The sequence below is a fragment of the Acipenser ruthenus genome, chromosome 38 (assembly GCF_902713425.1).
Source record: "Acipenser ruthenus chromosome 38, fAciRut3.2 maternal haplotype, whole genome shotgun sequence".
Taxonomy (NCBI): Eukaryota; Metazoa; Chordata; class Actinopteri; order Acipenseriformes; family Acipenseridae; genus Acipenser; species Acipenser ruthenus.
The window spans coordinates 2,122,886-2,184,434 of NC_081226.1; the positions used below are offsets into that span (position 1 = coordinate 2,122,886).

General features: G+C 39.6%; 6 protein-coding genes and 1 long non-coding RNA gene across 20 annotated transcripts; 2 read left to right on the forward strand and 5 right to left on the reverse strand.

Moving 5' to 3' along the window:
* Positions 1-580: 580 nt before the first annotated feature.
* Positions 581-5,300, reverse strand: LOC117434130 (oocyte zinc finger protein XlCOF20-like). 2 transcript variants are annotated; one of them, XM_059009172.1, is made up of 3 exons: positions 5,250-5,300; positions 3,260-3,640; positions 581-2,124 (listed from the first exon to the last, which is right to left on the reverse strand). In XM_059009172.1, the coding sequence occupies exons 1-3, from the start codon at positions 5,263-5,265 to the stop codon at positions 1,265-1,267; spliced, it is 1,257 nt and encodes a 418-aa protein (XP_058865155.1). In that variant the 5' UTR covers positions 5,266-5,300; the 3' UTR covers positions 581-1,264. The 2 variants fall into 2 exon arrangements, with proteins under 2 accessions (XP_058865155.1, XP_033912601.3); XM_034056710.3 differs by lacking the exon at positions 5,250-5,300 and adding an exon at positions 5,098-5,239.
* Positions 5,301-8,498: 3,198 nt separating this feature from the next.
* Positions 8,499-13,762, reverse strand: LOC117433606 (zinc finger protein 501-like). Of its 10 annotated transcripts, XM_059009165.1 has the most exons (4): positions 12,622-12,681; positions 11,875-11,967; positions 10,580-11,036; positions 8,499-10,162 (listed from the first exon to the last, which is right to left on the reverse strand). In XM_059009165.1, exons 3-4 carry the CDS (start codon positions 11,022-11,024, stop codon positions 9,204-9,206), a joined length of 1,404 nt encoding a protein of 467 aa, XP_058865148.1. In that variant the 5' UTR covers positions 11,025-11,036; positions 11,875-11,967; positions 12,622-12,681; the 3' UTR covers positions 8,499-9,203. The 10 variants fall into 10 exon arrangements, with proteins under 10 accessions (XP_058865148.1, XP_058865150.1, XP_058865149.1 ...); XM_059009167.1 differs by lacking the exons at positions 11,875-11,967; positions 12,622-12,681 and adding an exon at positions 13,532-13,762; XM_059009166.1 differs by lacking the exons at positions 11,875-11,967; positions 12,622-12,681 and adding an exon at positions 13,430-13,762 and having other exon boundaries at positions 10,580-11,032.
* LOC117433546 (zinc finger protein 724-like) lies at positions 12,768-17,166 on the forward strand. Of its 3 annotated transcripts, XM_034909914.2 has the most exons (4): positions 12,818-12,893; positions 13,761-13,945; positions 15,336-15,678; positions 15,783-17,166. In XM_034909914.2, the coding sequence occupies exons 1-4, from the start codon at positions 12,818-12,820 to the stop codon at positions 16,439-16,441; spliced, it is 1,263 nt and encodes a 420-aa protein (XP_034765805.2). In that variant the 3' UTR covers positions 16,442-17,166. The 3 variants fall into 3 exon arrangements, with proteins under 3 accessions (XP_058865154.1, XP_034765805.2, XP_034765806.2); XM_059009171.1 differs by lacking the exon at positions 13,761-13,945 and having other exon boundaries at positions 12,768-12,893; XM_034909915.2 differs by lacking the exons at positions 12,818-12,893; positions 13,761-13,945 and adding an exon at positions 14,184-14,423.
* A 395-nt stretch (positions 17,167-17,561) lies between these two features.
* LOC117434127 (E3 ubiquitin-protein ligase TRIM39-like) lies at positions 17,562-22,664 on the reverse strand. Its single transcript, XM_034056706.3, has 6 exons — positions 21,795-22,664; positions 20,825-20,920; positions 19,773-20,006; positions 19,057-19,079; positions 18,858-18,973; positions 17,562-18,298 (listed from the first exon to the last, which is right to left on the reverse strand). Exons 1-6 carry the CDS (start codon positions 22,272-22,274, stop codon positions 17,754-17,756), a joined length of 1,494 nt encoding a protein of 497 aa, XP_033912597.3. The 5' UTR covers positions 22,275-22,664; the 3' UTR covers positions 17,562-17,753.
* Positions 22,665-25,151: 2,487 nt separating this feature from the next.
* LOC117971310 (histone H1, gonadal-like) lies at positions 25,152-29,285 on the reverse strand. The gene is made up of 10 exons (XM_059008836.1): positions 29,154-29,285; positions 28,684-28,761; positions 28,195-28,248; positions 27,710-27,787; positions 27,372-27,425; positions 27,189-27,224; positions 27,089-27,100; positions 26,282-26,569; positions 25,964-25,982; positions 25,152-25,346 (listed from the first exon to the last, which is right to left on the reverse strand). Exons 1-10 carry the CDS (start codon positions 29,206-29,208, stop codon positions 25,202-25,204), a joined length of 819 nt encoding a protein of 272 aa, XP_058864819.1. The 5' UTR covers positions 29,209-29,285; the 3' UTR covers positions 25,152-25,201.
* Positions 29,286-37,284: 7,999 nt separating this feature from the next.
* Positions 37,285-38,960, reverse strand: LOC131707079 (uncharacterized). Its single transcript, XR_009310957.1, has 4 exons — positions 38,949-38,960; positions 38,363-38,428; positions 38,041-38,059; positions 37,285-37,434 (listed from the first exon to the last, which is right to left on the reverse strand). It is a non-coding gene; the product is annotated as an uncharacterized LOC131707079 (long non-coding RNA).
* Positions 38,961-45,588: 6,628 nt separating this feature from the next.
* LOC117434125 (guanine nucleotide-binding protein-like 1) lies at positions 45,589-56,860 on the forward strand. 2 transcript variants are annotated; one of them, XM_059009155.1, is made up of 12 exons: positions 45,589-45,646; positions 46,335-46,506; positions 46,912-47,048; positions 47,519-47,670; positions 48,160-48,231; positions 48,663-48,870; positions 49,662-49,760; positions 50,400-50,594; positions 50,892-51,070; positions 52,031-52,205; positions 52,992-53,132; positions 54,116-56,860. In XM_059009155.1, exons 1-12 carry the CDS (start codon positions 45,604-45,606, stop codon positions 54,388-54,390), a joined length of 1,848 nt encoding a protein of 615 aa, XP_058865138.1. In that variant the 5' UTR covers positions 45,589-45,603; the 3' UTR covers positions 54,391-56,860. The 2 variants fall into 2 exon arrangements, with proteins under 2 accessions (XP_058865138.1, XP_058865137.1); XM_059009154.1 differs by having other exon boundaries at positions 45,613-45,826.
* The last annotated feature ends 4,689 nt before the right edge of the window (positions 56,861-61,549 follow it).

Here is a 61,549-nt window from a genome sequence, read left to right on the forward strand (position 1 = left end):
GATTAAAAGTGCGATCGGATTACCAAAACGAAATCCGGATCACAGTAATCCTGATCGCATTTCGATGTTTTGAAAAACCCAATTGCACAATATAATCCAGATCAAAACGCGGAAATCGGCCCCAGGAGATTCCCTGATACCCAGCTCTTGAGCCTCTACCAGTTTTGTTTGAGACAATTCCTGATCGTTTATTTACATCATGTCATCAAAGAGACTACTGCAAATAAGTCTGCCAAATTAGTACAGTATATCAAAAAAAAAAAAATCTTTTAAAAAGTCACATTTCTCCAATTTTTGCTAGTTTTACGTTAAGCATATGGAAAACTACAAAGCGGTATGTAATTCAATATGTTGGTGTATGACGTTTGAAAATTTTACAACTGTCAATATTGCTAAGATTTTTAAAAAAGTACTTTTGAGGAATCTTAAAACATTAGAAGGGTTGATTGGTGTTCTTAAATGAGGGGGTTGCAATGATGCTGACACTGAAGTGTCATTCTCTCTCGTCTATATTTGATAGAATGAGATACAAATGTGTGTTAACACATCAGTTTAAATAAATACACGCACACAAAAGTGATCACATTAAAAGGTTTACTGTAAGGGAATTCAATAAAAGCACTGGGTCTGTATTGGTGAATAGCAAAAGGACAGGAAACTCAACTTCTGATTACAATATGCAGCCAATTCAATTAAACTGTGATTCTATTAAGCACTTTTAAGAGTATATACAAAACCATGCATGAACTACAAAAACCTTTATGTAAATACTATAGACCTACAGTGACTCAAGTAAGTATTCAACCACCCTTACTGGCTTCCAGCACTTGGTGTGGGACATCTGTGCTTAAAAAAATAAAAATAGCATCCTAGCCACTTATCTCTGCATTGGTAGTAAATGGATGTAATTTGGAATGGCACTGTACTCCAAAGTTGGCTTTTCCAGTCCTGGTCTTTGTTCCAACCCTGTTCTAGATTGTTTAATTGAACCAATTAAATCTCCACCCAGACCCTGAAAATTCTAGAATGCCAATTTGGAGTAAATCATTTCTGGTAAATAGCTAGAATTTGGCCTTTGTTAAAAAACGTGAGTTTAAAAATAGGAGTTTTAAAATTAAATTAAAAATGTTTTTGTTTAAAATAGATTTTTGAAGCAGGGACAGCAAGATATTTAACAATCAAAATCAACTTATTCCGGCAACAAAATATCCAACCCACGAGCCTCCCAAACCAGCAGAGGGGGATTCTGTATTCACCTTTGGCATCAGCACCTGTGAGTTTTGCGCTGGTATGAATAGGTAAACCTCTTGCCACATTCGTTACAGTGATAGGGCTTGTCGCCTGTGTGAATCCGCTTGTGCTTTTTCAGGGCCCCCAGTTCCTTGAAGCACTTCCCACAGACAGCACAGCGATAGGGCTTCTCTCCTGTGTGAGTGCGCTGGTGGATGGTCAGCTGCTTGGAGGTTCGGAACTTCTTCCCACAGTCTGCGCACTCGTACGGAGTTTCTCCGGTGTGGATCCTCTGGTGGGTTTTGAGAGCGTTGGATTGCTTGAACCCTTTCCCGCAGTGAGAGCAGTGGTAGGGCGTCTCGCCCGTGTGCGTCCGCTGGTGGGCCCTAAGCGCGCGGGACTCGATAAAGCTCCTCCCGCATTCGACGCAGTGAAACGGCATCTCTCCGGTGTGGCTCCTCTGATGGCTTTTCAGGTGCTCCGATCTGGTGAACGTCCTCCCGCACTCGCTGCACTGGTACGGCCGCTCTCCTGTGTGAATGCGCTGGTGGATTTTGAGGTTTCCAGACTCCCGGAAGCTCTTCCCGCATTCCGCGCACTGGTAAGGGGTTTCGCCCGTGTGGATCCGGAGGTGTCTTTTAAAAGTGCAGGAGTTTCCGAAGGTCTTTCCACACTCGCGGCACTGCAGGGAGGCTGCGGCGCTGTGTGTTAGCTGGTGGTTTGTAAGGCCGTCCAGCGAGCTGAAGCTCTTGCTACATTCGATGCAGCAGTACAGGGTGTCCTTGGTGGAGATTCGCTCTCCGTGGGTCTCCTGGATATGCCTCTCCAGGTACTCCTCCCCAGTGAAATAGATCTGGCAGCGAGGACATGGGTAGGATTGAGGTTTTTGGTCCACTGCATGTGAAAAGAGAAAGAAAGTCACATACTTCCCCTAGTCACATACTTCCCCTGCCCCTTGCTGTTAAAATTAGAGCTATCAATAGCAAGAAAGTGTGTCACCGTCTCCACTCTCAATATTGTATTACCAAATGGAAGTGTTAATGTGTGGCCGTACTGTTTTGCATTACAGAATGGTTACCAAGTTCTCAGCTGGATAATCAATGTCATTTTGTACATACTGCATGTATGGCCCTGTGCTATCATATATAGCAGTGTGGAGTAGTGGTTAGGGCTCTGGACTCTTGACCGGAGGGTTGTGGGTTCAATCCCCAGTGGGGGACACTGCTGTTGTACCCTTGAGCAAGGTACTTTACCTAGATTAATGCTCCAGTAAAAAAACAACAACTGTATAAATGGGTAATTGTATGTAAAAATAATGTGATATCTGTATAATGTGAAATAATGTGATATCTTGTAACAATTGTAAGTCGCCCTGGATAAGGGCATCTGCTAAGAAATAAATAATAATAATAATATACCCCATGTTCTGATACACACTCAAAACTTGTGCTAAACTGTCCTGAGAAAAGTTGACATACTAAGGATTCCTGAACTTGCACATTTAGCCTATTGATTGTACCAAACTCCAAACCATTCTAGAAACCAACATTCCCAGTACGTACACACATACTTCTATATAGATTCACAAAAAAAATAAATGTACTACAGAATGTGCTTCCCCAAGGACAAACTTTCTCTAGAATCATATGGTGGCAATAATTATTTAATACTGATTTAACTTTCCATGACAAATATGTCCAATGGAAATGCGTATGTTTTAAGAAGTTAAAAAAAAAAATAAAAAAAAAAAATATTTATTCAGCAGATCTTTATTAAAATGACAGCTTCTGGATGGCTTGTCATTGCACCTACAAGCTCTTTGCACAAGTCTGGGGCACTATTCTCAATAAACAGTTTCAACAATATGTTTCACTACCTTCTTCAACTTCACTTGCATGTATAAACACGTACAAAGTGAATGTGTAAAGTGTGATGGAGACATCTTTCCACTGTAGCCCCTGGTTGATGTGAAGAAGCATCCAAACATTAAACGTGACCAATCCTTCCGATGGAAGTTTATTTTACTTACATGCGGATGAGAACTCCTCTTGATCCTTGACGACTAAATCTTCCGTTGAGGTTTCTCCTCTAGGAATCAAATTCGGCGGAGGGATCGGAAGTTTTTCCTGTACAGATTTTTGCTCCACTTTAAAATTTGCATGCAAGCTTTTAGAGCCCTTGGTTTTAATCTTGTGGTGGGCAGTTTTTAGAACGGGGACAAACCCCAGTTTGAAGACATCCTTCGCAATCGAGTCAGATTCCAGTACAAGGGCCTCCTTGTGAATCGGGGTATATTTTGTAAACGGTTTTGTAGCAGAAAATCCTGGCTCTGGAACAGACTTTTCAACCTGAACGTGCTCCACCTTCAAGCCGTCCATTGCATCCAGGAGAGACAACGCGTCTTCGGTGCCTGTGTCAAAAAGAAAAGTCAACCCTTGTTTCAAACCATCCCTGCTGAGTTTCAAGCTTGTTATAAAAACACCAGGTCCCGCAGCTTTACATTCAATATGTACAGCAGTGTGGCTTTGCAGCTCTGGCAAGAAGAACATCATTTTAAAAATCGATGTTAAACCAGATTTTTTAAAAAAAGTTACTACCTCGTTTTGTGTGTTTTAAAAGAGATCTAGAATAAAAGGACCACGCTTTATGGCAAACCTACTGTTATTCCAAATGCTGCAGCAGTCATATCAAGATTCTAAAGGTCCCTCGTTTTAATGTCACTGAAAAGCACGCCCAAACAAGTTTCCCCAAGAGCTTCCAAGTTTGGGTTTTATGAATGAATCTGGGGGTCCAGTTAGCCCAAATTGTATCTTGTTCTGCTTTAATTTGGTAACGTTGTGCATTCTTCAAATTATACTGCTGATGGTTTATTTATTAACTAGATGTGATGTCTTTTTTAAAAAAAAAAAAAAAAAAAAAAAAACAGTTAACATCCTACTTGAATTTATTTATTTATTTATTTAAAGCTGTCACGGTTTATGTACAACGTCAGTCAAAACCAAAGAGTTCAGTGTGCTGTATTATGGTATAATATTATACAGTATAATAGTTTTTGGAATACCGACTCCCAATATAGTATGGTTTGTGTACAGAAATTGAATTCCCCCATTCACAGCATCTGTACTGTATAAAGAGTGTTTCTATACCAATAGTGGGCAGCAGTGTGGAGTAGTGGTTAAGGCTCTGGACTCTTGACCGGAGGGTTGTGGGTTCAATCCCAGGTGGGGGACACTGCTGCTGTACCCTTGAGCAAAGTACTTTACCTAGATTGCTCCAGTAAAAACCCAACTGTATAAATGGGTAATTGTATGTAAAAAATAATGTGATATCTTGTAACAATTGTAAGTCGCCCTGGATAAGGGCGTCTGTTAAGAAATAAATAATAATAGTACTACTAAACTTCGTTTGATTGTGACAGTAACATGATTAAGCGGTTATTTGTCAGGGCCAGATTTGTTTAACTTACAAATAATGCATCGCAAAAATACGCTTAACAAGCATGTAAATCGGCTTCCAAATTAAAATGATGACTTTATAAAAATTAAAAAGTCACACCCACTACGATCATGATGTACTCGAGTCACACCACCTATTTTCCCCAAAGTTAGGACGACAGTTTGCTCATTAAGTGTATTGCTTTAATACCCCGTATGTGGGCCTGGTTTTATTTATGCACTAATGTAATTAAACCGAGCTAGTTCTGGGGTGCATTGTGTAATAAAATATACCTTACTATATTAACAACATAGCAGGGCTTCAACACACAGTTAAGTGCAGCTATAGTGACCGGATTTGTACCTATATATGTAGCGAAATACCTTGACAGCTCATGCTGTGCTCAGTAAACATGTTTATAAGAGAACTTACGGGTTTGCCTGGTCCCGACTTTCTGTGGCAGCGTAAAAGTCAACGAGATTAAAAAACCACAATACAAAACAACAACCTAGCAAATCACAATTCGGACAAAATGATCTGTCCTTCCGGAACAAGGTTACAAACATGTGACTAACATACATTACCATCGCTGCGTATCATTGGCAGGATTCAGGCAGAGCAGAGTGCCTCGAATTGTGATTGGCCAGTTTTATCCGCTGCTAAGTTACCCAGTTTAGGGGTGAAGCTGGCGCCATTTTGGCTCCACGGTGCAGCTACACCGTACACTTGTTAAGAGCCTGTAAGAACCAACATGGCAAAGTCGGAGCTGCAGTTTCATACCCCACTCCTCCGAATCCACAAACCTAACTTAAACGCACGTTCAGTCGTTTTTTTTATTTTTTATAAAAACGTTAGTTTATTTTTAATCTAACTCTCAAGTCACAGTCACATTGATATATATAATTATATATATATATATATATATATATATATATATATATATATATATATATATATATTATATTATATTATATATCACTTAAAATGAACACCCTTTTATAAAAATGACCAACAAAGCATTTTCACAGTATTATCTAGTTCAGTTTTGCTCAATTACAAGATACCTAGACAAAACAAAACAAAACAATACATACATCAGTCAAATAATGGCTTTAGTTTTAATCCAACCATACTAACAAATCAAACGTGATAAAACGTTATAAGTTAACTTATACAGAGGTTTACAAATCTGTACTCAATTTAGCACATACACCAATGCAAAACCAAGAATAAAGCAACCTTACATAATCATTTTAACCAGTTTCTTTAACAAAAGCATTCCACAGCATTGTGAATTAACTCACTCCAACATCTACCAATTGTAGAACCTTATATATGTATATATTGACTTGTTTTTTTTTTATGTATTATTTTGAAAGTTTATAGACTAAATTGTGCTCAGCAAACTTGTTTTTCTTGTGACCTGTTAAGTCCCAAGTCATTTATGGGGCTTTACCTGATTATCCAAAAAAAAAAAAAAAGTTTCAAAATGTTCAGTTTTTCTTTCTTCCAAATGGTCACTTTGTTATTTTCACAGTGAAATACTTTAAATTTAGGAGTAGCAGATTCAAAACAAAAATAGTAATTTAATCATGGTGTAGTTTTATGCTTTGCTAAAATATATATATATATATATTATATATATATATTGTAACATAGCGGGGTATGAGAAACAGCAGGGAGGGGGTTAAAACCTCCCTGCTAGAGAAATGCACTGTTTTGATTTGTGTTCTGTTTTGATTTGTGTTGATTTAATTGTTTAATGGTTTAATTGTTTTATTGTTAATTGTCATCCGCACCTGGGCGTTATTGGAAATTAAGCCCAGGTGCGGGAGTTTAAAAGGAGAACAGGCAGTATGCTCGCGGCTGCTAAAGAGAAGGAGGCAGAAAGGAGTGCTCTGTTTCCTAGCAGTCCCGAGAGAGAAGGTACGGTGCAAACCTGTATGGTTAAGTGTGTGGAACAGGGAAACGGTTTAGCCGTCCTGTGATAGTTAGGTTCCTGCGTGTGTAGTTAGTGCTCAGGAAGAGCTAGGTGTTTATTTTGTGTGTTTTGTTTGTTTCCTGTTTATTAAAAAATTGCGCAAACGCGCTTAAAAAAATCCATTTCTCGTCTCTGGGTCAAGTTCTTAAAGGGGCAACGAACTCAAGTGGGTGAGTTCCTTTTACATATGGTGGCAGAGAGTGTGGGCGCCCCTACGACCCAGAGAAATATGGATTTATGGGAACTGATCGAGAAGATCAATAGAAATACAGCCGCTCAAAGAGAGCGAAATGAGAGATGGGAGAGAGAGATGGGGTTGGCTCCAGTAAAAAGGAGGGAGCCAACAGAATTGGAGCGGTTAATCCTGGAATGGGAGCAGGCCAGCGGAGCTCCGCAGCCTCCCGAGCCAGAGGGGGAGGAGCCGCCGCTGCCAGAACCCAGAGAGGAGGAGCTGCCGCTGCCAGAGCCCAGAGGGGAGGAGCCGCCGCTTCCGGAGCCCAGAGGGGAGGAGCCGCCGCTTCCGGAGCCCAGAGGGGAGGAGCCGCCGCTTCCGGAGCCCAGAGGGGAGGAGCCGCCGGAGCCCAGAGGGGAGGAGCCGCCGCTTCCGGAGCCCAGAGGGGAGGAGCCGCCGCTTCCGGAGCCCAGGGGGGAGGTGAAAAGTTTACCTCCACCACAGCCCCGACCACCACCCCTACGGTCCAGTCCGGCACCGCTGCGTCCAGTCCCTCACCCTTTGCTCCAGGACACCCGGCCGGTCTTCCCGGACCTTCCTGCGCTGGACCTTGAGCCCAGGAGTGTGCAGCACTGGCCACAGCTTTTCCCCTGGTCCCCTGCTCCGCTCTTCCCGAGCACCCAGACGTCGCTGGGCTGCTGCCAGACGTCGCTTTTGCTCCCCCTGTTCGCTGCTTCGCTTCCCCTGGGTGATCGGACGTCACTGCGCCGGTTCCCAGGGGAAGATCTCTGCCCACTGCTGCATCCTCCAGTGCCACGGTCTACGCTCCGGTCGCCCCTGTTGAGCCGTTGGGTCCCCTTGTCGCCGGTGCGAGGTCCCTACCTGGCTGAGCCGGGACGTGGACCGATCCACCCTCAAGTCTGCCCGTGGAAAAGGGCAAGAAAGGACATTTGTGGACTTGAGGGTGGGTGGTTATGTTTTAGGGGAGGAGGTGGCCGTCTCGTGGCCTGTGTCTTGTAAAGACAAGGGGGGGGATATGTAACATAGCGGGGTATGAGAAACAGCAGGGAGGGGGTTAAAACCTCCCTGCTAGAGAAATGCACTGTTTTGATTTGTGTTCTGTTTTGATTTGTGTTGATTTAATTGTTTAATGGTTTAATTGTTTTATTGTTAATTGTCATCCGCACCTGGGCGTTATTGGAAATTAAGCCCAGGTGCGGGAGTTTAAAAGGAGAACAGGCAGTATGCTCGCGGCTGCTAAAGAGAAGGAGGCAGAAAGGAGTGCTCTGTTTCCTAGCAGTCCCGAGAGAGAAGGTACGGTGCAAACCTGTATGGTTAAGTGTGTGGAACAGGGAAACGGTTTAGCCGTCCTGTGATAGTTAGGTTCCTGCGTGTGTAGTTAGTGCTCAGGAAGAGCTAGGTGTTTATTTTGTGTGTTTTGTTTTATTTTGTGATTATTAAAAAAATAGCGCGTGAGCGCTGGAAAAAATCCATTTCTCGTGTCTGGGTCGTATTCTTAAAGGGGCAACGAACCCGAGTGGGTGAGTGCGTTTACAATATATATATATATATATATATATATTTTTTTTTTTTGACAAGGTGATGTTACACTGGGATATTTTGCTTTGTTTCCAAACAACATCTAAACCAGATTTTTGCAATCTATTAAAAAAAAAAAAAAAAAAAAAAGCAATCGCCCAAGAAGTAGTGTTCCCAAAAACTGCACATCCAGAACTTGGAAATCATTCTGATAAGTGCTACTATATTCATGCACAAGGACAGCTTCCTCCACATGAAGACATGAAGGATGGGAACATCTGTAGGTTCAGGCTCTTATTGAAGACAAGCCCTGCTATCTTTCACACTGAACCAAAGGGCAAAACCACCATTTTTCATGGGTTTATCAGAAATTGATTTATCTTTACTGTCAAATTCTCTTCCATACAAATTGTTGCCTTCTGCACATACAGTATAATATAGGGCTGTGTTTTCACATTGTTTCATGAACATTTTAATATTGTAAATACTCTATTCCATACATTCTAAAATTATGACATTTGAAATCAAAACACATTATTATACTATTACAACTGAAGACGGGCAACAGCAGCTACTTTTAATCCAATGCATTAGGTTCCAAATTAAGGTACATAACTAAAACTGTAGCAATTCCTCCCTAACCCACAGAAGCACCAGCGCCAATGCGATACTCCCTTTGGACCAACAACTTTGCACAGCTAAGGACACAAACTTGTGCTGGAAGACTCGCCCTGCACTCCAAGCAGCTGTGCTTTTACCAAATGAGCATTGTTTAACACTAAACAAGTCATTTATGTAAAAAGACTCTGATGCTTTTAAAAGATGAACCAGCTTTTAGTCTTGCATTTAGTTCAGCGACTTGTCTCTTTTGTGGGTTCGCTGGTGAGTTTTCAGGGTGCCGGATTGCCCGAAACTCTTTCCACATTCAATACAGCGATAGGGTGTCTCTCCTGTGTGAACTCTCTGGTGTTTCACAAGATCTCCCAAATGTCTAAAACTCTTCCCACAGTCCGTACACTGGTGTGGGGTCTCCCCTGTGTGAATCCGCTGGTGTCTTTTAAGGTTCCCGGAATCCTTGAAACACCTCCCACAGTCAGTGCAGCGATACGGCGCCTCACCTGTGTGAATGCGCTGGTGTTTTTTAAGGTGCCCAGACTCTCTGAAACTCTTCCCGCAATCGATACAGCGATATGGGGTCTCTCCTGTGTGAATTCTCTGGTGCGTTTTCAGATCGCCCAACTGCTTGAAACGCTTCTCGCACTCATTGCAGTGATAGGGAGTCTCTCCTGTGTGAAGTCGCTGGTGCGTCTTAAGGTGTCCCAAGTCTCGGAAACCCTTCTCACATTCGGTACAGTGATACGGCCTCTCACCAGTATGAACTTGTTGGTGTTTTTTAAGGTCTCCTAACTGTTTGAAAGTCTTGCCACACTCAGCACAGCGGTAGGGGGCATCTCCAGAGTGATAACGCTGGTGAGTTTTAAGAGCTCCCAGCTGCTTGAATCTCTTGCCACATTCGGCACAGTGATAGGGGGTCTCTCCTGTGTGGATTCGCTGGTGCGTTTTCAGAGCTGAAGACTGAGTGAAACTCTTCCCGCAGTCATTGCAGTGGTGCGGTTTCTGTCCTGCGTGAATTTGCTGGTGCTTTTTCAGTTTGTCAGAGTCTCTGAAACTCTTCCCACAGACAGCGCAGGGAAAGGGATGCTCCGTGTGTCTGTTTTGGATATGCTTCTCAAGGTGCTGTTCCCCAGTGAAATATATCTTACAGTGAGAGCAGGGGTAAGATTGACATTCTTGATCCACATTTCCTGCAAGACCATGTGTGAGAGAAAAAAAGGTTAGAGCACAAGAACCATACTGGCTTTTCTTGAACGTGAATAGCGATCACACACTCCAAAGCTCTACAACGGCAGACAAACTGAAAATTAAGAAATCAGGACTATGGTTTTGACTTAATGCATGCAATGACACTACTGCAGAAAACCTTTGAAACGTGTAAGCATCTACAAAACACAGCAAAACCAGAACCATCTACCGACGCATGCAATGGGAGTCTAATGCACTGGATATTTGTACCAAAAAATGTAATCAGCTACAGTACTATTGGTACTACTCCATGTACAACGCCTAAGCTGTACCAAGGTTGGCAGATCACACTGTAACGAATCCCATTATTACACCTGAAGATAAAAGACAGTCAGTGCAATTCACTTGACTTTACTTACCTTTGGTTTCGGATGTTTCTTGATCTTGAGACTCACAGACGCTCCCGCCAGCGCTGTGGAACGAGGTTTCTCTTGGGTGAACTTGCTGGTGATTTGTAAGGGCGTCTAAAGAACTAAAACTCTTCCCACAATCAATGCAGCAATACAAAGTGTCCCCAGTATGCATTTGATCTTGGTGCGTGTCCTTTCCGTTCTCCTCTCCCTCTACAAGACAGACAGATCCATGCTCATGCAGTTCAGGGATTTCCTTAACATGGAAAGATTTTAGTTCTGGGTCCTCTTTAATGTGGATAGACCCGAACGCACGGACATCCCTTGCAAAGAAGTGTGATTCTAGTATAGGGTCCACCTCTTTATCTGGAATAGGAGTCTTCTTTTGAAATGGCTTTGGTGGTGTTGCACACGCCTGCCCAAGGACCTCCTCCTTGATGAGATCACGCTCCATCTTCGACCCTGTCTTCAATAAAAGCATACAGTTGTTAACACACTCGTTCTATGAAGAGGGTTCGGCGCTCACTAATCTAAATACACTTCGGCTCATTTATGTTATAGATATGAGGCAGAGCAACCGGAACTGAAAAGCAGCTCCTGAACTCACAATCAAAAGGAACAGACTAATAAATACAAATGTAATATATAAATAAACAGTATTTCAGGAATTACAATAAGAACCACTCGGTGTAACTGGATACATCATAAAAATGTAAAATTAAACCAAAAAAAAAATGTGTTATTTGCCCTTTAGCGTAAGATAAGGGAGACAATGACATTGCTGTTTTTCTTTTTGTTTTTCTATGCCGTTTTAATAATAATAATAATAATAATAATAATAATGTTTTTGACCCTTTAAAATGTTAAGTAGTAGCACTGACCTTATTTAAAATAAATAAAAATAAAACTACTGCATTAAACCATGTTAAAAGCATAACGCCACGCACAGAGAAATGATAGTAAAAAGCGCATTAGCTAAAGCGTGGGAATCGCTGCGTTACAACTAACCGCATCCTTACATCATCCCCATGGCAACTACACACGCACGTAGCTTTTGAAAGCCAACACAAAAAGTGCACATTTTGTTTTAACAATCTGTGTATACCAGTCCACTAAACATTACACACACCATTTTAATATTATTGTATTATTATTTAGCAGACGCCCTTATCCAGGGCGACTTACAATTGTTACAAGATATCACATTATTTTTACATAAAATTACCCATTTATACAGTTGGGTTTTTACTGGAGCAATCTAGGTAAAGTACCTTGCTCAAGGGTACAGCAGCAGTGTCCCTCACCTGGGATTGACCCCACGACCCTCCGGTCAAGAGTCCAGAGTCCTAACCACTACTCCACACTGCTGCCCATCCAATAGCTTGAATCTCATCGTTCTTCCAAAACAGTGACACAGATAAGTCAAATAAATCCACATATTACCACAACCAGAACTGTGTTGATAGACAATAATAGTAACGTTTCGCTAGCTGTGCCGCCAGCTTCTACTGAGGAACATTGAAGCTTTTAACAAATCATATGGGAAAGAATGCGCGCAAGATGCCGAGTTTGTGTGGTAGTGAATAATAATAATAATAATAATACATAAAATAACACAACAACTAGCTCCATCGGCTATGAAGCTAAATAAATACTTTGTAGACAGCTGTTTAATAGTATTTATCAATATATTCTTTATCAATGTAAATGCTGTACATGGTATTTTTTTGATTTATTTTTTACAAAACAATTTTTTTAAGGTAAATTAAACGATGTTTGTGGAACACCACTCACTACCCGACATTGTTCCAAACTTTAAATAACCAGTAGACTATAAATATGTAACCTGCTTCAATATTTGACATAGTTGTTAAATTTGATTCATTTACCCATATAAATTCTTCATACTTTGTGATGGTGGTCCACTATGAAAGGCGCTATATAAAATAAAGATTGATTGATTCTATCCCCCCCAAAAAACACACACACACACACACACACACACACACACACACAACCTTGATAGTAATCCACAGCTTCAATACACCTACAGCATTAACCACGCTCCATTCGTTCACGTCTGTCGTGGTGATAACTGTATAACGTTTCATTCAATTACATTTAAAAAAATTAATAACGTGCAGATTCGTTGAACTCTTTCTATCCCAGCTCTCCGGATTCAGACACATTTGTAACTGCCCACTCCTGCCTCTTGTCTGTAGACTCTAGTTCCGTTTGACCTGGGGAATGAAAAGAATTATATCGACCAGTGTCCGGATACGCCTCGTTCTTCAAACCAAACGGGAGGCAGTTCCGCTCTATGGTAGGCAAAGTAAAAGCATATTCGTTTTTAAGTTAAAATGGTTTAGTTTTTAATATTAGCGGTGTAGTTTTCCGGTGCTGTTCCCGAGTAAAAATAGGTTTTATTTAGCTAGAAAACCATGTTGAAATGTACCAGTTTAATTAAATATTAATCTAACGTAGCTAGCTTTTAGTAAATGTGTGAACCAGTAGTTGGTTATAATTCAAGCCAGGATTGTGCATTTCAATAAAATAGCAAACATCACGTTGTTCAAATATACGAAAATGTCATTTATATTCACTCACAGTGCATTTTATGAATTATGAATTATGTTCTTAACAAACGTATATGCGTTTATATTTTCATTGCAAAAATCTCAGCGTTATGTGAGTCAAATTGCACATAACCAAAACAAATAAATACAAGTACGCAGTGTTGCTTTAAAAATACATTACAAACGATTATATATATAAAAATAAATAAAATACAAGCTGCAAATTTCACAGACACCATATTCTTAATGTTAATGAATTAAAAATGTGGGGAAAGTAGGCTACCTGTGATTCCAATGTTTCCTGCCACCGGGAATTACTATCCACATCTCTCTGTCCTCTATGACTCTCAGTTGGTTTTGCATACAAACGACTCCAGGAGATTACCTCTGCAAAGACTCCTCAAAGTGAGGAAGGTGATTATTGGGGCGTGCACTGAAGAACTGGGCACAGCTCGACAACGCTGATATACTCCTCCACAATTAGCCTGGAGGGTTCTTAGAGGCTTTTTTTAATCAGGGAAAATGTTCTGCATGCATTTATTATTGAAACGAGTGAAGAAAACGCTGCAGAGATTTGTGACGATTGCTGTTTTTGTTTTGACTGCCGATAACAGCAATCCACACAGATCCGAGCAGCGGTTTCTTCGGCTGTTTCGCTTGGAATTGTGAATTCCTCTGCGGATTCACCACGGGGAGATCCGCTGCAGCTGCACTGACTGTAAGAAGAGTTTCAAGCTGTCCTGGTCCTCAAAGCACCTGCGAATTCACACAGGCGAGACCCCGTACAGATGGAGCGAATGTGAGGAGAGTTTTATGTACCTGCAACACGTGAACAGTAAACAAATGCCTAGTCTGAAACACAGTTTATTACAGCACATACAGCCAGGCTAAAAGTTTTGTGTGTATGTATATATATATATATATATATATATATATATATATATATATATATATATATATATATATATATATATATCCCAACCACGGGATACAGTTTCACTATTCTCTATGCTATAATCAGGTTTTAGTCACACAGGCAGATTTTCAGTTTTTTTTTGTGTTCAAGCGTTTCACCCCGTCTGCTCATTACACCGTGTCGTTGTTCCGGTTTATGCAAGACTCAGGAGGGATGTTTGTGATTTTTTAAATCTCATTTTTAAAATAAGCAGAATAAAAACTGTACCCAGAAATAGACTTGAATACACAATACTCTCCATAACACACCCAGGAACGAGTACTCTTGAGTGGAGCGTGACTGTGTCTTCACTTCATTCAAGGTAATGTCTGCTCTACCCAGGTCACGCCTAGTTACGTTACGTGGACAGCGTAAATGTAAATATTAATATACCCAACTGTGCAATGTAGCTTAATCTTTACTGGTACAGCTATTCGAATATTTTGAATTCCGTTCTATATATATATTTAGCCTCATTGCCGTCACACGTGAAAAAAACAAACAAACATGATGTGAACCCCATTTTGTCAAATTCTACTGTTTACACTTAAATCATTTTTTTTTTGTAATTTGTTTTTGTATTTTATTTATTTATTTATTTATTTTGTTATTGATCCAACGTTTGGGGAAACAGATCATTTGTCACGAGGCTCAGTTTCAAAAGTGCTGACGGTTTGCTGCGGGTTCCACCAACACATTCCTTGAAGATATGTTTATAGAGTCTGAAATCAAGAAATAACGTTCACCTGTCCCTGTAAAACAGTGTACACATTTTTAATTGTCACATACAATCAGTGCTGTGGCCTATTACCTTATTGACAGTGTTATGGTAGGTGTTTATATTTGTTTGTCCAGCTATGTCCCCTATGTGAAATATCAGTTTTGAAGAAACCAGCTGCTAGCACAGTGTTAAAAGTTGAAACTCTCTCTAGAAATCCTATATTCATCCAAAAGGAAACATTGATAATGTTACTGCGGTAGTATTGACAAGCAACATCTATTGTGCCTTTATTGCTGGACTATTGCATTCTGGTTTATCTGACTTGAGCTCAATTTATGGTACTGGCATGTAATGTCCTGGGAAGACATATTGAATTCCCGGGACACTTTCCTAAGACCGGGACGATCCGAGGAAAACAAGGACAGACACTGTGACTGAAGATCTAATTTTTTTAGATAGTGACTTCTACATTTACAAAGATATGTTTAATATATTCACTTTTTTATGATTAAGGTTCTCTTGGATTCAAAAGAAAGGACGATGGAACCAGTTCATGTTACAGAAGAGGGTGTGGAGTGGAAACACTCAGCAAAACCAAAGCAGTTTAAACAGCAGACACATGATGTTCAAAACCACAAGGAGACTCCTGCTCTACAATCTGACTCCACTGCAGAGGATATCAGCGATCTAGGATCCCTCCACAGTAAAGAGGAGGTCATTGATCCTGAACTGGAAGCTGCGTGCATTACAGATGAGACCACTGAGCCCGTCCTGGAATCTGACCCATTTGCAGCTGATGTCAACGAGCTGGGATCTGGGTACAATTTACGGGAAGTCCCTGAACATAAGATAACATGTAAGTAAATCCTGCTAACTGCACTTCTATATAGATAAAAACCATATATAGATAAATAACACATTTTCCCTCTTTCCCTCTTACTCTCTTGCATGATCTTGAAGTGGATATGGACCAAGAACCTCAATCTAATCCCTGTCCCCACTGCCAGTTCTCTTTCTATGAGGAACACCTTGAGAAGCATATAAAGGACACCCACCCAGAACAGATTCCCGCTGCAGACTCCCCGTGCAGCTGTTCTGTATGTGGGAGGAGTTTCAGTCGTCCATACTCCCTTAAAGAACACCAGCGAATTCACACAAGAGAAACGCCCTATCACTGCTCTGAGTGCGATCAGAGCTTTGGTCGGTTATTTTCCTTCAAACGACACCAGCAGCTTCACAGAGACGAGGCCCCATTTCACTGCTCCGATTGTGGGAAGAGTTTCCGTGAGTCAGAAAACACCGGCAAATTCACACTGGAGAGGCACCTTATCACTGTACTGAGTGCGGGAGCAGTTTTCGCGAGGCTGGATCTCTTACAACTCACAAGCGCATTCACACAGGAGAGAGGCCCTATCACTGTACTGAATGCGGGAAAAGATTTCGAGTGGCATGGTCCCTTCAAGCCCACCTGCGAATTCACAAAGGAGAGACTCCCTTTCTTTGTGGCGAGTGTGGAAAAGGTTTTAGGCTGTCGGGACACCTTAAAAAGCACCAGCGAATTCACACCGGAGAAACACCATATCGCTGTACCGAATGTGGAAAGAGCTTTAGAGAATTAGGACACCTTAAAACACACCAGCGAATTCACACAGGCGAGACGCCTTATCACTGTACAGAGTGTGGGAAGGGGTTCAAGCAGTCTGGGACACTTAAAAAACACCAACGAATTCACGCAGGAGAGAACCCTCCAGCACTGCACAGGCCCTAAGGATTCTACTAGAAAAGCCCAATATTAATAATGAGAGATTATTTTAGATTTGTTATAGGACGATACGATTTTTGTCTTGTGGCTCACCTGCCATGAAGTCTTTCTGTGCTACTGCTATATGAAAAGTAAAACACATACATTGAACTATTCCTTGATTTTTCAATTCTTTGTTATTTGTTGTGTGTGTTTTAGTCTGTCAACCTGTTTATGGTGTTTCGGACAGTGCTTGTGCTGATCAGTCTCCATTCTTCTATATGACCGGGTTGAAGGTTATCAGAAACACAGTGTAGGAATAAGCTTCATTTTTATAAGGATGTGTGTGTGTGTTTGAATGCACATTTCTACAGTTGTTAGTTTTGTAACCTGTTTCATTGTGTAACTGTCTTTGAGTGGGTCACTGTTTTCTGGGAGGTGTGCTTATCTGAAGATAGGGTGCTTGTTCTAGGGAACTTGCAGATAAGCCAAAATACCATATATGCTAGTAAATGTAGACAATGCTGGGTACTGAGATAAGAACAGGATTGACAGGTGAACTCCAAGGCTGACCGCACACAAGAATGTTATAAGGGGGGGGGGGGGGGGGGGCAGGTTTCTGACTTAAGGAGGTCCTGAAATTGAGGAATGCAGACAGCACCTGACTTGGCAAAGGAGCACCAGGGGCACTTTTTAAATATTCCCTTTGTTCTGTACTATAATATTAACTATAGATCAGTTTATATGCTGTTGCACTCTTGTGTACTGTATCTACTATGTTTAATATTAATTATTGGTAAGAAAGGGGTCTGAACGTAACACCATGGGTGATTGTATAACTGCTTGGTCCATGTTATTTTAGTTTATTACTGTGTATCATACTTCTAATTGTATTGCACCTGTTATATATCAATTGGAGACAAAAAATGAAATATGTTAAACTGGACTAGTTATTCCAGAGAACGGTTACCTTCCAGTCAGTTCTCCCAGTAATTAAATAGTAACAGTATTTCCTCCATGTTAATACATTACAGTGAAAACATTACAATGTGATCGTGTGTGTATACGGTATACATGTTTTATTTTTCAGATATCATATTTAAATGCAACTTTTGAATACAAATTTTAATTTGCCTTTACAGTACAGAGTAAAAAAAAAAGACTTGTGCACAGCAGATGGGAATCTCGGTTTATAACTGAGGGGTAAAGATTTTCATGAGCGCCTTATTTTTACCCCCTTCGTTGTCACCAGGATAAAAGTAAGGGTAGATTTTTTTAGAGAAAGTGTCAGTGAAAGTGTAGAGATGGACCATGTCATCTGCATTGTAAAACGACACCTGCCCGCCTTCATAGTCTAGGAACACTCCAATCTTCCTGGGCTTGACTTTCATAGATAAGCGGATCGGGGGTGAGGTACAAGCCTGATACTGATTGCCATTCCTCAGAATCAAGCGCCAGAATCCATTCCCTGGGGAGGCGGTAATCTCCCCTTTCCTTTTGACAGACTTTCTGGCCACACCCAGCTCCCACTCGATTTTGTCACCCACCTCCACCTCCCAGTAGTGTCTCCCAGACACGAAACCCTCAGAGCCCAAGACAATGAGATACTTGGTAAACCTTTCTGGATTGTCTGGGAGAGCTTGGATGGTGTCTCCCACTCTGACACTGGTCCGAGAATCTGATACAATAAGCTGGGGGTGTGCAGTGTCTTGATCCAGAGTCACTGGGGAGGCAACTGCAAACAGAACAGAAATGAGTTGTTAGTCTCTCTGTTTGACTCTTCGCATTTGTTTCAAGTCTGTTTGTTAAGCCTCATTAGTATATGATCACCCACAGTGTGGGTGATCATATATATTAAGTGAATAGGTTAAGATGCTTGATGCTTGCAAAGAAACACTGATTTTTGTTGGTGTTGCAAAAATGCATGCAATAAGCCTGTTGTAAACTGACACCACATAAAATAGCCCATGATTTGTTGTTATTATAGTAGAGAGGATTTTAAAAGCCAACAGGTATCAATAAACGTTTGCATCTGTGGTTACAGACTGTCCAGTCCCTTGTCAGCGAGATGAGATCAGGTTCAAATCTCTAATACCACAGATGCAAACGAGCCTGGCTCTTTTGCATTGTGGTTTTTCAGAAATTTTAACCTCATCTCACCGACAGCCCACCCATTGCTTACAATTAAAACAACAGCATCTCTTATGAGCAATGCTGATTTGTTTTGCATTTCCCTATAGTGTGAACCTTTCTACATGCACACAGCTCAGGGATCTAGTAAGACTCCCCTGTACCTGGATTAAGGATGCTTTTCATCTTCTTCCACACTCTGTACTGGAGAGGTCCCATATATTCTCCAGCCTGCAGGCTAACATAAACCTCTTCTGGTTTCTGAAACTTCACCTCCGTCCTGTAGTAAACACAGAACTTGTTAGTGTCTCTGGAACCAGGCAGTAAGACTGTGGAGAATCAATACTGAGAAAGGATACTCACCTACGGAGGAGATGTTTAATATCCTGGGGAAAGAGAATGGGAAACATGAATGACTACACATGAACTTTTTATATACATTTAGAAGCCTCAAACCTTTTGAACTTGAACAAGCACTAAGAATTTTAGCCAGCATGAAATCTCTTGCACACCAAAGAATGTTTCGTGATAGTTGGATATTTTCAGTCAGTAGACCCGATTTTTCTTTCAGTAACTTTACACCAAAGTGAAATAAGTACCAGGAAAAGGGAAACAATGTTTTAAAACACCTTTGAGATGTCCAGGTACCAGTACAATAGACAAACAATTGGAAAATCGAATTTAAGCTTCACATATTATTTCTATATACTGTATAACATATAATCCAGGTAGAATCTAAATGTACCTAACTTCAGGGCTACAAATTCAGTGCTATTTTAATTTTGTTCTGCCTTATTGGCATGTAGACCAAAGGGACTTTTGTTATACAAGTACCTTCTTGGCAAACCAATTAAATTAGGGGGTTGTTAGATATGATTGGGATCCAGTTTAACCTTCGTCCAGCCACTCATTGAGTCAGCTTAAAATTAATACAGTACTCCAAAAAGGGAAATATTTATTATCACCCCACCCACAGCTTTGCTGGGGGGCCCATGCATTTTCTCGTTTGGGGTGACGGAATCAATCACAGGCTTCCCATTGTCTATCAACACAGCTGTCTTGCTCTGGATCTCTCTTACCTTAAGTAACTCAGGGGTTTCCTGGAGTGTCAGTTTATTTTCCAGATCTCTGGCTGCTTGCTCCAATCTGCTCACTTCTGCTGTAACATAGCTCCCGTTTTCATCCAGTTGTTTCCGGAGCCCCTCTTCCTCTTTCCGTAGCTTACTAATCAGAACCCCTTCTTCCTGATCCAGGAACTGGTGAAGTTTAGTAAAGTCATCTTCAATCTGCACTTCCAGGCTTTCAGCCTGCTCCTGAAACCATCCCAAAGCACACCGTCAAGGGCAAGGCAGGAATGCTAGGCACTAAACATGACCTAAACTGTGATTCAGAACCCTGATTGTATTGGAACTGGAACTGGAACTGGAATTGGAATTGGAACCAAATATATTTCGGGCTTCTGATTGTCAGTGTTTTACACCTACTTTATACTCTCCTTTAAGAATTCAGTTGATACCTGTTAAGCCAATTGTTTATCTCTATCACAACTGAGAAACGTGTGAATAGTAACATTGATTTAATTTAGAGGTTTTTTTTTTCTTTCTGTGAAACAACTAAATGGGCTTTCAAGCCTTAATTTTAGGCAGAACATACAAATGAGATAGCAACATGTTAATAAGTAACTAATCTTTATTACAGCTATTATTTTGCAGTGTTTATTTCAATTTCAATTTCATTGCGACGCTGTAAAACAAAACTTTAAGAATAACTTCCTCGAGTTATTCATTTCAAAATAAAAATACATACTTGTTGAAATCTGATAGTTTTATTTTTTTAGTTGAAAAAAAAAACAGAAGTGGTGGCTGTTCCTTTTGCCCTTGGACATTGTAATTCACTATAGAATGTACGAGAAATGTCAACACGAACAAAAAGCTATTTGTTTTGTAATTTATGAGGCAGTTAATGGTTAACACACTGCATTGTTGAATTGCTAATGTATTCTGTTTTGGGTAGGTGTCGTTTCCTGTTTCTTTTGGCAAATTGTGTTACAGTTATCAAGTCTGGCAGTGTTTTTGTTGGATTATTTTCTCTTCGTTTGGCTCAAGTCACTCAGAATATAATTCTTTGTTACCTTTAGGGCTAATCTCTTCTGGTCTACTTCTGCCTTTAACTGAGTGGCTTCTTGTATTTGCTGTTGAATTCTCCACAGGGACTTTGATAACTTCTCCTGCAAAGAAAACATTGTGAGTGATCCTGCAAATCCCAGTGATATTGATACAGCAGATTATTATCTTCTCAGACCAGCTTGGCTCAGCAATAAAAGGGAATACACCCTGCCGAAGCTGTGACCATGACATTGACGGAGTTCACAATTTTCTCATAAAATAAACTTTAGGTATGTTAAAAGTTAGGTTTGCATCATGCTTAAATAATATTGACTTTGTAGATTGACTTTGTAAACCAATCTAATCATTTCTAAATCATATATGCCCTGTGCTTAATGGCAACGGGCCGGGGGGCTCCATTCTCAAAGCTGATTCCCCCCATTCCCCCATTGCTAGTTTCAAGACCAGGATTAATGCTGATCTGGGTCTTGAAACCAGTAGCTAGCAAAATATCATAAATTACAATTCTAAAGTGAATAAGAAAAAAACATATAACTGCTTATAAGTTTAAGTTTTCCTGACTTCGTGGATTGTGTTTTCCTTCCCCCCCCAAAAAAACCACTAATGCATTTTTGTGTAGCAAACAGCTTTAAGAATCTAGCACAGGCTGCATTCCGTTTCACTACCACTGCGTTACATTTCATGAACCAAAAGGAGATGAGATACAGTAGTTATTTTAAATTTCTCAGCCTATAGACAATCTTCCTTTTCAGAACAACCAACTGCTCCTTAGTTTTATATCATTGAAGCTGTTTTATTCCTGTCAGAAAACTTTAACTTTAAAGTAAACGTGCCTTGCCTCAAAACAGAACCTGTTGCCTCGCCTTGTATACAGTGTGTATTCATCTTAAGAGACATTAACATACATTTAAAATGACAAACAGTTGTATTATGTGACTGACTGTCGCCAAGTCTAGGACACAAAATAAAAAGTACCTTGTAGGTCTGGAAGGCTTCCTTGATGGGTATAACATTGTGGGTTTTGTGCTCCCTGGAGCAGCCGCACACCACACAGATCGCTCTCTGGTCATCTTCACAGAACAGCTTCAGCTCCTCTCTGTGCTCTTCGCACTTAGTCTCCTTCAGAGATGCATGCAGGGCCTCCGCTCTCGACCGCCTCACGCTGTCCACAACGTTAGTCAGAAGCAGGTTGGGCCGGAGGCTCCTTTCTACCAAGGCGCTGCACCGAGGACAAGAGAAACTGCCTTTATTTTTCCCCCAGAGCTGGCTGATGCAGTTCCTGCAAAAGTGATCACCGCACTCCAAAATGACAGGCTCATTGAAGAGCTCTTTACAGATTGAACACGTGAGCTCACTGTGCAGTTCCTCTAAGGTTTTTCCAGTAGCCATTCTCTCAGTCTGTTTTCTGTTGTGAGTGTTGTAGTCTGAAAGAGAGTGCACTTTTTTCATTGTCATTCTGGGTGTGGCTACAGTACCTGATTTTTCCAGCCAGCTGAACTTTGGGCTGTGTATCTGAAGGCTGTGTTTGTTTAGCAAGTGCTGCAAATGAATCCTGTAATTAAAGAATAGTTTTGCAAGTGGAATATTGAATGTTTCTTTTTTTTAACACAAGCTATTATTTTATAAAAATGTGGCGTTTTCACAAATGCAAACTCTTTGTAGATCTTGCTTAGTATTATCCAAGCACTGGGGTTACAACCACAGAAACACAACTAAGACTGCTTAAAAAAAATGAATTCTATTTAGTTGTTTGGAGCAAGTAAAAAGAAACAGGTGTTTTTTATCAAGAGCCTACTCAAGACTGGAGGAAACAATTTGAAAATCTGGCGTTCCCTGTACCGGCTGAACTGCATTCCTCTAGGGTTTTGTTTCATGGGTACATTCCTCAGCCTCTCTGCCAGCTCCACACCCTTCAGTATCACCCTGTGATTGCTATCCTATCACCTATCATCAGCCGTGCCTTTATCTAGACGGCTGCATCACATGGTGCATTCCCTCAGCTGTATTACACCAGGTACAGAGTTTATTGGTGGATATTTAAAATAAACACTTTCATTAGACTTTAAATCATCTTAACATAAACCATATAGTTTTTATTCCCCAAAAACACATTTAACACATGGTGGTATTAATTGGGAACATGTAAACTGGTAGATTTAGTAAATCTGACATAACAGAACTAGTAAATTTGACCTTAGACGCCCCTAATGGTAGTATAAGTGTACAACTATGGCCAAAAGTTTTGCTTCACCTAGACTTAGGATTGAGACATAATTTTAAATATATATATATATTGAGAATGCTTCTTGAAAATCTTTGATGACAGCCTGTTTGTGAACTCAAGCTTCTTTGAGTAAATGCTGGGCTTTAGAAACAGCACAATAAATTTATGAGCCGGTAACAAATGATATAGTTAGAAAGACCATTTTTTAAAATGTGTTTTATATATTCATGGTACAGATCTGTTCAGCTCAATGTGAGATAAAAAAGACAGCATTATTATAGAAAAAGGCAGTGTTCTTTTAAGAGCCCACTCTGATTGTATTGTACTTTACACTGTTATGACCTTTTTATCACAGTGTGACAGAAATACAATGATTCTTGGTTGTAAATCTCCCTCCCGATCTGTGAGGGTGCCAAGCAGCGAGAACAGAGTTCTTTGGACGGGCTGGTCTGACAGTTCTTTCCCAGGGTCGGGAAGTCGGCCAGTCTGAATGAAGGCGAGACTCCGTTGCAACAACGCATTGACCCGGAAGGTAAACGATGTGGCAGTCGCAGATTGGAGAGTCGGTTGCACTCGTTTACCAAGGGGTCATGTGTGACGGCATAAAAGGGGATGGAGAATCGCAATCTGTTCCTTCGCTTTGGTTTGTATTTTGAACCTGAAAAGACCTGAGAAGAGAGCAGTGAATATACGTATTGTGAGTGTTTGTCTATAATTGTCTTGTTTGTTATTATTAGACGGCTAACACGTCCCAGAGCTGTCACCAGGGGCAACACAAAACCCGAAACAGCACTGCACTACTGTCACTGTTATAAAACTGTATCACCCACCACGAGCACTCCTGAATGCACCCAGGATTGGTGACTGTGTTGGTATATTTGTGGGATGGATATTTGTGTTCATTATTTCGGTCTGCAACCCTGTTGTTAGATATTCCATGCACCACACATTGTTGTGTATTGCCGGGGATTATTATGTGATCACCAGACCTGGATATAAATTAAAACTGTTTCCAAACCGGATTTCAAACCTCTCTGTCTGCTTAATTACGCACTGCATCACTCCTGCACCTGTAACCCATCAACCACTTTGGCACACACAGTTATAAAAGTGAGGCGCAGTGCTCTAAAATGAGTCTGTGGAATGCAAATAATGGTCCTTTCCTCTGTACTTACACAATTGTACAGTACTCATGATAACCACACAATGTTACGGAAATGCAAACAGCAGCTTGTTTTAATTCTTGTTCCATTCCTAAAATGGAATGGAATATTCTGCACATTCCGTACTAATGGTGGACTTTTCTTAGTAAATTCATTGGCAATCTGGAGGTTCCTTTTGCTGATTGCTGTGCCCACTTCATCTCCCGCTGTCCGGGATGATCAGCAAACTCAGACACACTCTTCAAAGTGTGTTTCAGCACGAAATGAAATATTTGACTGTGTCCTGTCCTTCATTATTCCCTTAGATTTGGTACCAGTTAAATATTTCCTCTAAAATATGACTTGCCTTTATCTGTGACAGGAAATAAAATAAATCATATTTCACATATTCTCTCATAACAACGTATTATCCTTTTTTGAGTGAAATCACACTTGCTTCGTTTGGGCAGATTTTTTCAAACCGAGTGCAGTTCGGTTAATTCTGGACGCATATGTGAATGCTGCAAAATAACTCAGTCCCTTTTCGCACATGCTAAGTTATCTGTATAAAAAGTAGCACCGCTGTACAGTAAAACAGGAATATACACTTACAATATTACACATAAACAGGGTCAATTTAATGATGCAGCATTGGCAATGGTTTGGGCTTTTGGAATTGAATGTGCTTAGGTGGGATATACACTTAAACAATATACACTTTAGTAGGATAGACTGTAATATCCAATGTACTACACTATCCAATGGTAAGTCTACATACTGTAGGCAAGTGTGGTGAATAACAGGGAACTGTGTTGAAACATGGTAAATACCACGATTCATACCTGTATTAAAGCATGACATTGACAGTGGTAAACTTTTAAAAGAGCAAAGGTGCAAGTTTATAAAGAAAACCAGAAGACGGGCAGATTGCGTAATAATGTTTATTAATCAGAGTGTTCTTGGTGATCCAGGAGCTGCGACGGTAGAAGCGAGTCGCTGGGCTTTCCTATGGGTTACTATGCAGCAGCAGCTTCAGGTGCTGGTTCTGGTGTCGGCTCGGCAGCTGCTTCAGGTGCTGGTTCTGGTGCCGGCTCGGCAGTTGCTTCAGGTGCTGGTTCCGGTGTTGGTTCTGCTGCCGGCTCAGGTGCTACCTCTGAGCCACTGCAGAAAAAAAAGTATAAATGTTAAGCTGATGGAACACAAAGCCACTTTGTGGCTTGGAACTTGGTTTCAGGAGATTGGGTTGCAGCCCCACTGCATGGCACAGCAGGGGGGACTTGGGGTTTGATACAGCAACCTCAAACTAGGTCTCCTGGAACCAGGTTTCAAACCACTGGTCCTGAAAAAGTGGCTTCGTGTTCCCTCAGCTTTAGAACTTACTATGCAAATTAGAGAACGTCAGTAAAATTGTAAAGTCTGCACTGTATGCAAATGTATGTGCTAATTTGATCTGGCATGTGACCTACAGCATACAAGTAACGGCACCACATGCTACCAAGCAAATGTACCTTTCAATTACAAGAACTGATAGCTCTTCCGGGCTCCTCTTGTGATTTAAGGTTCGTATCCTGGATTTCACAGGATTTTCATATTTACAAGAATCAAATTGCAAAGCTAGTTGAGTGATTAGTGATGGGCCTTCCCACTAAATTCAAATAAATATGAAAAAACTAATTTGATTCAGAATTTAGTTCTTCCAGTTTGTACTTTGAAGGCAATGTCTGGGTTCAAAATCAAAAAGGTTAAATATATATATAATGAAGAAAAATATTCCTTACGGTTTGTTTCCAGAGAGTGCTAAGAAAAGGGAAGAAGAAAACACAGGAATAATCACGTTTGTGGTTTAACTTAACCTTATAAAGCAATGTATTATTATTATTATTATTATTATTATTATTATTATTATTATTATTATTATTATTATTATTATTAAATGTGGCAGTATCTGGGTGGAGGTCTCATTTGCAACATATCTACTGTTAAATAAACAAGCTTATAATTGACACCTTAGAGGAAGGGTGCTGCCTTGTATGTATTTGCAAATGGTCAAACATGTACAGCATTATAAAGGTGGACAATGTTAACAAATTTCTTACAAGCCTTAGCTGCCTTCTTAGCTGCCTTCTTTTTTGCTTTCCTGGCCTTCTTTGCTGCTTTTCTGGCCTTCTTTTTTGCTTTCCTGGCCTTCTTTTTTGCTTTCCTGGCCTTCTTTGCTGCTTTTCTGGCCTTCTTTTTTGCTTTTCTGGCCTTCTTTGCTGCTTTCCTGGCCTTCTTTTTTGCTTTCCTGGCCTTCTTTGCTGCTTTTCTGGCCTTCTTTGCTGCTTTTCTGGCCTTCTTTGCTGCTTTTCTGGCCTTCTTTGCTGCCCTACTTCTTGATTTGCGAGCTAAAGAAAAGAAAGCAGAAGTTACCTAGATATATGATCAATTATAGTTGCACCAATTTACTGCAGACAGCTCCCCTAATAGTGAATATTATAGATTCAATTTTGTGAAAGAAAAAAGTCTGTAAAGCTTTAATTGTAAAATGATAACGCTGAAGGGGACTGTTAGATATAAATTAAATTTATGATATCCGACATTAAAATTGATTAGGATGGATCCACTGACGTTCAATATCAGGAGTTGCATATATTGTGGTTTTAATTGTAGATTCAATTATTGTTTTATTGTAGATTCAATTATTAGTAAACAAAGTGCCCTGTAAACCAAAATTTAATTTCTAAAAGTTAAATCAAATAACGAGACCAATGCAATTCAAAAGAACTTTGATGATTCCATCTAATTATTCAATTTGATCAAAATTAAAACTTTATTTCATGTTACTCATTGAAACTAATACAGCGTGCCAACAATACTTCTGTGTTTCACTCAATACAAAATGCATAAAAAACTGACATACTTACCTCTCTTGTCAGCTGAAAAAAAAAAATTAAAAAAAATGAGCTTTTGTCGTAATTTCAGAATATGAATTTGTATAATAAAGAATCCATAAAGGGTACTTACAATAAGTCTCATTCTCAATCTCGTTAGTTATCTGAGCTGCAATTATAAATACATCACCATTATGTCACATGTCACTCTAAATGGATCTGTACTTTTTTGTTTACAGTTTAACGTTGAATTTTAGTAGCGAATCTACATTGCCCTGGATGTGGTTCCAAATCCTTCTTTTTCTTGATTACTCACCCAAATCTTCACTCTCCTCCTCATTCAGGTCTGCATCCAAATCAGTCTGGGCCTCTGTAAGATAAATCGTTGTAATGCGCTTCACTATATCTGTAAGTTCTTCAACAATGAATCCCATTTTCTAATGCAGTGTAACAGGCAGTGTTGCGTGATCCACTGCAATTACAGATTCTGTCCCCTGAGATGAGGTTAAAAGCTCTAAAACCATGAATGCAAAAAAGGGTGTATTAAACATTTTCTAGCAGCAAAGGGAGCACAGTAGTAGCATGCATAAGTAACAAGCTTGATATGAAACTGGTTTTAGAGAAAAGGGGTTTGAATGAAATCGACAGACTTACCAAGCTCTCTCTCCTCCTCCAACATCGCATCCACAAGCTCGTTCTCATCTTCAAATCCATCCTGGATGCTTCTTGCATCTGAAAAGGATTACAATGTATAAAGGAGAATATTAGTTTATCTAGAAGTGAATTTCAACACAGAGCTGAAGGGAAGGCCAATATATGTTGGTTACTGGGCCAAACCATGACAAATGTATCAAAATGGGTTGTATAGCAGTTACTATAGTAAGGTTTATTAAGTGAAGGGATACTGGGTGTCTACTGGAGTGTTACTTGCTACTGGCTGTGTAAAACACCTGGTAGCTGTGAAACCCTGCCCCATGGCACTGTAACCCCATTGCAACAAAACTGGATGTTTCTTGCCTCTAAAGTAAGTAGACTGAACCATGAACACGGGAAGAGTCAACACAACATGAGGAGAGTCTCCAGCGAATCTACATTGCCATGGATATGGTTCAGAATCCTTCTCTTTCTCGGTTACTCACCCAAATCTTCACTCTCCTCCTCATTCAGGTCTGTATCCAAATCAGTCTGGGCCTCTGTAAGATATATTGTTGCAATGCACTTCACTATATCTGTAAGTTCTTCAGCAATTAATACTTAGTCAAGCAGTCAAATGTGACTGCTAATGCTAATCAGTGATACTGAATTAAAACTATTGACTGAAAGGGTGTATTAAACCTTTTCTAGCAGCAAAAGGGAGCACAATAGGAGCATGCATTAGTAACAAGTTTCTGGATCCTCAGCTAATGCACTATACTTGCACTATAGCACAATGTCATTGTAGATATAACTTGTTGTAATCTTAAATTGTTGCATTCTAGTTTATATTGCATTTTAGTGGTATTATTTGCATTTACTGTAAACTACACTGTATTTAAATATTAAGCTTGCATTGTAACACTTTACTGCCCGGTAACACCTGTAAGTCACCTTGGATAAACTAAATAAACAAATGAAATCAGCAAACTTACCAAGCTCTCTCTTATCCACCAACATCGTGTCCACAAGCTCGTCCTCATCTTGGGATGTATACTGGATGCTTCTTGCATCTGAAAAGGATCGCAATGTATAAAGGAAAATATTAGTTTATCTGGAAGTGAATTTCAACACAGAGCTGAAGGGAGGTTGCACAGTGAAGGCAGTTCTCAAGCCAAATACTTGTTGGATAACTGCTTTGTATAATACAGCATATTAGTCAACAGTCCAAACCGTGACAAATGTAGCAAATGTCTCTCAATTCAATCTCCTTTGCTTGTTATAGTTAAACCAAAATAATCTAATTCTTTTCAAGGAGACGCCTTTTGTGGGGGTCTTATTATTCATCAGAGATACATTGAATATCACTTTCCAAGTGATACCAAGGTTTAGAACTGTAGCAATAGAATGAAACACACAGACAAGACAGTGAGACACCAAATGCAAGTCCTTTAGAAGGCATTACCTGAAGCGATGAGCAGAACAGCGGCAGACAGGACCAGTATGAAGAGAGTCTTCATTGTGGCTGTTAGCAGAAGGCTCAGTATTATTACCAGTGCTCTGCTGGGTATTTATCTTGTTCTCCATCCAAATCCACCTGCGTCACTCTAGTATTGTGTCAATAGCTGCCCATTTGTTTGATCAGATCACCACAGGTGATGTTCTTGTAGGTTGGATCGGCTTCTCAGCAAGCGATGACTGAACCTCGTCATATCAAATTGTATAGCCAAATAAACAGTGAAAAGAAATATTATTACATTATTAAAGTGTTTAATGTATTGAACCATTTTGAATTCCCTCAGTAGTCATGCAAGAAATAAAAATTTAAAATAACACCACTTTACCACTAAATATTTCCCTCTTCGACCTCCCTCTTCTCTGGGATTTGTCCCTTATCTTCTCATCCTTATTATTTTTTATTTTATTCCTCTCTTGTATTTAATTTTCAGGTCTTTATTTGATGTTATTTGTTTTTACTTCCTAGTATTAACTTCTGCTCTTTTCCCATTCTTGCCTCTGTGACTAACTAGCCACTCACAACTCTGAATTGTTTTTGCATTATATTTTTGTCTTTCAAAGATTGTACTGCAGTGGATATACTTTCGAAATATAACGTTATCATTGTGTGCAACCTTTAGAGCTGTACACCTTCTATAGACAAAAATAGATTTGAAAGGTGGCGCATCGAAGATATTTGGCCATGAAAGAAATCAAATATTAAAAAGGTAAATATATCTACTGCTATGGTCAAAAGTTTTGCATCACCTAGAATTTTGAGATTGAGATATAATTTAAAAAAAAAACTATATGAACATACTCTAGATCTTTTATCTAACAGCATATAATGAAAACCAAAAAAACTACAACATGATATCGTAAATGTCTAACTGAACCCATATTAGTAGTACAATATTTCATGTTAGATTTTGAAAGGTCACATTTTTCCATTTTTGTCAGTTGTTTGTTAAGTATATGGAAAACTACAAAAAGTGGTATGTAAATGCAATTTAAATTCAATATGTTAACGTAATATTATTCAGCAAGCTTCATTTCACTTTATGAAGCAAAATTAGTTAATTCTATGGGGTGATGCAAAAGTTTTGGCCATACCTGTATAAGTTAGAGATTTCAAATGTTTGGAAAAATGTATAAAGGCATAGTTGACAGTGTCTGTACAGTACAGCTTCCAGTTAACTTCCAGACAATACCCTCCAACCAGGGGTCTATTGCTTAGTTATAGTATATAGGAAACATGGGAAATTGTAGGGAAGTAAGGTAAACGCATGGCAAAGCACAGTGAAGCAAGGTAAATGTTGTTAAAGCATATGAGAGTTTTGTAAAAGCTTGGTAAAGCATTGGGAAGCATTATAAAAGTACTGTATAACTGTGAAACAAACAGTTCTTTTACTGTGTGACAAAGAGGGCATTCCAAGTGTTCTACCTTCAGGAAACCGCAGGAGATTGGATTACCATCAATTCAAATCTGGAAAGCAATAACCAATTCATTAATACGTTTTTTTTTATTTTTATGCAAAGACAGAACATCCCATTAGATAACAGAGCAAAGTCCGATCTGTCACGCCAGCTCTCTAAACAAGTGGAGCTGGTAAAATGAGGTGGATTTAGGGGTCCTTCAGGTGTTACAGGGTAACAGGTGTTCACTGCACTGTCAATTAACTTTATTCACCTTGTGTGCTATGGGAAAAATGCACCATTCTGTTAAAATCTGTTCCACTAAATAACACTTTTTTAAAATTATGTCAGCTACAACCACTTTCCTTTTTCTGCCCTTTACTGTACTGCACTCCCATGATGAAAATTGCTTCACTGAAGCTCAGGGATATTCTTTCAAATAAAGTGTCTAGCAATGCATATAGAGGCTGTAGTTGGGGACAGGCCATATAGGCATGGAATGCAGTCTCCGTCACCCCACAGAAAGGACAGGTGCCTGCTGCTCCAGGGGTTATTATACTGATAAAAGAATTGATGTCAATGATGATGTGGGGTATCCCCAACTGCAAATCTCCAAGTATCTTAGGAACAGAGGCTTGTACAGAGCCCTCCATGCCAGTCGCACATCCTCCCCCACCCCCAGCTGCTCCCTCCAATGTGTATCAGCGTGCCCTTGCAGGACCGGAGCATGCCTCACAGTCCAGCAGCGCCCCTGGTCTGGGCTGAGTATCTATTGTGGGGGTCACCATCCGTTAGGGGAAAGGTTCCTCTGAATCATTGAAGCACAACTCCAACCTACGCAGAGCCTGGGCTGACAGTGCTGAGTGGAGCTGATCCAGGAACGCCCCTACCACTCCTACCAGCAGTGTGGAGTAGTGGTTAGGGCTCTGGTCTCTTGACCGGAGGGTCGTGGGTTCAATCCCAGCTGAGGGACACTGCTGCTGTACCCTTGAGCAAAGTACTTTATCTAGATTGCTCCAGTAAAAACCCAACTGTATAAATGGGTACTTGTATGTAAAAAATAATGTAATTGTCTGTAACAATAATGTGATATCTTGTAACAATTGTAAGTCGCCCTGGATAAGGGCGTCTGCTAAGAAATAAATAATAATAATAATACCAAGCTCAGTACCAGCCGTCCTCAGAAATGCTCCAGCCAACCATCCCCAGGCCCCCGCAGGGCTCTCAGTTTGGTCACTCCTGCTCTCACCAGCATGGTGGCGAAGTTAGGTGAGTCCAACACCTCCAGCCTCAGAGCTGGATTATTAACAAGGGCTTCCTCCAAGCACCAATACACACTGTCCGCCTCCACAGCCCACTCCACCTCAGGGGTGTGTTGCTTAGTTATAGTATATAGGAATCGGTTGTAGAAGTTAAAGATTGGCAGTAATCGAATGCTTTCAGATATACAAACGGAAATATGTTTTTAAAATGTTACACTATATTGATTGTTGTTGTTGTTTAACAACAGCTCGTAATTTCTACAATATTTCACACTCGTAAAGAAAAAGTTCCAGCTAGACCTGTATCGTATAATGAATTACTAACTTTTTTTCTCTCACGGAATGGTCAGTCAACTTCTGAATCATAAACCAGCTGGATTTATAAAGAGTTTAACACAACAAAACATTACATAGCCAGCGTGGACACAAGCATGACTTGAGCTTTTATCTTCATGGGAGTAACATTTTAAAAAAAATCAGTAACGTATATACATGTTTCATTCTACTCAGAACAATTATTTTACTAAAAGCTGTACCTAGAATAGAGAATACGGCGAAATCTTTTGACATGCTTCAGGGTGACATTTTTTTTTATAATGGGGGTTATAAGGATTTACTAATATAAGACATTGAGCTTTGCATTTTTCAGATATATTAAATAGAATGCATTCATAAAAAGATAAATATTAAATTATAAAATACTACATCCAGTTTAATTCAAATTGGTCAACCCTTTATTTGAAAGCATTACAATTAAAAGCAAAAGAGAGTTAATATAAATACAGTATAAATATGAAGATAGTAACATGGGTTATTCATAAATGCAAGTGTTAGTCAGATAAATGGATGCCTTATACCGTATGTTTTTTTTTCAATACTGTATTATTCATTAAATAAATGAAAACACTTTTTTCTAAATAGTTGCAATTAGCGTTTTCTCCCTCCGTGTAAAACTATTTGTTAAAATGCAAATAGCGCAGGCTAGCTTATTCACTCTTAGATATAAAGCCGGGGATCTGCATATCCGAATGGTGATGGTAAATGTTTTCATTCAATACGCGCAATACAAAGTAGTTTGGATAGTAAGGGTTGTATTGTTAAATGAGCTGCAGCTTTCTGACTACTGTTGACAGATGTGTGGTTTCCTAGATAGCTGCTTTTTATCACCTGTGGGGATCAGGTAAAAACAATTGGCAACAGCCCTTTATCTAAAATGATACAAGAATGACTCAGAGGCTATTCGAATAGAGAGAAAGGTAAATTCCCTGAAATGGTGCAGCGTCAGTGAAGCAGCTAGAATGAAGAGGCTCTGCCGACTGTCCTGTCTGCAGCTTTTTTTTTTTTAAATAGTGATCGGTTACCTCGTTTTCTGGGTGAAGCAGGTTGTCTGTCGTCAGGAGAGAATTCTCAGGTAAGCTTTCTCACTCGCACTATCAAGTGCTTGTCTTATATAGGCTATCTTACCTAACGCATACGCAGGTAGCACCAGTCTAGGGTTTATTTCAATATCAAACTGTATTTTATACTTTAAAAATGGCCTTTTTTTAAATACCTAAATAATATTTGTTAACAAGGCTATGCAAATGAAGATATGTGATCTTTATTTCTACTTCTGTGTAGAAATAATCTCTAAAAGGATCCAAACATTTCAACAGCAACTCTTTTTGTAAAAATGTTCAACTGTTCCCTGGTCCTGGTCTGTGTTGCATGTTTAATATCGATTCTTAGTTAGTGATATGCAATGGAATCTAATAACATGAACTCTACAGCTATGGCCAAAAGTTTTGCATCACCTAGAATTTTAGGATTCAGACATAATAAAATAATAATAAAAAACTATATGAACATAATTTAGATATTTTATTTAACATCATGTGATCAAAGAAACTTCTAAATGATATGGTCTATCGGAAGCCATAATAGTAGTACAGTATTTCATGTTAGATTTTGAAATGTCACATTTCTCAATTTGTCAGTTTTTTGTTAAGTATATGGAAATCTACGAAGTGGTGTGTGATTCAATTTGTTAGCGCAACATTATTCAGCAGGTTTCATTCGACTTTATGAAGCAAAATGAGTTAATTCAGTAACACTTTATATTAAGGTGCTGCTTATTAATGTTTTATAAATATATGCTTAATAACTATGTTGTAGAGTGTTAATAAAGCATTATAGAGGGTTTATAACCATGCATTAGCCATAGATGGAATTACATTTAAACATCCCAAAGTACAATAGGTGGCTAAAAACTGTCCCCTTTATAAAACTGTAATTCCACCTATGGCTAATACATTGTTATAAACCATTTATAATGCTTTATTAACACACTATAACAGTTATTAATCATCTATTATATATTTATAAAACATGTATAAAACATTAATAAGCAGCAACTTAATATAAAGTGTTACCGTTTATTCTATAAGGGGATGCAAAACTTTGACCAAAAACTTTTAGAGATTTCAAATGTTTAGAGATTTCAAATGTTTGTAATAATGTATAAAGGCATAGTTGACCGTCTGTACAGTACTGCTTCCCAGTCAACTTCCATACAGTGTCCTTCAATCAGGGGTCTATTGCTTAGCAATAAACAAATCATTAACTTGTTTTTTTCCCCTTTTTTATGCAAAGACAGAACATCCCATTAGATGACAGAGCAAAGTCCGATCTGTCACGCCAGCTCTCTAAACAAGTGGAGGTGGTGAAATGAGGTGGATTTAGGGGTCCTTCATCCGTAACAGGTGTTCACTGCACTGTCAATGAACTTTGTTCACCTTGTGTGCTATGGGAAAAATAACAGTCATTTGTTTAATTTAATTTATTTTTAAGTCTAGAATTTAGAATCAAGATTGCTGTAGCAGAGCAGAGACTGTGTGCGTGCGTGCGTGCGTGCATGTGAGTGTGTGTGTGTGTGCGCTTGCGTGCGTGCGTGCGTGCGTGCTTGCGTGCGTGTGTGTGTGTGTGTGTGTGTGTGTGTGTTTGGGTGAGTGTGTTTTGTGGCTGGCAGACATCTTGTGGGATGTGGGACAAACAGTTAAGATGGCCACTGTTTTCACAGCCACCGTCTGTTACTTAGTTATTGGGAAAAATGTGGAACGTTTAATTGTTTAATTAAATAGTGTGGAATGTGGCTAGGTGGTGATTGGATGATTGATTGTCAATTAACCCAGGTCACATGGTATAAAAAAAAAGAGCAAAGAAAATTTTGTTTTGGGTGAATGTGTAAGGAGTGGGTGTAGCAGCGTGGAGAGAGAGAGAGAGAGAGGGAGAGAGAGAGAGAGAGAGGGAGAGAGAGAGAGAGAGAGAGAGAGAGAGAGAGAGAGAGAGAGAGAGAGAGAGAGAGAGAGAGAGAGAGAGAGAGAGAGAAAAAAGAAAGAAAGCACCGTGATAGCCATTGCTTCGGTGTTGTATTGTATTTATAGTGTTCTGTTAAACCTTTTATTTTTAACCTTTTATTGTGAACTGCAGTTTTCGTGTTTGGGTCGCTTTATTCAAGGGAGCAGACCAGCCTTGACCTCGGGGGTTTTACCATAATTGATGCTTTGGACAACTGCTTAAATAAATGATTGTATTGATATGTATAATGACCGGTGTGAAGGGGTGTGGGTCTTCACTGACACAGGAGACAGAAGTTGAAGTTGAATTTGGGACACGGCACAGGTGCTCAGATTTATTGAGTGTGTTCTTTTGGTTTAAATGATTTCTTTTAGCCTGCAGAGGGCGCTGTTGTCCATGGCCTGGCTACCAACTATGGTATCCAGCACCTCCAGAGAACCACGGCAGGGTACACAATAGAGTACAGGTGAACTCGCAGGTGCTCAAAGAATAATGAAAACGAAAAGGCAAAAAGAGAAAGGGAAAATAAAACACAGTAATGAAAACTACAAAATAAAGGTGCTGCACTCTGCAGCTGGTTTTTCCCCGGTCGCCGCCACCCATACAACCCGGGTCTCCGTCCTACTCTCTGCTGTTCCTCAGCTAACTTAAAACACTATTGGTAAAACACTAAGGATTCCCTGCTTTCTCTCTATTTCGTTAGGTTCTTCTCTTTTCAGTTTCTTTTGGGATTTCTCTCCCGTCCGTCCACGGTCTTTGCTGAGCAGCGTGACCGCTAGCTTGTTGTTCAGGTCTAAAGGGGCAGATCTGAGGAAACAACAAAGTATTAATTTATAGGTCCAGCAATCCCCCCAAGACCCACCTCCCAGTTACTCAGAGAGGGGGAAAGCCCGCACACCCTCTCCCCCACCTCTCTGTGTCACTGCCATGACTGGCAGGAGAATCCCAGGGGGTTGCCGTCCTTTTCCTGCAGCACTATGCATACGTCAGACAGCCATTCCAGGTCTCCCCTGTTACAACCGGCCATGTCTATTCAATATGAAATGTAAAGAGTACCATAAGGGTTACCTTTTTTCCATTTTCAGACAGCAGGAATGATCACGTGTGGCTTGAGAATGTTTCTTGAAAATCTTTGAAGACAGCCTGTTTGTGAACTCAAGCTTCTTTGAGTAAATGCTGGGCTTTAGAAACAGCACAGTAAACTTATAAGCAAGTAACAAATGATATAGTTTGAAAGACCATTTTTAAAATGTGTTTTATACATTCATGGTACAGATCTGTTCAGATCAATGTGAGATAAAAAAGACATTATTATAGAAAAAGGCTGGGTTCTTTTAAGAGCCCACACTGATTGTATTGTACTTTACACTGTTATGACCTTTTTATTGCAGTTATAAAAGTGAGGCGCAGTGCTCTAAAATGAGTCTGTGGTATGCAAATAATGGTCCTTTCCTCTGTACTTACAAAATTGTACAGTACTCATGATAACCACACAATGTTACGGAAATGCAAACAGCAGCTTGTTTTAATTCTTGTTCCATTCCTAAAATGGAATGGAATATTCTTTACATTCCGTACTAATGGTGGACTTTTCTTAGTAAATTCATTGGCAATCTGGAAGTTCCTTTTGCTGATTGCTGTGCCCACTTCATCTCCCGCTGTCCGGGATGATCAGCAAACTCAGACACACTCTTCAAAGTGTGTTTCAACACGAAATGAAATATTTGACTGTGTCCTGTCCTTCATTATTCTCTTAGATTTGGTACCAGTTAAATATTTCCTCTAAAATATGACTTGCCTTTATCTGTGACAGGAAACTCATAAAATAAATCATATTTCAGATAGTCCCTCATCCAGAATGTCGTAAAAAGTCAAAAGCACTCACCAGGTATCTGCTGTTAATCTTATATATTTATTATTATAACAGCATTATGAAAAAACAATGAAGCGAATTCAACGATTCATACCTGTATTCAAGCATGATAAAAGCATAGCAATCTCCAATCTTGCCCTGCACATTGACAGTGGTAAACTTTTAAAAGAGCAAAGGTGCAAGTTTATAAAGAAAACCAGAAGACAGGCAGATTGCATGATAATGTTTATTAATCAGAGTGTTCCTGGTGATCCAGGAGCTGCGATGGTGGAAGGGAGCTGCTGGGCTTTCCTATGGGTTACTATGCAGCAGCAGCTTCAGGTGCTGGTTCTGCTGCCGGCTCAGGTGCTACCTCTGAGCCACTGCAAAAAAAAAAGTATAAATGTTAAGCTGATGGAACACAAAGCCACTTTGTGGCTTGGAACTTGGTTTCAGGAGATTGGGTTGCAGCCCCACTGCATGGCACACCAGGTGAGACTTAGGGTTTGATACGGCAAAGTTGCCTCAAACTAGGTCTCCTGGAACCAGGTTTCAAACCACTGGTCCTGAAAAAGTGGCTTCGTGTTCCCTCAGCTTTAGAACTTACTATGCAAATTAGAGAACGTCAGTAAAATTGTAAAGTCTGCACTGTATGCAAATGTATGTGCTAATTTGATTTGGCATGTGACCTACAGCATATAAGTAACAACACCACATGCTACCAAGCAAATGTACCTTTCAATTACAAGAACTGATAGCTCTTCCGGGCTCCTCTTGTGATTTAAAGTTCGTATCCTGGATTTCACAGGATTTTCATATTTACAAGAATCAAATTGCAAAGCTAGTTGAGTGATTAGTGATGGGCCTTCCCACTAAATTAAAATAAATATGAAAAAACTAATTTGATTCAGAATTTAGGAAGGAGTTCTTCCAGGTTCAAAATCAAAGAAAGGTTAAATATATAAATAATGAAGAAAAATATTCCTTACGGTTTGTTTCCAGAGAGTGCTAAGAAAAGGGAAAGAAGAAAACACAGGAATAATCACGTTTGTGATTTAACTTAACCTTATAAAGCAATGTATTATTATTATTATTATTATTATTATTATTATTATTATTATTATTATTATTATTATTATTATTATTAAATGTGGCAGTATCTGGGTGGAGGTCTCATTTGCAACATATCTACTGTTAAATAAACAAGCTTATAATTGACACCTTAGAGGAAGGGTGCTGCCTTGTATGTATTTGCAAATAGTCAAACATGTAGAGCATTGTAAAGGTGGACAATGTTAACAAATTTCTTACAAGCCTTAGCTGCCTTCTTTGCTGCTTTTCTGGCCTTCTTTGCTGCCCTACTTCTTGATTTGCGAGCTAAAGAAAAGAAAGCAGGAGTTACCTAGATATATGATCAATTATAGTTGCACCAATTTACTGCAGACAGCTCCCCTAATAGTGAATATTATAGATTCAATTTCGTGAAAGAAAAAAGTCTGTAAAGCTTTAATTGTAAAATGATAACGCTGAAGGGGACTGTTAGATATAAATTAAATTTATGATATCCGACATTAAAATTGATTAGGATGGATCCACTGACGTTCAATATCAGGAGTTGCATATATTGTGGTTTTAATTGTAGATTCAATTATTGTTTTATTGTAGATTCAATTATTAGTAAACAAAGTGCCCTGTAAACCAAACTTTAATTTCTAAAAGTTAAATCAAATAACGAGACCAATGCATTTCAAAAGAACTTTGATGATTCCATCTAATTATTCAATTTGATCAAAATTAAAACTTTTATTTCATGTTACTCATTGAAACTAATACAGGGTGCCAACAATACTTCTGTGTTTCACTCAATACAAAATGCATAAAAAACTGACATACTTACCTCTCTTGTCAGCTGAAAAAAAAAAATTAAAAAAAATGAGCTTTTGTCGTAATTTCAGAATACGAATTTGTATAATACAGAATCCATAAAGGGTACTTACAATAAGTCTCATTCTCAATCTCGTTAGTTATCTGAGCTGCAATTATAAATACATCACCATTATGTCACATGTCACTCTAAATGGATCTGTACTTTTTTGTTTACAGTTTAACTTTGAATTTTAGTAGCGAATCTACATTGCCCTGGATGTGGTTCCAAATCCTTCTCTTTCTCGGTTACTCACCCAAATCTTCACTCTCCTCCTCATTCAGGTCTGCATCCAAATCAGTCTGGGCCTCTGTAAGATATATTGTTGCAATGCACTTCACTATACTGTAAGTTCTTCAGCAATTAATACTTAGCCAAACAGTCAAATGTGACTGCTAATGCTAATCAGTGATACTGAATTAAAACTATTGACTGAAAGGGTGTATTAAACCTTTTCTAGCAGCAAAAGGGAGCACAATAGGAGCATGCATTAGTAACAAGTTTCTGGATCCTCAGCTAATGCACTATACTTGCACTATAGCACTACGTCATTGTAGATATAACTTGTTGTAATCTTAAATTGTTGCATTCTAGTTTATATTGCATTTTAGTGGTATTATTTGCATTTACTGTAAACTACAATGTATTTAACCCTTTACTGCCCGGTAACACCTGTAAATCGCCTTGGATAAACTAAATAAACAAATGAAATCAGCAAACTTACCAAGCTCTCTCTTATCCACCAACATCGTGTCCACAAGCTCGTCCTCATCTTGGGATGTATACTGGATGCTTCTTGCATCTGAAAAGGATCGCAATGTATAAAGGAAAATATTAGTTTATCTGGAAGTGAATTTCAACACAGAGCTGAAGGGAGGTTTCACAGTGAAGGCAGTTCTCAAGCCAAATACTTGTTGGATAACTGCTTTGTATAATACAGCATACTAGTCAACAGTCCAAACCATGACAAATGTAGCAAATGTCTCTCAATTCAATCTCCTTTGCTTGTTATAGTTAAACCAAAATAATCTAATTCTTTTCAAGGAGACGCTTTTTGTGGGGGTCTTATTATTCATCAGAGATACATTGAATATCACTTTCCAAGTGATACCAAGGTTTAGAACTGTAGCAATAGAATGAAACACACAGACAAGACAGTGAGACACCAAATGCAAGTCCTTTAGAAGGCATTACCTGAAGCGATGAGCAGAACAGCGGCAGACAGGACCAGTATGAAGAGAGTCTTCATTGTGGCTGTTAGCAGAAGGCTCAGTATTATTACCAGTGCTCTGCTGGGTATTTATCTTGTTCTCCATTCAAACCCACCTGCGTCACGCTGGTATTGTGTCAATAGTTGCCCATTTGTTTGATCAGATCACCACAGGTGATGTTCTTGTAGGTTGGATCGGCTTCTCAGCAAGCGATGACTGAACCTCGTCATATCAAATTGTATAGTCAAATAAACAGTGAAAAGAAATATTATTACATTATTAAAGTGTTTAATGTATTGAACCATTTTGAATTCCCTCAGTAGTCATGCAAGAAATAAAAATTTAAAATAACACCACTTTACCACTAAATATTTCCCTCTTAGACCTCCCTCTTCTCTGGGATTTGTCCCTTATCTTCTCATCCTTATTATTTTTTATTTTATTCCTCTCTTGTATTTAATTTTCAGGTCTTTATTTGATGTTATTTGTTTTTACTTCCTAGTATTAACTTCTGCTCTTTTCCCATTCTTGCCTCTGTGACTAACTAGCCACTCACAACTCGCATTATTCTGAGCTGGATGCTCATTTAAATACATCAGCATCCATTACTATAAAAATCGCATATTCCTTCTAAATACCATAGTGTGAAGTACTAAATTTAGTGTGTGCCATAATATTCCAAGTATCGCACGCGATAATGAATACAATTACAATTGCAATAGTAAATACTTCAAAAGTGCACACTAATTTCAATTATCGAGTACCATCAAGTTTAGCTCCCTTTAGTAAATGAGGTTCATTGTGCACACCTTCTATAGACACAAAGAGCTTTGAAAGGTGGCCCATCTAAGCTATTTGGCCATGAAGGAAAGCAAAACATTGAGCCTACAGCTATGGCCAAAAGTTTTGTTACGATTGAGACATTATTGAAAAGTTAGATGAACTTAATTTAGATCTTTTATTTAACATCATGTAATCGAAGAAATTACAAAATGATATTGCAAGCCATAATAGTAGTATAGTAGTATTTCATGTTAGATGTTAAACTAAAAAACGACAAAAAGTGGAATGTAAATCAATATTTTAACGTAACATTATTCACCGAGGGCAAGGTAAATGCATGTTAAAGCACATGGACGTGTCCTAAAAGCTTGGTAAAACATATGGAAGTATTATAAAAGTATGGTGTAACTGTGAAATAAAAAGCTGTTGTACTGTGTAACAAAAAGGTCATTGCTGTACCTTCAGGAAACCACAAAAAAATAGATTACCATCAATTCAAATTTGGAAACCAGTAAGCAATTCATGAAAAATTGAAAAAATTTTCCCCCTCCATTTTTATGCAAAGACAGAACACCCCATGAGATAACAGAACAAAGTCCTACCTAGTCCAGCTTCCTATCTATGCATCCATTTTATAATGCATAATGTTTTATTCAAAGTTTTGGCAGGGCAATAGAGTTCACACAAACTGTTTTAAAATTTTTGAAAATTAAATTTAAAAAAAATCATGACCGAAGGGGTTATAATGTCTCCTGACAGAAGAACATTGAGGAAAACTACAACAAACCAAAAAATACAACTGCTTACTAACATGGTTTAAGTACGTCTTTAAGTACTGCCTCATCTACTATAGAGGGGACAGTTTCCAGGAGGCTTGGTGGTCCAGTGGTTAAAGAAAAGGGCTTGATTGATGTTTGAATTCCCTAGCAGTTTAACTTCTCCAGAGTCTCCAAGACGGTCAGGGAGGCCGACATGCAGCATGTCACTCATATCAGTCAACCAGAACAAAACTGCTCACTGCATTACAATGCACATGGATACCTGCAATTACTGCCATGTATTTCCATGTTATACCATATTCTGGAACTGGGAACCTTAAAATCCATAAGCTGTTATGCTCTAAAACAGGATTGACCAATCACGGACCTGGACAGCCATTCCACTCCAGGTTTAACAGATATTATTAACTACTTCAGGGTCTGGCTGAAGGTTTGATTGGTTCAATTAAACAATTTAGAACAGGGCTGGAACAAAGAGAAGCAGTTAGAGGGACAACTTTGGCAACCCCTGCTCTAGAAGAACACTTACAGTGTGTGTCACAATAAACACTAGATAGATAATAATGAGAATAGAAACACTGGAGGCTGTTACTAGTTCTTTCTACTGTCATAAGAACCTAACACTAGCAAGCAGTCATGTAGCTAGCAATGAAAGTGCAGCTGTGGCCAAAAGTGTTGCATCACCCTGCAGGATAAACTCAAACCCGGTCATCTGCGGTGTCCCTCAAGGGTCTGTTCTTGGGTCTCTTCTCTTCAACATCTACATGCTTCTCTTGGGTCACCTCATCTGCCAACATAGCCTCATGTTTCACTCCTATGCAGATGACACCCAGCTCTACCTAAAAGGAGACCCTGGATATCCCTCTGCCATGGTCCGGCTCTCAGCTTGCATCCAAGACATCGAGGCCTGGATGTCTGCCAATTTTCTTCAGCTCAACACTAACAAATCTGAACTTCTTCTAGTCGGATCGAAAACTCAACTCAAGAATCTCAATATTGTTGCCTTGAACCTTGGAAACTATCTGCTGCTGCCTTCCTCCACTGTACGAAGCCTTGGTCTACTTCTGGATAGTAACCTCTCCTTTGATGCCCAAATCTCCTCTGTAGTCAAATCCTCCTTCTACCACCTCCGAAACATCTCAATGGTCCGTCCCTTCCTTTCCCTCCCAGATACAGAGATACTCTGTCATGCATTCATCTCCTCTCAACTCTACTGCAACTCTCTCTATGGTGATCTTCCGTCACGCGCCATAAACCGATTGCAGCTCGTTCAAACTGCCGCTGCTAGGATCCTTACCAGATGTAAAAAAACATGATCACATTACCCCCTGTCTTGCCCAGCTGCACTGGCTACCTGTAAAGTTCAGGATTACTTTCAAAATTCTCCTGCTTGCCTACAAGGCCCTTCATCACACAGGTCCAGAGTATCTCTCCAACCTGCTGACCCGCTACGTCCCTGCATGCAAGCTGAGGTCCTCTGACTCTGGCTTGCTTGTTATACCCAAGCAAAAGTGCACCACACTCAGAGAACGCTCTTTTAGCTTCATGGCCCCGACTCTCTGGAACTCTCTCCCAGCTTTAGTGCATGCAGCTCCCCCAGTCACTCGCTTCAAATCAACTCTCAAGACCCACTTGTTCTCTTTTGCTTTCATTTCTCTTTAAGCCTGATATATGTTATTAGCTGCTGTTTAAATTGCTATTTCAGGTTTTTCACTCCTTATTCGTATAATTCTGCTTGACACACGCATCCACAATGTTTAGAACTCACATCCTAGCCTTGTATTTAATGTATTATGCATTGTTTTTTTTACAGCTGTACTAATGTACTATGCCCTGTATTTCACTGTATTTAATGTATTATGCATTGTTCCTCACTATCTTGTAAAATGCTTTGTGATGGTGGTCCACTATGAAAGGCGCTATATAAAATAAATATTCATTCATTGATTTTGCTTCATAAAGTCAAATGAAAACTGCTGGAATAATGTTACGTTAACGTATTGAATTACACACCACTGTTTGTAGTTTTCCATAGACTTAACGAAAAATTGAAAAAGGTGACATTTTGAAATCGAACATGAAATACTGTGCTGCTATTATGGATGCCAGTAGACTTTTGCGATATCGTTTTGTAGTTTCTTTGATTACATTAAATAAAATATCTAAATGATGTTCATTTATTATTATTATTATTATTATTATTATTATTATTATTATTATTATTATTATTATTATGTTTCAATCCAAAGATTCTAGGTCGCCCAAAACGTTTGGCCAGAGCTGTAGATGTCACTACGACTGAATCCACCTTCTGATACAAAATCATGCCGTAAGAGATCTGCAAATTCCCAGTGAAAGCCAGGTAAAGGGGTTAGATCTGGCGTGTAAATAATTAGCAACACAATACGTAGACTTGGAACCAAAATAAATATGCAAGCACGTGGGAATGTGACTGGAGCCAGAAATTGAAGAAATGATTAATGATTAATTAGGTTCCAGTCAGAGGTGTATAAAAAAGGGTGATCGCAGGTGTTAATATTAAAATTAATGCTGGTGATGGAGGTGAAGCTGCTGTGCTGGAGTTTTTTTGTGTCGATCTTTTGTTTTGGCCATTGTGCCGTTTATTTTGTTAACGTGTTTTGTTTGTTTAGTGTTTGTATTTGTAAATAAAGTGTGCATTAAACCTGCAGTTTCTGTGTTCTGAGTCTCTCTCTCTCTCTCTCTCTCTCGATAACATCTTGGACGGGACGCTACACTGTCACAGAAGGACGAACATAAAAGCATTATTTTAGCATTCTGTGCCATAAAAAACCACTTGGTTAGACTGGAGTCCATTGCCAATTGTCTGTTATCAACAGCTTTCATCTCATCACCACTAAATTTGAATGCAGGTTTGTTTTTATGAGCCATTTTACATTCCTGGAAAATTTAAATATCAGTGGGTTTTCATTACATGAAGCTGGAGCTGCAAATGGACTGTAAATGGGTAGTCCCTGCATCTCCTGTCATGGTTACACGGGTTTCAAAACACAAAAGCAAATACAAAATAAAGGTTGTCTTTCCCAGACGGGTGCTCTATTGATTGATTTGACAGCTCTATCTCTGGTTGCTGTTCTCAGAACGAACCGCAGTGCTCAGAACAAACTGCTCCCTCTGCTGGTCTTAGTGTGAATCGGTTCCTCAGCCCCCTTCCGTCCAGACTGGAGAGAAAGAAGAGTGACAAGTTTTTTTTTTCTACGCAGGTACTGCCCCATCTGTGATCCGTGACTGTTTTAGGGGTCGTTTATGACAGTCCCCTTCTTAACAAATAAAGTAAAATATCAGATTATGTATGCTGTCAAACCATTTCATTAACAAAAAGGAAAGAACACTTGATTCATAATAGATACACATCATTATTGAAGGGTCATCTATCAGGTTGATAGTTCTAGACGTGTTTTTCGTTTTAAATAAGGTTTAAACCTAATTAAAAAAAGAAATCCCGTATGACAGCACAGTTTATAAGAAAAGAACACTGTAACCTGCTGTGTATTTAAAAAAAAAAACAAACATAAAAACTGCTTGTAACGTTAACAAAATTCGGCTTCTGCTTTTCTGCAACTATTAAATATACGCCTCAAACTGCCAGCACTAAGTATGGTGGTTTTGTAAAGTGAAGCTGTACTATTTTGTTGAAATGGGGGTGGCTAGCTAACAATTTGTACCAAACAACATAGACATTTTCTGTTTAAATAAATTATTCGCGTATATTATTTATATTTATTTATTTAAATAATGAGTAAAACCAGTTTTGGAAGAAATATCGTAATAGTTTCAGTTTATTGATTTAGCAAGGCTTTGGTTCCAACCTATCTTATGAATGGTTGTTCCAACATTGCCAGCAGTCGCTATGGAAGCGGTGAGTTAGTGCATTTCGTGTAGTGGAACTTTATCGTGAATTTATATTAGATACTGTTTTTTTTTTACACACTAGTTGTACCGTTACAAACTTAGATTAAAAAAAAAATGCCGAAAAAGAAACCGTTTAGCGTCAAACAAAAGAAGAAACAGTTACAAGATAAACGAGAGAGGAAAAGAGGTACGTTTGCATCGTTCATTGAGACGTCTGAAGCAGTGTTTGTATAAGAAACTGATAAGTAGGCTATCGTTGGTTGTGTATAGAGAAACATGTTACATCACAATTATTTACGGTACTCGTAATTTAAATTGCAACAGTACATAGCGACATTTGTGCAAAGGCAAATGGCGAGCTATGTTTATTAGTGTCTTATTATTCGCTACCAGAGGTAAAAGAGTCCTGCTACGACGTTATGCCATAATAATAATAATAATAATAATAATAATAATAATAATAATAATAAACAGCGTTGAGTCGTGTTCTGCGCATTTCATATTTATGGGAACATCAACAACGCCCCACATTAACGGTCAGTGGTACGCTAAAATGATAATCATGAATGACTATGTACGACAGTCGTCTTTGCAAGCTGCGGCAGGCCTTATTGGCTGTCCAGTTTGTTTACTTCCTGTGAGAGGGTCTCTTTTTTGCATTTGGTCAAAGTTTCACCCCTGCTCTTTGCTTTCAGGTCCACCTGATGAGGTGCGCGCTGGGTCCAACAGCCGCAGCGGCAGCATGGAGAGGCATCGCGAGGAGCACACAGACACATCCGACAGCGAGTCTATGTCCCTCCAGGTCAGGAGAATAAACCAGCAGCCTGGCCCCCGCCGGCCAGGGGAGCGAGGCTACGACCCCAACAGGTCAGGACAGTCCTCCACTATGTGCTGAGCGCCATTGCTGTGATTTCAGTTACTTGTCGGGACAAAGTTAAAAGTTATACTTCTGCTTCAAATAAGAACATACCGAACTTCATGCTGGCATCATTTTATGATTTAATGTTTTAGATTTTCCTAATTCCACTGCAGACAGGGTATCCTTTATTTAATGGCTTGAACCCTTGAACCTGTACATTGTGGATTGCTTACTAAATGCTGAGCACCGTTTAAGCTATGTAAGGCTTTTACACAATTGCAGAAGGTTATTTTTTAATTGTGTGAGATATCGCACTGCTCCTTTCTTAATTGGGCACACGTGATACAGGTTAGTGGTAGTGTTTAGTTTAGTTAGTTAGTCAGTTAGTGCTATAAACGTTTCATTAAATGCAGGTACCGGATACACTTTGAGCGAGAGAGCAAGGAGGAGGTTGAGCGCAGGAAGAAGGTTTCCCGGGAGAAGGTGTTGGAGCCAGTCCGGGATTTGGAGCTGGAGATTGACATTGATGACATCTATAAACCAGGCACCGGTCAGTTTACCTGCAAACAGATCATCCTCATTCAGCTTTGTTTCCTGCGTCGTCTTGTATGCATGCCACGCTACAGTTTTGCAACAGTATCAAGGGAACCGCTCATTCAATTATGTGGAAACTTGCAAGGAATTAGTATTATTAACTAGTCATTTAGCAGACGCTTTTATCCAAAGTGACTTACAGAGACTAGAGGGCTGAACTGTGCATCAACAGCTGCTGCAGAGTCACCTACACTTGACCTCGCTTTTACGTCTATCATAATCATTACAGTCTGTGTGACCCACTTGCATTTTAAAATATTTTTAAATATTATTTAGGTTGTTAAAACTGTCAATCTAGTGTAAATTACATTTCATCTTGCTTTTATTTGCTGAACGTCTTTTATACAGTCACTGCTCTTAAGCTGCCTTTCTGAGCATGAGCGAAAAGAAATGAGTCAAATATTCAATTCAGCTCTCTCCCTCCAGTGCTGGACTTCCCGAAGAGACCCCCTTGGGATTACACGATGTCGAAGGAGAAGCTGCTGCAGATTGAGGAGAAGTCTTTCAGGGAGTACCTGGAGCAGGTCTACAGCCAGTACAAGCCCACACAGCTTAGCTACTTCGAACACAACCTGGAGGTGAGAGGGTGCCTGTAACTGTGATTGCAGGCAGTACTGGCCGGCTTAGCCCAGCTACTTCAAACTAAATCAAGCAGAAAGGGACAGGGGAACAGAGGAGAATCTGGAGTGGGTCTATGGGTCTATTACGAGACCAAACAGCAAGGAGATGTCCTGGGAAGATACTTTGAACCTAGAGGGAAAGAAAGGGATTGAAAGAGGTACGAGGGAGCAAGGGGAGAGGGAGAGAGTCCACAGCCAGTTCGGGGTCACACAGCTCAGCTACTTCAAACACAACCTGGAGATAAGGCAGAGTGTAGGTTGGTTAAAACTGCTGGGGGACCAGACAGACAAGACAAGAGCTTTACAAAGGTGGGGTCCTTACTTGGGGCTGTGCGGGTAAACAGCTTTCAGAGGGTGTGTCTATTTCTTTTATTTATTTATTTTTTTAACATAAAAAAACTAAAATAAAAAGCCAAAGCGGTAATTGTCAATTCTTGTCCCCAATAGACGTGGAGACAGCTGTGGAGAGTGCTGGAGATGTCGGATGTGTTGCTTCTCATTACAGACATCAGACACCCGGTACGTGGATTAATACAAGTGGAGGATACAAAACGATTCGAGGAGCGTCGAGAGACGGAGTCTAGAACGGATTTCTTTTCTTGATTTAATTTGTGTGTTACCTACGGGCAACCGTCTTGTTTTGCTGTTAGCTTCAATTGTACAAAAAAACAAAGTTCCCTCTCTCTAGCTGTAGCCTCCCTTGCAGTGGCTGTTCTTGCCTCTCGCTGCATTTAGTCATTGCTGAAACGGACACATCCAGTCCCTTTTGTGATTGATACCAAAGTATGTGTTGGGTAAAATGGGAAACGGAGAGGAAGGACGGTAAAACAGGAAACAAATGTCCCCCTCCTTGCACTACAAACCGGCACAGGTTTTTAATTAATCTGTTTTTGCTTTTTTTCCCTGCCCCTCTCTCTCTCTCTCTCTCTCGCTCTCTCCCTGTTTCCCAGGTCCTCCACTTTTCCCCTGCACTCTATGACTATGTTACCGTGGAGATGAAGAAGAGCCTCATTCTGGTGCTGAATAAGATCGATCTGGCCCCGCCTGCTCTGGTGGTTGCCTGGCGACAGTATTTCCAGCAGCGGTTTCCAGAGGTCCTTATAGTCTGCTTCACCTCCTTTCCACAGAACAGAGGAGAGGGGAGGGACCCAGAGGATGGTAAGCTAGAGGGAGGGAGAAACATTTGTCTACCTGATTTTATTCTATTAGTTCTATGCCTATCTTGAAATGTTTTTATAAGACATCATCCCCCAATCTATTATATAATTCATGTTCCAGTCCAATGAAAACTGGATTTGTGATGCTGAATACAGTGGGATGCAGACTTTGTCACCAGCTCCACGGTAGTCAATTGTCTGCTTTCCTTTCTGAAAGATATTTTGAAAACCAGCATAGTATTTGTAAAATGTTAATACAAACCAATTGGGAAATAAACCGTGCATTTGTCTGACAAGTACAGATTGCGTGTTTGCAACTAGAGCTGTTATACAGCTGTGGTCAAAAGTTTTGCATCCCCCTATAGAATTAACTAATTTGGCTTCATAAAGTCGAATGAAACCTGCTGAATAATGTTATGCTAACATATTGCATTACATACTGCTCTGAAGTTTTCCATATACTTAATGAAAAACTGACAAAAAATTGAAAAATGTGACATTTTGAAAATGTAACATGAAATAGTGTACTAATATTATGGCTTCCGGTAGACTTTTGCGATATCATTTTGTTGTTTCTTTGATTTCACGATGTTAAATAAAAGATCTAAATGATGTTCATGTAGTTCAAAATAAATAAATAATGTCTCAATCTTAAAATTCTAGGCGATGCAAAACTTTTGGCTATAGCTGTATATCCCTGAATACATGTCAGGGATTCTGTATGCACACATCAGTCCTATCGAGGACAGCAATCCAGTGTTTTGTCTCACTGCTGTGTTTGTTGGTGATCAGTGTTCAAGAAGCGCAGGAGGAGGAGAAGAGGGGGCTTGGCAGGAGCAATGGGACCGAAGCAGCTACTCAAGGCATGTGAGGCTGTCACTGCTGGCAAAGGTAGGGAGCGGATCCACTAGAATTACTGGATATGATTGGGGGAGAGAAAAATAATTCAGTCTTTGAAACTTACCAAGCACTTAGCAGCTCTGTAAGTGCAAAATATTGTCATGGTCATAGTGGTGGATATCCTTTTATCTACAGCCAGACAAAGCAAGGTACGGTATAGTAAGATGATGCCTTCACCCTTCCATATCTCGCAAACTTAAGTTAGTCATGCAGTATACAAGTTGCACACAAAAATAGTGGTAAACCATTGACTGTTTTCGACATTCTTGTGATAGGATTAACCGCGAAGATCCAATTTGGGTAAAGCCTTTGTGTAGTTGCAGAGTTAGGTACAAACTTGGGTAAAAAGGCACAAGCTGAAACGTTTGTGTGCTCGACTCTTTTTCTAACCTCAGAGTAACGGTTTGAGCGTTTTGAAGATGGTGCAAACTCGTTCTTGTAGTAAGTCTGTGAAACGGAAGAAGGTTACACACAGTGGCAACATTTATTATGAACTCACTCTATTTTATGTCCAGGCCTCTCATCATTGGTACATTAGGAGGGAGAGAAAATGACCTCTTGTCAAAGGCACCGAAATGGATAAGGTGTGTAGAAATTCCACTCTAACCAGCCCTTCTTCCTCTGTTCCAGTGGACCTGAGCAGCTGGCAGGAGAAGATGGAGCGGGATACAGTGGCAGCGAGCGCCAAGAGTGGGGGACTGGCTTCAGAGGGGGAGGAGGATGAGGAGATGGTGCTAGTGGAACACCACAGTGACGTTGCCATGGAGATGGGAATCCCCTCTCAGGAGCTTTTCAAAGATGGGGTCCTTACTCTGGGCTGCGTGGGTAAGCAGCTTTCAGCGGCTTTGTCTATATCACTGCCTGTTCTTTTATTTTTGCTTGTTTTCTCCAAAAACAAAATTGATGTGGTGGAGAGGTGGGGGGCATTTGCTGGCCATATTAACACACATTTTACATCTACTACACTAACTAAATATCTTGCTATCCTGAAATAGATACTCCTGTACTCCTGTAATAAAAAATAACATTAATAATAAACAAGATCAGTGCAAACATTATCTCTTTATTTCCAATGCAGAATGACAACTATTCTTCCTGCTCACATCCCCCCCCCCCCCACAGGGTTCCCTAACGTAGGAAAGTCTTCTCTGATCAATGGGCTGGTGGGCCGGAAGGTGGTGAGCGTGTCCCGGACCCCCGGTCACACCAAGTACTTCCAGACCTATTTCCTGACCCCGACCGTCAAGCTGTGCGACTGCCCAGGACTCATCTTCCCCTCCCTCGTCCACAGACAGCAACAGGTACAGCCACTAGACCTGGGGCAATTCCAATTGTAATTGTGTAATTTGTAATGAATTGCAATTACAGCATAATTGGAGTTGAACCTTGGCATGCCTGCGTAATTGTAATTGTCATATAATTAATCAATTACAGTTCAATTCCTTTCCAAGCGTGTTTTTACATTGAGCGAAAATTTCATCTCGTATTTTCAGCCACTTTTAGTGATCCCCTTTGTTTGAACAAGCGTTCTATAGCATGTTTTGCTGATGGGGCTGCTGTGATTACTGTATAGGCTTTGATGATTGATAATGTTACAGCGTCTATTTCACATTTAACCCACAATAATTGGGACCTTCTCCCAGCTCCCAGTCAGCATTTGAAAAGCAGACAGATATTTGTAAAAAAAATAAATAAATAAAAAAAAGGATGCTTTGGAGATACAAAACTATGGAGAAAGCGACAATTCGCAGGATAAGATGTGATGTAAGGATGGGGATTATCGTGATCATTTTTAGTTGATTGCTTTCCCGTCAAACCCCTCTACTGCATGTCGAATCGTAGACTGCAGCTGGAAGTGGTGCAGATGCATGGCATTAGGGAGACTTGGGGTCCCGTGGTTAAAGAAAGAGGCTTGTTACCAGGAGGTTCAAACCCCGGCTCAGCCACTGACTCACTGTGTGCGACCCTGAGCAAGTCACTGAACCTCCATGTGCTCCGTCCTTAAGATGAGACGTAAAACGAGGTCCTACTGTAAGTGATTCTGCAGCAGCAGTTGTGATGCATAGTTAACCCCCAACTCTAAGTTGCTTTAGATAAAAGCGTTTGCTAAATGACTCATTATTATTATTATTATTATTATTATTATTATTAATAATAATAATAATAATAATAATAATAATAATAATAATAATAATAATAATAATAATAAGATCAGTGGTACATAAAAACTTCCAAGTAACCTCTAAATATGCCTGTTGTAGATCTTGGCTGGGATTTACCCCATCGCTCAGATCCAGGAGCCGTACACTTCAGTGGGGTACCTGGCAGAGAGGATCCCCATCCAGGAACTGCTGAAGCTAAAGCACCCGGACGCTGAGGAGAGCCGATTGAAGGAGCGGGAGGCGCCTCCGTGGACTGCCTGGGACATCTGTGAAGGTAAGGGAAAGGGGGGGTAAGCTGGTGTTTTTATTTTTTGGCTTGCTTGATTGCAGGCCTCCGAACTTGCTTGGCCAAAAAGCAAGCAGCCAAAAGAATGGGGTGGGTGGGTGTTGCAATAGAAATACAAAAAACGTGATGGCCGTAGACCTATTTTATTTATTTTTCTCGACCATAATTTGAAACCTTCCGCTCTCATAAAAAAAAACATGATGAATTGATTCAGATCATTGACACTGAGGGGCCCACTTGGTCTACTGGAATGTGTTTGCAAGCAACTGGGGTTTCGCAGCGCTGTTTTAAGAATCCCAAAAGATCCGATTCACACTTCTGTCCAAACTGTCATATTTTGGACCAAGGTGTTCTGTCACAGTTATATCAATAAGTGATGTATTGTGGGAATGCAGTAGAGGTAGCATTGTGTTTTGCTTTTCAGTGAAAAGGTGAAGCAGGTAATGGCATTGTGTTTATTGAACACTAGACTCATTTCAAACTCTTAATTATTATTTATTTGGCCGATCCAAGGCGACTTACAGGTGTTACAGGGCAGTACAGGGTTACAGTGCAAAATTCAGTATAGTTTACAGTATAATACTAATAAAATACAATATGAAATAGGATGCAACCAGTTTTATAGTTATATCTACAATGACATAATCGTGCGATTAATACATTACCTGAGGATCCAGTGACGTGGTGCTTGGGTCAGGCAAGTCCAGGGCAGAGCAGGAGGGGTGGATCAAGAGATCTACAAGTGCTGTCTAAACAAACTGTGTTCCTCTGCAGCCTGGGCGGAAAAGAGAGGCTACAAGACGGCGAAGGCGGCTCGCAATGACGTCTACCGGGCTGCTAATAGCGTGTTGAGGCTGGCTGCGGACGGAAGGCTGTGTCTGTGTATGAGACCACCGGGGTACGCACTGCAGAAAGGTAGGAGAGGGCAGCAAAGAGTGCAATTGAAATATTATCACTGGGACCCAGTCATCTGGGTTGATTTTTGCTTCCTGTTACCTGATCACTTCACTATGCTCTAACAGCCATCAGACCACGTGACCTGCAGCCCAGGTTCCAGGGTGTAGCAGTTTTATCTATTGTAAAATATTTTGAAAACCTGAAAAAAAAATAACAAGAACCACATGATTCTCAGTGCACTAGAACGCTGGATCAGTAGGAATGTTAATGAATCTAACGAGGTGAGAAAATGGGATGGTGGGTGTTGGTTAACACTCCTATCAGAGAGATGTCAAGATTACACACCCCTCAAATAAATCGATATTAACAAGCAATTTTTCTTACTTAAGTAAAGCTGTATTTTTTCATGTTTTTTCACGTTCCGAGAAATGTACCCATTGCCGTGTGATATGTAGTTTCCCATGAACATTCTCATTTCTGAAAGAATTGGCACTTAAAAATAAGTACAGCAAACACCTGTTTTACTGTCTCACTATCTGTCAAATTTAGCTGGATAAGTCTGCTTCCGATAAATGACACGATTTCTTATAAAATATCTTCATTTGAAAAGCCCATAGCTGCATCAAAGATCGGAAGTATTTCTGCTAAAGATCGCACTGCCCAGTACAAGAAAGGGGAACGTTTCACATGTCTGTTATTATTTTTATATATATATATATATTTTGGATAATTCACTGGTGGTGAAAGTAGAATGTCTTTTAAAAGGTGGGCTTAAAAAATAAATATTCTGCAATTTAGCATTTACTGTTGTTCGGGTAAGTATTTAAATATTAAGGCACATATGTTCTATAATAAAAAAAATAATTAATTTTGAATGTTTTAATAAGAAATATGTTTAATCGTGAAATATCTATTTTTAGACCGACAAATAAGCATTTCTTCTTACCGTGAAAAAAAAAATACAGCCCAGCTTATAAGTGTCTGGCTCCCCTTTATTGCAGCGCACTGGGAGCAGCACCCTGAGACAGTAGAGATCACCGCCCTACAGGCCGCTCAGAGGCATGACAGCCGGGCAACCTCAGAGGAGGAAGAGGAAGAGATCTCCAGCTCGGAGCAGGAGGAGGACGAGAAAGACAGAGATGCAGATGAAGAGGAGGAGGAGGAAGAAGAGGAGGGGCCAAAGGAGGAAGGGACCTCTTTCAAGAAGGCGCCAAAGAACAAAATTCTTAGCTCCAATATGTTCTCACTGCTGGGAGACGATGACGAGTGTACTTGATTCCCCGCTACAAATTTCTAATGGCTTCTGGTTGATGGTGCGCTAGCATGCAGTGCAGTGCGTTTTTACCCCTCTCCCATCTCTTTTGACAACTGGGCCACCCAGGCTCATGAATAATAATGCAGCGGCACATTTTGGGGTTACATTTGACCAGTTTGGCAGAGAAAAATGGGGACTGATGGGGGGGTGTAGTTTCTCTAATGCAAGATTGCTTGCTTCACTGCAAAGCTTCAGTAAAATTGAAAACGTTTGGATATTAAAATACATCAGATGCATAAGTAAAAAGCTGGCAGTTCTCCCTGGTAAACTAGATGTTGAAATAGCAAGCAAGTGAATAGAAAAGGAGGTAGAAGAGGTAACTATTAGGCTGTAATCCTTGTGACCTGTCAGTAGACTGCTTCAATACGCTGGTTTAAAATGACAGCTGTGCTGTTTTATTTTATTGTAAGGTTGCTTTAGAAACTAGTCCGATGGGCATGTTTAATCACACAAGCGGAGATAATAACTGAGAATAAGTGTCAAAACCAGTGGCTTACTGTCCCTTATTGAAAGTAGAAAAAGTCATTAAAAAAAAAAAAAAAAAAAAAAACACCACATGTGTTTTAGCAAAGCTTGTCTATATAACCTGTTATACGGTATCCTGGTTCCCTGTGCCTTATTATCTACTTCTAAAGTCTCTTGGCTAATCTGCAATGATGGAGGTATTAATGAGAGAGAGAGACAGCAATACAATTCTGTATGTAGGGTTGCCCCATGATGTTTTCCACATCCAGGCTCTCTATGTACTGCCGATTTCACAAAACATTTGAACTAACTAGCATCTGTACTGTATAACAGAAAAGGCAGTTCCAGATTAGTCTCGCCCAACATGCTAAACAGCACATAAGCCTTGTACACCCGTCATCGGTGTTCTAAACAGGGTCTAGAACAACGTTCTAGACACTGCTGGAATATGGATTTAGAAATAATCACGGGGCCCTCTGATAAAAGGTAGTTTATTGTCCCCTTGCTTAAAAATAAGTTAGTTCTGGGACAATCCTAATTAAACTTGATTAAGGGAGTCTCCCCTTACTTCAGCAGTCTTTCTCCAGATTACAGCATTGCCGGTTTGGATCCTGCCTCTTCTACCTGGTTAATAAATAGGTGGGTGAAAATTTAAATTGAGAACATTTCTTCTCGTGCTGATGTCATGTAGGGGTTCCTTATTTTTTTTAGCGCTTTACATTATTACCATGAACCTGGGGTGACTGAAAGTTTGGAAAGAGACATCCTCCAATCAGATCACTTTAGACCTGTTGTGTTCAGCCCCTGCTTGCTTCTCTTGGAGAACTCCAAAAGAATATAGTATTCTGAACAGCACTGCTGCCCATTGGCCGCGGATTGTAATTACTTTTTGGAACAAACAAACAAACCAGTCCTTCAGCTGCTGCCCTTTGTGCATGGAACCTGTACTTAGAACTAAAGTCTTTCTGGGGAGGGAAGAAAGGAAATCTTACTCCTGCTCCTTCTTTATGCTGTTTCAAGATGTAATTCTCAGACGGGTGCTATTCCTGTTTGCCCTTGGTTTTGACAGTATCAATGTAAAGGGTACTAATCTGAAATTTGGTAAATAAAACACTACCATATTTGATAGCACTTAATGCCATGTGATATAAGTATGAATATCACAAAGCAAGTGGCATGGGCCATATATTTATACAAATAATCCCTTATGCACTTTTCAATGATTTTCATCATTTGGCTTGTTTTACCAGTACATTCATACCCTCGCCGCCTTGAAATCTGGTCACAACTTTAGACTGGGAAAGCATCCGAAAATGCTGCAACCAAGTAGAGTCAAGCATAATTTTATGTTGGAAGAAACCAATGAGGGCGTAATGAGTCTAGCCACTGTGTTCTCGCGATACTGTATTCATTTTACAGCTATGGCCAAATGTTTTGCATCACCTAGAATTATAGGATTGAGACATCATTAAAAAAAATTAAACAAAATGAACATAATTTAGCTCTTATTTATCATGTAATCAAACAAACTACAAAATGATATTGTGATGGTAGTACAGTATTTCATGTTAATTTTGAAATGTCTTTTTTTTTTTGGTAAGTATATGGAAAACTACAAAGCACTATGTATTTCAATATGTTAACGTAACATTATTCAGCAGGTTTCATTCGACTTTTTAGTTCCTTTAGACATTCTATAGGGGGATGCAAAACTTTTGGTGATGGCAAATCTCCTGGTTAAATAAAGAATCAATTTTTAGAACTGCACATTGCTTGGTGATCAAGAAAGAGCAGGGAAATGGATTTAAAACCTTGTCATCCATACTTATAATCTGTGAATCTCGATACCCTCCTCCTCTTTATAGTTTAAGTTCATTCCAGATTTGCATTTTGAAGCGTGCATTCCAAAACCTCTATTCCAGAACTGTACTTGTTTGTACATTCAATAAAGAGACTATTTACTTGGCTCCCTTTTTGCTCAGCGCGTTCTTTGTAATCTACTGCTGTAGAAGCTGGCTGGCCCTTTGTTGTGGGGATAACTGTTTAAATGACATGCTTCATCTGCTTAACAGCTATTTCAATGAAGCAGACACTGCTAAATGACATGCTTCATCTGCTTCACAGCTATTTCAATGAAGCAGACACCCACTGGAGCTTTGAGGATTTGTGTTATGCATTAGGGTGAACAGCTTTTGAGTAGGATTTTTTTTTTTTTTAATGCATTACAATAAACAACATAAGTATATCATAAATTATGAATTAGTCATTTAGCAGATGCTTTTATCCAAAGCGACTTACAGAGACGAGGGGGTGGTGAACTATGCATCACAACTGCTGCTGCTGCAGTCACAATAGGACCGCGATTTTAGGTCTCATCTGAAATTACACAACAGACATGTGACAATACTGAGTTCCTGAGTTAAGAAGCTATATTCTCACATGATTGGAATCGAATGGGCTAATTGTGCAACATACAGATGACTATAAAGCTGAGGGAACATGAAGCCACTTTCTGGCTTGGAACTTGGTTTCAGGAGACTGTGTTGCAGCTTGGAGTTTGATACGGCAAAGTTGCCTCAAACTAGGTCTCCCTGAACCAGGTTTCAAGCCACTGTTCCTGACAAATACAAAAAATAAATACTCAATGACTGACTAATGTGGAGGGAGCAACAGAACTACTCAGAATTATTGCACATGTTGTAAAAAAATAATAATGATAAGTCAATGCAGCTGGCATTTAAAGTATTTGTGTCTGAATTTGACAGTAAAATACAGTAAACGAGTGGTAAAACCCAATTGACATTGTCAATAATGTTGCTTTACTTCTCCACTAGGTGGTAGCAAATCCCCATTTGCTAAGGCATCACACACATACATACAGGAGGGTGGGCCAATATTAAACTGTCGTTCGTGTGTAGGTCCACCATAGCCAGCTAGGATAGACCAAGTAAAATGTTCTTGAGGGATAGGTAACCCTTTCTCAATAGACCACACATTCAATGACTTTGTTTTGCATTTGGGGGTGGAAATCTCCTGCAAGTTCCTGAGAACTGTCATCCCTTTTGAGATCAAACAATATCACTGCCCCCCTTTGAAATCCATGCCCTTACATCTGCTTATTACAACGGAAGATGATAAATGTACCCCCTTTTAACGGGTGATAGAGCAATGTCGTTTTTTAAAGGATATAGAATACGTTAATAATTATTTATAATACTGTACTTAGTGTAGACATCTATTAATTAGTTTTAAAAAAATACTAATATAATCTAAAGACAGACCTATACTTGGTTTTAAAATAAATGAGCCACATTTTAAACCCAGAGCGTTGCAGTACGCCTTTGCTGTAATTGTCAGGTAATAAAACCCGTGAGAGCTAAGGTCACTGTTCTGCGTCACCCCCTGGTCCGTAAACGCGAATGTATTCAGGAAATATGACATTTAAATGATTTATCGGTTCAGTCGCTTCTCCTCGGGGAACTGCGTATGTAGCCCCCTCCACACGATACGCTAGGCTTGAATCAGCTTGGCTTGCTCAACCGACCCTCCAGGGAGCGGGCAGTGAATTAGCTGCACGCTCCTTTGTGCTTGCTTGGTTGTTCTAGTGGCAGGCACAGATGACTGAGGCATTGCGTTAATCAGCCTGCTTTTTAATTTTTTTTTGGAACGTTGTTTTCGTTATGTTCCAAATCATATAAGGACTGTTTTAGGAAAACACATAGTGATTTAGTTTTGTGAAAACAGCAATTTTCAAACTGAACGCATGCACTGACAGACAAAAAGGTCGGTCACCAAAATAAATAAAAATCTAGTTTTTATTGTTATACTTTGAGAAATTAAGCCATTCAGAAGCGAAATAACACTGTTGACAATCTTTTAATTCAGATGACGTATTAAACCTGAGCGCGTTTACAAGACAGTGTTTTGCAAAGATGCAGAACGGAAGCAGGTCACACAGATAGGAAAACACAAACTATTGTTGATGTGCAATGTAATACCGACAAGATTACTTTTTTTATATATAACCTGTGACATGAATGGCATTTCTAAAGCTTATTTCCACCCACCTTCCATAAAACTAACAATCCGTATGTTCTTATTGCAGGCGGAGGGGTTGCAGTGCGCCGCCTAACTGAACGATACACTTGAGATTTGCTTGTGGTTTTATGGGTACATTTTGCAGCTCTGTGGTTTGAAAAGTAGAAAAAAAAGTACCTTGGACACATGCCACGAGCCTGCATGGGTTCGGGGAGCAGGTGGGTATAAGGTTGGTGTTGAGAAGTTGTTTTGTAGTTTAATTTGCAGACTGCGTTAGTTTTTGTAGTCTGCCAGTAAGATGTGCCTCGTAATGATTCTTGCATTGCCTTAGCCAATGGTTTTGCATCACCTAGAATTTAAGGATTGAGACCATTTAAAAAAAAAAAAAAAAAGATATGAACATAATTTAGATATTTTATTTAGCATGTAATCCAAGAAACTACGCAATGGTATAGAAAGGATTACCAGAAGCCACAACAGTAGTACACATTATTATTATTATTATTATTATTATTATTATTATTATTATTATTATTATTATTAAATTTCTAGGTTAAGTATATGGAAAACTGCAAAGCATTCACTATGTCAAAATAAGCAGGTTTCAGTCGACTTTATGAAGCAAAATGAGTTCATTCTATAGGGTGATGCAAAACTTTTAGCCATAGATGTAAAACAGAAGAGCAGTTTGAATCTGAGCTCAAGTAAAAACGCCTTAGCTATATAAATACAGAATACAAGTGTAGCTGCAATTAGAACTGCTCAAAATGAGTCAAATACAAGTTAAGGGGACAGTGACAAATACATCAAATTGCCATCGGAAGAGCTGCATGCTCTTAAACACAGATCTGAATGGAAAGAATGACTTTTGTTTTCTTTTTAGCTCGGCAATGAAAAGGTTAACAGTTTAGATGATTTGCTACAGGAATTAAATACAAGGTCTCAGTGGTCTGATTGGAGTTTGCTCCATCTGGTTCTCTTCAGCTGCATCTGGTTTACAGCTAACCTTCAGGATGTAAATCAACATAATTGATAACACTCCGTGTGACTTTCTCATATAAAATCGTCCCGCGGGACACAGGTACACCAGATTACTAACATATTTAACATGGAATTAATACAACTCCAGGTTTAATGTTACCTCGGGTTTACCAGACTCAGCAGTGTTAACACAGGCTTACAAATCTCACAGTGAAATGACTGCTCTGAAGGCGTCTGTGAATGGGAGCTCTCTCAAAGCTGTTTGTTTCAACATGGTCTTATGAGGTAACAGCCTTCTTTAATATGTTTACACTGTTTTGAAAATCTCCCGGGGGATCCCTGAAAGCAAAGTTTGTTGGATGATTGTCCTTTTTTTTGTTTGATCCTATTTTAGCACAAGCATCCCATAATGTTTAAAGATACCGCAGAAGACATTGCGCTTGTGTATTGGGTGGCTCTAGTTAATAAATTGATCTGTTCCCTTGCAGAATTGTAGAGTGATGACCATTCTAAGACACATCCCCATTGGAATCCAGTAGTTTTAGCAGCAACTACACAGTTACACTGAGAGTGTAGATCTGGCACTTGGAATGTGAATGACACAGCATTTGAAATGAATACGCCACACCAGCTTCTGTATAAACAGATTCAATACGTTACTGTCAGATTTTTGTCTTTTTTTTTTCATTTCGATTTAATGGCTTGTAATATGTTTAGATTTGTTCATGGACCTTGTGAAGTTGAGAGTGTATTTTCTCTTGACAGACACAGCAAAGAGAAATACACTCTCAGCTTGATTAGAGGCAGCTACTGAACACTTACAAACATACTGTAATGTTAATTCAACCTACATTATCCAGTCAGTCAGCAACTGTGTGTCTGGTAATTATTTTGCCCCGAGAGAGAGAGAGACATTTCATAAAATGTTCAGTTTGGAGACAGAGTGGATTGAATCTCTGAAATCACTGAATTATTGATAGAAATAAGGAACATGACCTAACTAGACAGAATGATGCAATCATTTCCATTAGAAGGAAATATGATAAAAATGTATATATATATATTTTTTTATTAAATATAAAACAAACCCACAGGGCACATTACTACACACAAATACATGCATATATATTACAATTGTTACAAGATATTACATTATTTTTACATAAAATTACCCATTTATACAGTTGGGTTTCTACTGGAGCAATCTAGGTAAAGTACCTTGCTCAAGGGTACAGCAGCGGTGTCCCCCACCTGGGATTGAACCCACGACCCTCCGGTCAAGAGTCCAGAGCCCTAACCACTACGAGAGAGAGAGAGAGAGAGAGAGAGAGAGAGAGAGAGAGAGAGAGAGAGAGAGAGAGAGAGAGAGAGAGAGAGAGAGAGAGAGAGAGAGAGAGAGAGAGAGAGGGAGAGAGAGAGATCCTTTATTAATCGTTTCAATTAAGACAAAAAAAGGCAAACCACAATCAGATTAACATATTTTAAACAAATAAAAGGATCATAAAAAAAATCAATACATAATAAAAAACCATAAAACTAAACAAACAGTGTTTTCTTTCTGTAAAACCAGATTAATAACAAATGAATAAAGAGAGAGAGAGAGAGAGAGAGAGACACACTGCTGTGCAAAAGTACA

Bases quoted from the DNA above. Each gene is read 5' to 3' on its own strand.
- LOC117434130 (XM_059009172.1), bottom strand. The intron at 2,125-3,259 runs GTAAGTAAAATA...TTTCACATGCAG, and splicing joins AGAGGAGTTCTCATCCGCAT to TGGACCAAAAACCTCAATCC.
- LOC117433606 (XM_034055970.3), bottom strand. From the start codon at position 12,681: ATGAAACGTTATACAGTTATCACCACGACAGACGTGAACGAATGGAGC. The intron at 11,037-12,588 runs GTTGTGTGTGTG...CTTTTATTGAAG, and splicing joins AGCTGTGGATTACTATCAAG to ACAGGGTCGAAGATGGAGCG. The intron at 10,163-10,579 runs GTAAGTAAAGTC...ATGGTCTTGCAG, and splicing joins AGAAACATCCGAAACCAAAG to GAAATGTGGATCAAGAATGT.
- LOC117433546 (XM_034909914.2), top strand. From the start codon at position 12,818: ATGAAAAGAATTATATCGACCAGTGTCCGGATACGCCTCGTTCTTCAA. The intron at 12,894-13,760 runs GTAGGCAAAGTA...TGCCGATAACAG, and splicing joins GGAGGCAGTTCCGCTCTATG to CAATCCACACAGATCCGAGC. The intron at 15,679-15,782 runs GTAAGTAAATCC...ATGATCTTGAAG, and splicing joins CCCTGAACATAAGATAACAT to TGGATATGGACCAAGAACCT.
- LOC117434127 (XM_034056706.3), bottom strand. From the start codon at position 22,274: ATGACAATGAAAAAAGTGCACTCTCTTTCAGACTACAACACTCACAAC. The intron at 20,921-21,794 runs GTACTTTTTATT...TTTTCTTTGCAG, and splicing joins AAGCCTTCCAGACCTACAAG to GAGAAGTTATCAAAGTCCCT. The intron at 18,974-19,056 runs GTGAGTATCCTT...TGTTTACTACAG, and splicing joins ATTAAACATCTCCTCCGTAG to GACGGAGGTGAAGTTTCAGA.
- LOC117971310 (XM_059008836.1), bottom strand. From the start codon at position 29,208: ATGAAGACTCTCTTCATACTGGTCCTGTCTGCCGCTGTTCTGCTCATC. The intron at 28,762-29,153 runs GTAATGCCTTCT...GATCCTTTTCAG, and splicing joins TGTTCTGCTCATCGCTTCAG to ATGCAAGAAGCATCCAGTAT. The intron at 27,426-27,709 runs GTAAGTCTGTCG...TTTATCTTACAG, and splicing joins GGAGGAGGAGAGAGAGCTTG to AGGCCCAGACTGATTTGGAT.
- LOC117434125 (XM_059009154.1), top strand. From the start codon at position 45,754: ATGCCGAAAAAGAAACCGTTTAGCGTCAAACAAAAGAAGAAACAGTTA. The intron at 52,206-52,991 runs GTAAGGGAAAGG...GTTCCTCTGCAG, and splicing joins TGCCTGGGACATCTGTGAAG to CCTGGGCGGAAAAGAGAGGC. The intron at 53,133-54,115 runs GTAGGAGAGGGC...CCTTTATTGCAG, and splicing joins GGGGTACGCACTGCAGAAAG to CGCACTGGGAGCAGCACCCT.